The sequence below is a fragment of the Salmo salar genome, chromosome ssa01 (genome assembly GCF_905237065.1).
Source record: "Salmo salar chromosome ssa01, Ssal_v3.1, whole genome shotgun sequence".
NCBI lineage: Eukaryota > Metazoa > Chordata > Actinopteri > Salmoniformes > Salmonidae > Salmo > Salmo salar.
In genome coordinates, this window is record NC_059442.1 from 102,585,280 (window position 1) to 102,657,368 (window position 72,089).

The following is a 72,089-nucleotide window of genomic DNA, read 5'->3' on the forward strand; positions in this document are numbered from 1 at the left end:
AAATCATAGAGAAAGCAGACTGTATTGCAATCGTCTCTGATGGGTGGTCGAATGTTCGGGGGCAAGGAATAATTAACTACATCATCTCCACCCCTCAAGCAGTTTTCTACAAGAGCACAGACACAAGGGACAACAGACACACCGGTCTCTACATTGCAGATGAGCTGAAAGCAGTCATCAATGACCTTGGACCACATAAGGTATTTGCACTGGTGAACATGAAGGCTGCTTGGTCGAAAGTGGAGGAGTCCTACCCTCACATCACATCCATTGGCTGTGCTGCTTATGCATTGAATCTGCTCCTCAAGGACATCATGGCACTGAAAACAATGGATACACTCTACAAGAGAGAAAAGGAAATGGTTAGGTATGTCAAGGGTCATCAAGTTATAGCAGCAATCTACCTCACCAAGCAAAGTGAGGAGAATAAGAGCACCACATTGAAGCTGCGCAGCAACACCCGTTGGAGTGGAGTTGTCATCATGTTTGACTTTCTCCTGGAGGGGAAGGAGTCTCTCCAAGAAATGGCCATATCACAGTCTGCCGATATGGACAGCCCCATCAAGAGGATTCTCCTGGATGATGTATTTTGGGAGAACGGTAAGCAGCCTGAAACTCCTGAAACCTATAGCAGTAGCCATTGCACGGATTGAGGGAGACAATGCCATCCTGTCTGATGTTTAGACTCTGCTTGCAGATGTAAGAGAAGAAATCCCTACTGCCCTGCCCACTTCACTGTTGCTCCAAGCAGAGGAAACTGCAGTTCTGAAATACATCAAAAAGCGTGAAGACTTCTGCCTGAAGCCCCCATACACGCCGCAGCGTATGTGTTGGACCCCAAGTATGCTGGCAAGAGCATCCTGTCTGGTGCAGAGATCAACAAGGCCTATGATGTCATCATTACCGTGTCTCGCCACCTTGTCCTGGATGAGAGCAAGGTTCTTGGCAGTCTGGCGAAGTACACTTCCAAGCAAGGGCTTTGGGATGGAGATGCAATATGGCAGTCGTACCAACATATCTCATCAGCCACCTCATCAGCCACCTGACTTTGTGGATCTGAGGCTCTTTCCCCTGTTGCCTCCATCATCCTCCAAATCCCACAAACATCAGCCGCCTCAGAGTGCAACTGGTCCTTGTTTGGGAACACACACACCAAAGCACGCAACAGGATGACCAATACAAGGGTTGAAAAATGGGTGGCCATCCGGGCAAATTTGAGTCTTTTTGAGCCTGACAACGAGCCATCCTCAACAAGGTTGGAAAGTGACAGTGAAGATGAGGCCTCAGAGTCTGATGTTCAAGAGGTGGACATTGAGGATGTCCAGGGAGAAGACATGGAAGTCTGAGAGGAAGACAATCAAAGCTTTAGTTTCTAGACTATCATTTTACAGAAGTATGTTGAAAATGTTTTTGGGAGATGCGATGGATCATTGGGGATCATTCAATATTCCCTTTCTTTTGCTGTTCAGTGATATCCTCCCATATGAAGAGTCAACTCATTTAATTAAAGTTCAAATCGTAACTAAATCGTTTTTTTATTTCTATTGGAAGGATTTAATCATTTGCAATTATGTCTACTTATGATAAGGTAAAAGGTTTATGTTTCTGTCTCCATATGATATGGTAAATATTTCCAATGCGAAAAACATCTACATTTAAATGGTATTAATATGAATTTGCATATATTTCCGTTAATTCCCATGTATTCCCGTTAATTCCCATATATTCCCGTTTATTCCCACGGAAAGTTTCCAACTTTGAACATTCCCCAAAATGTGCAACCCTAGTCCTAAATCAGATAATGGCCTTTCTCTCGCATTTCAAATATGATGGAACAAAAAAATACACAGAAACGCATGTTTTTATCTTTGTATTATCTTTACCAGATCTAATGTGTTATATTCTCCTACATTAATTTAACATATCTACAAACTTCAAAGTGTTTCCTTCCAAATGGAATTAAGAAAACGTATATCCATCAGGTCCAGTTAGATTTGGGAATGTCATTTTCGGCAATAAAAAAAAAAAAGGTCCGATCCTTAAGAGGTTTTAACGGTTGTGTAGATCTACCAGGAAGCACCCATACCCATACACCCAAACCCACTCTCTCTCTCTCGCCCCCCCCCCTCGCTCCCCCCCCACACACACACACACTGGCACCACAATGAGAACATTCTAAGTTTCTGTACTGCGGCTTTTTCTCCTATTTGACATGTTGCTTAAGTTGGGAGAAACTGGCTTTAAAAGCCTTGTAAATCACTAGACTGACAAGCATTTATTATTACCCTGCAATCTGTTATCCCTACACACGTCATTGTAAATGCAGTCGTGGCCTCCACCGCATTTCCACATGATGAGACAGCAGTCCAAATGCATAAAAAAAACATTACCCATCAATATGTGCTGGGTAACCACAGTTCTAAGATTCTTGGCCTGTATTCAAAAGCATCTTAATGTAGGAATGCTGATCTAAGATCCGGTCCCCCTTAATGTGCATTATGATTTATTATTAATGATTCATTAATCAAAACTGATCCTAGATCAGCACTCATAACTCTGAGATGCTTTAGGAATACAGCCCCTCAACATCACATCAGCATGCTTCACAAAAATCCCTGTTTCTGAGGTGAAGGTGAATATCTAGTGGTATATTTCTGCTTAGTTCAAAAATATATTTTACTCCAAATATGCTGGAAACTCCATCCCCTGTTAAATCCATACCGTAATGTAGCATTATACGCTGGATTTTTTCAAATAAAAGGATGAATAGAGAATAAAACTATAAACTACAAACTACTTCCTTGTTAAAAGGTTTTTGTATGTCCCGTCCTGACCATAGAAAGCTTTTATTTTCTATGGTAGAGTAGGTCAGGGTGTGACAGGGGGTTTTCTAGTTGTTATTTTCTATGTGGGGTTCTAGTTTAGTTTTTCTATGTTTGGTTATTGGTATGATACCCAATTAGAGGCAGCTGGTAATCGTTGTCTCTAATTGGGGATCATACTTAAGTAGCTTGTTTTTCACTTGGGGGTTATGGGATATTGTTTATGTATAGTTGCATTGTAGTCACGGTTCGTCTATTCTTTATTTGTTTTGTAATTGCATTACGTTTCACTTTATAATAAATTATGTGGAACGCTACTCACGCTGCGCCTTGGTCCGATCCTTCATCTAACGAATGTGACATTGCATTATTTTACTTTCTCTTAAAGGGATGACATCATGCAGTCCAGTTTCAAGAAAGGGAAGAAAGAATCAAAGAAATAATGACAAAAATATATATTTTTTACCTTTGACATATATTTGATCTTTACAGTAGCCTGACAATTCAATTATGGTGGCTACAAGACAGCATATGGGAGAGTTTCTGTCAAGTTTAAAATGGGAGTTAAAAAAATGCTATTATTCACCTATCCTCTGATGATACAGAGTTAGTGAAGTGGAATCTAGGCTAGCATTAGCCATTTAGTGGCCAAAAAACTATCTAGGTGTCACGGCCTGACCAGCAGAGGGAGTAATTGTATTAGCATTTGGTCAGGACGTGGCAGAAGGGTTTGTGTTTTGTATGGTTTTCTAGTTTGTCTATTTCTGTGTGGCTCCCGATCAGGAACAGCTGTACATCGTTGTTCCTGATTCGGAGTCATATATTAGTTGCTTGTTTTCACCTGGGGATTTGTGGGTAGTTGTCTTTAGCACTGCTGTTGTGAGTATAGCCTGTTAAACTGTCTTTTGTCATTTTTGGTGTTCACTTTATTTAATAAATAATCAAGATGAGCATCCACATTCCTGTGTTTTGGTCGTCTCTACCCAACGACACCCGTGACACTAGGCCATTAACTATTTAATGGACAGATTATTATCTAGGCTAGCATTAGCCTTTTAGTGACCGGAAGATTATCTAGGCTAGCATTAGCCATTTTTATTGGCCAAATGACTATTTATGATTAGCTTGTTGATTACATTGACAAGTGACTCAGAGGACCAAGGTATATTTAGTAACCTTGTCAGCACAGACTCAAGAGAACCAGACCTTCCTATCACTGTCTGGGTTAGTCATCAGCAGAATGCCGCATTGTCATCACACACATACGCTGGGACGGGAAAGCGTGTTGGACCGAACTCAGTTCCTCCTCATCCTTCTCCTCTATGTGCTGTCCCTGCTCAGTCAAAATAGTATGTCCATAAACTCCTCTTCCCCTCCTCCTCCTCTTCACTGCTCAGTAAAAATACAGTGACCCCAAAAGGCATTAGGTCACCTATCTGTTGTCAGTGCACCAGTCTTACAGTATATTATAATACTGGATCCTTCAGTCTGCTGCAGTGTGCCAGTCTTACAGTATATTATAATACTGGATCCTTCAGTCTGCTGCAGTGTGCCAGTCTTACAGTATATTATAATACTGGATCCTTCAGTCTGCTGCAGTGCACCAGTCTTACAGTATATTATAATACTGGATCCTACAGTCTGCTGCAGTGTGCCAGTCTGACAGTATATTATAATACTGGATCCTTCAGTCTGCTGCAGTGCACCAGTCTGACAGTATATTATAATACTAGATCCTACAGTCTGCTGCAGTGCACCAGTCTTACAGTATATTATAATACTGGATCCTTCAGTCTGCTGCAGTGCACCAGTCTTACAGTATATTATAATACTGGATCCTATAGACTGCTGCAGTGTGCCAGTCTGACAGTATATTATAATACTGGATCCTTCAGTCTGCTGCAGTGTGCCAGTCTTGCAGTATATTATAATACTGGATCCTTCAGTCTGCTGCAGTGTGCAAGTCTGACAGTATATTATAATACTGGATCCTTCAGTCTGCTGCAGTGTACCAGTCTTACAGTATATTATAATACTGGATCCTTCAGTCTGCTGCAGTGTGCAAGTCTGACAGTATATTATAATACTGGATCCTTCAGTCTGCTGCAGTGTACCAGTCTTACAGTATATTATAATACTGGATCCTTCAGTCTGCTGCAGTGTGCCAGTCTGACAGTATATTATAATACTGGATCCTTCAGTCTGCTGCAGTGCACCAGTCTTACAGTATATTATAATACTGGATCCTACAGTCTCCTGCAGTGTGCCAGTCTTACAGTATATTATAATACTGGATCCTACAGTCTGCTGCAGTGTGCCAGTCTGACAGTATATTATAATACTGGATCCTACAGTCTCCTGCAGTGTGCCAGTCTTACAGTATATTATAATACTGGATCCTACAGTCTGCTGCAGTGTGCCAGTCTGACAGTATATTATAATACTGGATCCTTCAGTCTGCTGCAGTGTGCCAGTCTGACAGTATATTATAATACTGGATCCTTCAGTCTGCTGCAGTGTGCCAGTCTGACAGTATATTATAATACTGGATCCTTCAGTCTGCTGCAGTGTGCCAGTCTGACAATATATTATAATACTGGATCCTTCAGTCTGCTGCAGTGTGCCAGTCTGACAGTATATTATAATACTGGATCCTTCAGTCTGCTGCAGTGCTGATTTATATCCTCATATTCAGCTATTATTTCCTCCCACTCGTTTAACTGGAGGTGAGAGGTGGGGGGTTCATGACCTTTGACTTTGTAATGTCTGTCAGTCAGCCTGTCTGTCAGGATGGATGGCTCACTGTCAGTCTGTATGCCTGTCTCTGTCTCTCTGTCTGTATGTCGGTCTGTACATTAACATTCCCATTAACATTCCCATTAACATTGCCATTCACCAATTCATGGTTTACACATTGTATTTATTGCAGTATGTAAAATACAGTGTTCACCCACACCACCAACATTTCTGTGTTTCTGCCCCTATGAGAACACCAGTCATTAAGTTTGACCTAGTTTTTGGTCTGATGAGATTAGCATGTGAAAGTCCAGGACAGACACACACACACCAGGAGCTGTGAAATCCCTGGTCACGCCAACATCGTCCATTAGCAGAGAGCAAGACTCAGCTCCGTTTACTAGCCTGTCCTGCAGTAGAATGGTAAAACCATTGCATGTTGTTACAACTAAATGAAGGAGGGAACATGTTGCCATCCATCTGCTCCTAGTTATTTCCTGTGTTTTGTTTGGGTCGATAACCATTTCCTCTCTTCCCTGTCTCATTGTCCTCCTGTGGTACTGTACCTCACTGTGGCCCACTATGACGTTGACACCTGGGTACCCTGTCCTGTTTTGTGCTGAAAGGAGCTTGCTCTGGGATGTAATGGCACTTTGCTACTAGACTAGGCTAGTCTCTAGTCCCAAGGGTTTAGCAGAACTATTTGCTATTTGATAGGGCTCCTCTCACTCTCTCTCTCTCTCTCTCTCAGCAGCGATCTCACGGTGAGATGTTTGACATTCTTCACACTCGCAAATCAATAAGTTTGTGTGTGTATGTGTGTGTGCGTGTGTGTATGTGTGTGTGCGTGTATGTGTGTGTGTGTATGTGGGTAGTGGTGGAAAATGTATTCAATTGTCATGCTTGAGTAAAAGTAAAGATTCCTTAATAGAAAATAACTGAATTAAGAGTGAAGGTAACCCAGTAAAATTCTACTTGAGTAAAAGCATTTGGTTTTAAATATACTTAAGTATCAAAAGTAATATATTATATATATATATATATTATTACATATATTCTTGACGGATAGCCAGGGGCAAACTCACAGACATATTTACAGACGAAGAATTTGTGTTTAGTGAGTCCGTCAGATCAGAGGCAGTAGGGATGACCAGGGATGTTCTCTTGATAAGTGTGTGAATTGGACCATTTTCCTGTCAAAATGTAGCAAGTACTTTTGGGTGTCAGGGGAAATGTATGGAGTAAAAAGTACATTATTTTCTTTAGGAATGTAGTGAAGTAAAAGTAGAAGTTGGAAAAAATATAAATTGTAAAGTAAAGTACAGACACCCCAAAAAACGATTTAAGTATTTCTTTAAAGTATTTTACACGACTGTATGTGTGTGTGTGCGTCTCTCTCTCTCTCTCTCTGTGTGTGTCTCTCTCTCTGTGTGTGTGTGTGTGTGTGTGTGTGTGTGTGTGTGTGTGTGTGTGTGTGTGTGTGTGTGTGTGTGTGTGTGTGTGTGTGTGTGTGTGTGTGTGTGTGTGTGTGTGTGTGTGTGTGTGTGTGTGTGTCTGCAAAACTAGGCATTTTTGCAGCTAGTGGAAATATTTGGCATCCTGGTTAATCCCACACACACAACCACCCAACATGTGTGGATACCAGTACTAAGGCTGATGTTTGCACAGCAGAGTCAAGCAGAATCATGTAATGTCACTATTGCCCTTTCAAATGGAGCAGCAGTAGTAGTTTTCTCCCCCTCTGTTTTCGCTCCATTGGTGTGTGCGGCGGTACAAGAACCACTTCAACCACTGTTCTCCATGCTCCGCAGCCTTCTCACCCTGTGGACGACTCCTCCTCCTCCTTCCCTACTCAATCAATCAAATGTATTCATAAAGCCCTTTTTACATCAGCAGATGTCACAAAGTGTTATACAGAAACTTAACCAAACAGCAAGCAATGCAGATGTAGAAGCACAATGGCTAGGAAAAACTCCCTAGAAAGGCTGGAACCTAGGAAGAAACCTAGAGAGGAACCAGGCTATGAGGGGTGGACAGTCCTCTTCTGGCTGTGCCTGGTGGAGATTAAAAGACTAAATGGCCATTTAAGGTCAGATTGTTCTTCAAGATGTTCAAATGTTCCTAGATGACCAACAGGGTCAAATAATAATCACAGTGGTTGTATAGGATGCAACAGGTCAGTACCTCTGGAATAAATGTCAGTTGGCTTTTCATAGCCGAGCATTCAGAGGTCAAGATAGCAGGTGTGGTAGAGAGAAAGAGAGTCAAAAACAGCAGGTCCAGGACAAGGTAGCACGTCCAGTGAACAGGTCAGAGTTCCCTAGCGGCAGGCAGAACAGGAGCAGCAGCACAACCAGGTGGATGATCCTAGGGCTCAGGTTCTCCGGGAGAGGAGGGAGAGAGGGAGAGAGAATTAGAGGGAGCATACTTAAATTCACACATGACACCAGATAAGACAGGATATTTACACCAGATATAACAGAATGACCCTGGCCCCCTGGCACAAAGATTATTGCAGCATAGATACTGGAGACCGGAGACTGAGACAGGGGTGGGTCGGGGGACATTGTGGCCCCATCCAACCATACCCCCGGACAGGGCCAACCAGGCAGGATATAACCCCACCCACTTTGCCAAAGCACAGCCCCCACACCATTAGAGGGATATCAACAGACCACTAACTTACTACCCGGAGACAAGGCTGAGGATAGTCCACGAAGATCGCCTCCACCGCACAAGCCGGAGGTGGTGCAAAACCGGACAGTAAGAAACCGTCTGTGACTCAACCCACTCAAGTGACACACCCCTCCTAGGGACGACATGGAAGAGCCCTAGTAAGCCAGCCCCCGAACTAGAGTCAGAGGCAGAGAATCCCAATGGAAAGAGTGGAGCCGGCCAGGCAGAGACAGCAAGGGCAGGTCGTTGCTCCAGTGCCTTGCCATTCACCTTTGCACCCCTGGGCCAGACTACACTCAATCATAGAACCTACTGAAGAGATGAGTCTTCAGTAAAGACTTAAAGGTCGAGACCGAGTCTGCGTCTCTCACATGGATAGGCAGACCATTCGATAAAAATGTAGCCCTATAGGAGAAAGCCCTGCCTCCAGCTGTTTGCTTAGAAATTCCAGGGACAATAAGGTCTTGTGACTGTAGCGTACTTGTAGGTACAGTATGCACGGCAGGACCAAATCGGAGCGATAGGTAGGAGCAAGATCATGTAATCCTCCTCCTCCTCTTCCTCCCACCTCCTCCACTAGAACTGCTGTCCTCCCTGCACGGCAGCGTTCTCACCCTGTGGATGGTTCATGCCTTAAAGCTCCAGCTTTATCCACAAGCCTTGTGTATATAATATTATGGACGTGGGCACACCCAACTACAGGTTGTGAAGTGTAGAGTTCCGGTAAAAATGTTGCTGTACGGTAGTGTATGGCCCCTGCATGTGAAATTAAAACTTGTTGCTGGTAGAATACAGTGGCTTGCAAAAGTATTAACCCCCTTTGACATTTTTCAAAAATTTTTTGCCTTACAACCTGCAATTAAATTGTATTTTCAGGGGTGTTTGTATCATTTGATTTACACAATATGCCTACCCCTTTGAAGATGCAAAATATTTTTTATTGTGAAACAAACATGAGCGTGCATAACTATTCACCCCCCCCAAAGTCAATACTTTGTAGAGCCACCTTTTGCAGTAATTACAGCTGCAAGTCTCTTGGGGTATGTCTCTATAAGCTTGGCACATCTAGCCACGGGGATTTTTGGCCATTCTTCAAGGCAAAACTGCTCCAGCTCCTTCAAGTTGGATGGGTTCCGCTGGTGTACAGCAATCTTTAAGTCATACCACATATTCTCAATTGGATTGAGGTCTGGGCTTTGACTAGGCCATTCCAAGACATTTAAATGTTTCCCCTTAAACCCATCGAGTGTGGCCTTAGCAGTACGCTTAGGGTCATTGTCCTGTTAGAAGGTGACCCTCCGTCCCAGTCTCAAATCTCTGTAAGACGGAAACAGGTTTCCCTCGAGAATTTCCCTGTATTTAGTGCCATCCATCATTCCTTAAATTCTGACCAGTTTCCCAGTTCCTGCCGATAAAAAAACATCCCCACAGCAGGATCCTGCCACCACCATGCTTCCCTGTGGGGAAGTTGTTCTCGGGGTGATGAGAGGTGTTGGTTTTGCGCCAGACATACCGTTTTCCTTGATGGCCAAAAAGCTACATTTTAATCTCATCTGACCAGAGTACCTTCTTCCATATGTTTGGGGAGTCTCCCACATGCCTTTTGGCGAACACCAAACATGTTTGCTAATTTTTTCTTGAATACATTTTTTTTCTTCTGGCCACTCTTCCGTAAAGCCTAGTTCTGTGGAGTGTACGGCTTAAAGTGGTCCTATGGACAGATACTCCAATCTCCGCTGTGGAGCTTTGCAGCTCCTTCAGGGTTATCTTTGGTCTCTTTCTTGCCTCTCTGATTAATGCCCTCCTTGCCTGGTCCGTGAGTTTTGGTGGGCGGCCCTCTCTTGGCAGGTTTGTTGTGGTGCCATATTCTTTCCATTTTTTAATAATGGATTTAACGGTACTCCGTGGGTTGTTCAAAGATTCAGATATTTTTCTATAACCCAACCCTGATCTGTACTTCTCCACAACTTTGTCCCTGACCTGTTTGGAGATTCTTCATAGTGCCGCTTGCTTGGTGGTGCCCCTTGCTTTGTGATGTTGCAGACTCTTTGGCCTTTCTGAACAGGTGTGTATTGCCTTTTTTGAAACAAGTATTTTTTTTTTCATTTCACTTCACCAATTTGGACTATTATGTGTATGTCCATTACATGAAATCCAAATAAAAATCTATTTAAATTACAGGTTGCAATGCAACAAAATAGGAAAAACGTCAAGGGGGTGAATAGTTTTGCAAAACACTGTAGGTGTCTGTAGTTGTATAACACGTGATTAATACCTGGTACTTGGTACACATGACTGACACATTCCCATGTTGAACCTTCTCCAACTTCACTGACATCAGAATAAGTCTTTCCTCTTCTTGCTATACAAAACAATATCTGCGTCCCGATTCTCCAACTTTCTCCCCATAATGGATTTAAAAATGTTTGAGATCTCAAAACCAATGCTTAACCCAATCCAATGTTTACCCCAACCCAATGCTTACCCCAATCCAATTCTTACCCCAATCAAATGCTTATCCCAATCCAATGCTTAACCCAATCCAATATTTACCCCAATCCAAAGCTTACGCCAATACAATGTTTACCCCAATCCAATGTTTACCCCAACCCAATGCTTACCCCAATCCAATTCTTATCCCAATCAAATGCTTATCCCAATCCAATGCTTATCCCAATCCAACGCTTATCCCAATCCAATGCTTACCTCAATCCAATGCTTTCAAATCCATGAGTGGGAGTGTGAGAGACGAAGAGATTAATGGAATTGGAAAACATAACTTCAAAGGCCAAAATACAGATTTGTACCACATGGTGACGCAAAGCGGGTTTATTCCTGAATGATGTGTAGAGGTCACCAATACACTAGTCACAATTTATTTCCTCTCTTCCCTCTCTCTTCCTTCTCTTCCCTCTTTCTTGCCATTTTTTTCCAACCGTGTCTGTCTTTCCTCTAGCCTTGTGAGTAAATCTTATCTCTGGTCTTTTATTGAGCAGCTGCTTTGTGTTTATCATTGATCCTCTCCATGTCTGGTGCCAACCCAGCGCCAGAACTGTCACAACAATTCGTTCTTCCCAACCAAGACAACAGTAGTGGAACTTCTATTCCATGATTGTCCACTAGCACAGTCATGTTGAGAGACGGAGTTGTTGGGGAGTTCTGTTTAGTCGATAGTTGATAGATTAGAACACTGAACCAGTGATGAGTTTAACCTTCAAACATTTCTCTTTCCAGCTAGAGTACTGAATAGAACACTGAACACTTGAGTATAGGCGTTTAACTTTTCAGTCTCTCTTCCAAGCACTCTTGTTCTTCAAAGGATTTGGACCCAGTTCTTGGTGCTTTAGTGGACAGATAAAATACATGAAAGCCTGGTGAGTCCCATTCCTTGAAGAGGACTGTTCAGTTTAGCATTGTAAGGAGCTGGCTCAACATAGCTTCTTGCCACACGTGGACCAGACTCATTAACAGATTTCATTTTTATAGAGATTTTTGTGAAAGACCGGAAAGTAGCCACTTGGCGTCCAACATTTCACTGGTCAGGATAGTGTACTAAAATGTGATGGATTGCTTCCACCAATTGAATTCTGTTTTTGACCTTAAAGGGGTACTTCGGGAGTTTGACAATGAGGCCCTTTATCTACTTCCCCAGAGTCAGATGAACTTGTGGATACCATTTTTATGTCTCTGTGTCAAGTAGGAAGGAAGTCGGAGGTTGTTTTGCGAGCCAATGCTAACTAGCATTAGTGCAATGACTGGAAGTCTATTTGGAATCTGCTAGCATGTTAGCAGATTCCAAATTGATTGGTTGGTTGATTGATTGATTGATTGATTGATTGATTGATTGATTGGTTGATTGATTGATTGATTGGTCAGGTACTGTAGGTGAGAGGGTCAAGCTCTGTAACTCAAATGTTAGTAACAGATACAGTACAAGGCCCTGGGAACGATCACAAACTCACATCCTAAGAGGCTTACCACTCAGTTCAGTCATGAAGCTTATTGCAGATGGCTTTAAAGCAAAGTCAGTGAATAGCACCCTGATGGTTTGGTAATAAGAAACCCAGACCTTAAACTATGTAGTTCGAATGCTTCTTTCTCCAAGTATAAATCTTGCCCTGCTGGTTTCACAGGTCAGAGCGAAGACATTTCCCTCCCTTCACTCAGTGATATACTGTATATATGTAGTATAACTGAGCATGTTCTTCAGCCTGATCTGTGTGCCAGATGACTGTCTCGATTGATGTGTTGACTTGCATTTTCATCCCAATGGTGTTCATTTACTTATGAACTCATGTTTGTTTGTTATTTACCATTGTTATTTACAATGGTATTTACATATATCAACAAATGTAGTGATACTTTATAGAACTAAGAGGCTGGTTACACAGTTTAGATGTTTATAGAAATAAGAGGCTGGTTACACAGTTTAGATGTTTATAGAAATAAGAGGCTGGTTTCACAGTTTAGATGTTTATAGAAATAAGAGGCTGGTTACACAGTTTAGATGTTTATAGAAATAAGAGGCTGGTTACACAGTTTAGATGTTTATAGAAATAAGAGGCTGGTTACACAGTTTAGATGTTTATAGAAATAAGAGGCTGGTTACAGTTTAATCAGGAGTTTTTTGGACTGATGACATGGGGGTCATTTCATATCAATTCAACGAGACCATGAACCCCACTGTCTCAGATTGTGAAACTTGAACTGAGGAGAGTTAGATAAGGATCCATGGCTGCCACACAGTTTTTGAGAATGTTAATTGGCTGCTGAGATATGACTTGTTTACCAGACTGCAAAAAACCTATAGATACAGTATATTAGGGACTATTGGACTTTGGTGCAGTCAGTCCATACCCCTTCAACTATGTTGTCCCCAGCAACTGTCAATGTACATTCAGTATGTATGTATTCTATGTTTCAAAACCTTTTTCCTCTTGGACAAGAACGTTGAAACTTAAACTATGACAGAACGATCTATCTATCTCACCTTTTTCTCATTCAGTCTAAATGGCATTGGCTGCTAAGCCTATTCACCTTCAACTTGGACTACCTGGATTTACTCCTTTTAGTTCCTAGAGGTGCAAAAGGCCTCAACAGTACATCCCCACCTTCAACCCATTTGTTTTTGAGGGGAGGATATACAATCTTCTGTCCCTATAGATCCTCACATGGTCTTGAATTTAGCCTTTTTTCCATTGAAGTTTGATGCAACATTTTTGTTGAGGCACAGTTGTTTTAATTACTTTTCCAGACTAGTGAGCCTCAAACTGCCCCTGTAGTGTTTTTGGGAGATTCCCTTCATCTCCCTGTCCGGCTCTACTCTCCTTTTTCCTGCTATGTGTTTGGTGAAAGCAGTGGAATAATATATGAATGCTGATGGTTGTCGGATTATTAATTGCAGGGACTCGTCTTGTCTCGCCGAAGCAACAGAATTTTGAGAGCATCTCCTTTGAGAGTGGACGCTTCCAGGCATTTCTTGGCAGCCAGTGGAGCTTGGTGAAGCGTGTACGGTAGTGAGCTACACCGTACCTTATTTGTGACTGCCCTGAGAGTACCATGAGCCAGAGGCATTTGTATTTGTCTTCTTATTTCACAAGACAATCATGGAAAAATAACTCCCAAAAAAGAATGTACTGAACTGAACACCCCGCCAAAAAGACTCTCTAGAATGGAAATTGTGTAAAGGCCTACTGTATATCATATGACATAATTTCCACCCACACAAATAAGAACAGAATGTAAACGAGATGAGATATGATTCCAATGTGGTTACATGTGTTAAGGATATTGAATCGCTATGGTACACTGGAACTATGTTATCAGAAGGCATCAAGATTCTTCAGGATTCAGCATGTATGCCTGAACTATAGCTGTATTGTACATTTTAATGTTCAGCTCCCTGTGTTGACGGAAAACCTTCACTCAACCTGGAGACAGGAAGAAAAATAAAATAATCCTGCAGCAAAAGGAAATGTGAATTATTATGTGGATCATAATTAGTGGACATTTTTGTATGGGTTGATTCATTTTTCTTAAGGAAAAATCAAGTCTGAAATTTCAAAGTGGAAATGACAAACTTCAGTTGCCTTTTTAAACCTTAAATCAACTACAACTTTTAAATGTCCTGCATTGCAGGAAACAGGGTGATCAAATTAAGATTCTACATCTGTATGAGACTGTAGGTCATCAACCATCACACATGACCTTCCATCGTAGCCTCATCAAATGAATAACTCCATGTCATGTATACACTAACATAGACACGTAACACTATTGGTTGTGAATATACTGATTCCTAGTGTTCTCACACATTAGGCTCACCATCACCATAGCCATGACCTTCTGTGCATGACCTTCTGTTGAGTTTAAAATGAATCACCCGACAGCATGTTTTTATTTCATCTTTATTTCACCAGTCCCATTGAGTTTAAAATACCTCTTTCCCAAGGGAGGCCTGGTCATTATCACCATAGATGATGAATATTAGATCGTAGGCCCTGATGATCTAGTGTTGTCACGTTAGGCTCCAGATGATCTAGTGTTGTCACGTTAGGCTCCAGATGATCTAGTGTTGTCACGTTAGGCTCCAGATGATCTAGTGTTGTCACGTTAGGCTCCAGATGATCTAGTGTTGTCACACGTTAGGCTCCAGATGATCTAGTGTTGTCACACGTTAGGCTCCAGATGATCTAGTGTTGTCACACGTTAGGCTCCAGATGATCTAGTGTTGTCACGTTAGGCTCCAGATGATCTAGTGTTGTCACATGTTAGGCTCCAGATGATCTAGTGTTGTCACACGTTAGGCTCCAGATGATCTAGTGTTGTCACGTTAGGCTCCAGATGATCTAGTGTTGTCAAATCTAGTGAATGCACCAATTTGTAAGTCGCTCTGGATAAGAGCGTCTGCTAAATTACTTAAATGTTAAATGTAAATGTAATGTGTGCAAGTCCAGAGGACCCCTGGAATAAGGCGTGCAGGGTCAGAGGACCCCTGGAATAAGGCGTGCGGGGCCAGAGGACCCCTGGAATGAGGCGTGCAGGGTCAGAGGACCCCTGGAATAAGGAGTGCGGGGCCAGAGGACCCCTGGAATGAGGCGTGCGGGGTCAGAGGACCCCTGGAATAAGGCATGCATGGCCAGAGGACCACTGGAATAAGGCGTGCAGGGTCAGAGGACCCCTGGAATAAGGCGTGCAGGGTCAGAGGACCCCTGGAATAAGGCGTGCAGGGCCAGAGGACCCCTGGAATAAGGCTTGCAGGGTCAGAGGACGCCTGGAATAAGACGTGCAAGGTCAGAGGACCCCTGGAATAAGGCGTGCAGGGTCAGAGGACCACTGGAATAAGGCGTGCAGGGTCAGAGGACCCCTGGAATAAGGCTTGCAGGTCCAGAGGACCCCTGGAATAAGGAGTGCGGGGCCAGAGGACCCCTGGAATGAGGCGTGCGGGGTCAGAGGACCCCTGGAATAAGGCTTGCATGGCCAGAGGACCACTGGAATAAGGCGTGCAGGGTCAGAGGACCCCTGGAATAAGGCTTGCAGGTCCAGAGGACCCCTGGAATAAGACGTGCAGGGTCAGAGGACCCCTGGAATAAGGTGTGCAGGGTCAAAGGACCCCTGGAATAAGGCGTGCAGGGCCAGAGGACCACTGGAATAAGGCATGCAGGACCAGAGGACCCCTGGAATAAGGCTTTCCGGGTCAGAGGACCCCTGGAATAAGGCTTGCAGGGTCAGAGGACCCCTGGAATAAGGCGTGCAGGGCCAGAGGATCACTGGAAAAGACGTGCAGGGTCAGAGGACCCCTGGAATAAGACGTGCAGGGCCAGAGGACCCCTGTGGCAAGGCAGCAGGACTTGACCCCTCACTGTGGATTCCTTCCTCTTCCAATTGCCTGATGTGATAATCTGGCCTGGCTGTAAGGGGAGGACCCCTGGAATAAGGCGTGCAGGGTCAGAGGACCCCTGGAATAAGGAGTGCGGGGCCAGAGGACCCCTGGAATGAGGCGTGCGGGGTCAGAGGACCCCTGGAATAAGGCTTGCATGGCCAGAGGACCACTGGAATAAGGCGTGCAGGGTCAGAGGACCCCTGGAATAAGGCTTGCAGGTCCAGAGGACCCCTGGAATAAGACGTGCAGGGTCAGAGGACCCCTGGAATAAGGTGTGCAGGGTCAGAGTACCCCTGGAATAAGGCGTGCAGGACCAGAGGACCCCTGGAATAAGGCTTTCCGGGTCAGAGGACCCCTGGAATAAGGCTTGCAGGGTCAGAGGACCCCTGGAATAAGGCTTGCAGGGTCAGAGGACCCCTGGAATAAGGCGTGCAGGGCCAGAGGACCCCTGGAATAAGGCGTGCAGGGCCAGAGGATCACTGGAAAAGACGTGCAGGGTCAGAGGACCCCTGGAATAAGATGTGCAGGGCCAGAGGACCCCTGTGGCAAGGCAGCAGGACTTGACCCCTCACTGTGGATTCCTTCCTGTTCCAATTGCCTGATGTGATAATCTGGCCTGGCTGTAAGGCACCAGTGCACTCCGTAAATGCTGTAGCCATAAAAATATAATTACTAGAATGGACAAAGCCCCTCAGACTGGATGTCCATTCGAGTAATGATTTTTCTATGGTTGTATTTCTGTCTCTGTAGCATTCTGGTTCTGCCCATGGACCATTCCCATCACAGACTGTTGACTTGAATGGGAATGCCCATTTAAGTCATTATATTATATTATACCGTATCTGTAGCTCTGTATCTCTACCATGGTATGAACCCTTCTAAGAAGCACTAGCCTGAGCCTTTTTCAGGGAAACCTAATAAAAAGCAGCTGCAGGAATCTGATGTGTCGTCGTCTGGTAACAAACATCCCCACATCTGGTTTTATCATGGCAGATGGTCCCCCGTCCTCCTCCTCATCCCTCCTCCACCTCGTCTTCCTCCTCTCTAACATTTCAAAATGGGTTCTTTCTTTCCCATCAGTTACTTTTTCCACAATGTGAAAAGTCTCTTTACTTCTTCAGTTTGCTTGTGGAGAAGAAACTCCAATTGTATCCATCCAAACTGTACAAAACAATCTAATACCTTCAAACATTTTTACATTTTAGTCATTTAGCAGACGCTCTTATCCAGAGCAACTTACAGTAGTGAATGCATACATTTCAAACATTTTTTTTCTTCCCCTTACTGGTCCCCCGTGGGAATCGAACCCACAACCCTGGCGTTGCAAACACCATGCTCTACCAACTGAGCCACACAGTTTATAAGTTACAGGTATATAAGTTACAGATTAACTACCTTATACTTTATGGGTAAACTAAAATATTAGATGTTAGACTCAATCCATTTTGTCCTCTCTGCAGGCCTATGTGTATGGCATCTGTAGAAAGTTAACATTTTAGATATACCCATATGACCCTTGACCCTTATTCTCCTCTCTGCAGGTGTAACCCCTCAATTCTTGAGTCTCGCTACTTTGCAGGACTGTTACACACGCGCGCACACACACACACACACACACACACACACACAGAGAGAGAGAGAGACGCACACACATACAGTCGTGTAAAATACTTAAATCGTTTTTTGGGGTGTCTGTACTTTACTTTACAATTCAGGCGAGTACCCTGTTTATTGTAGTCTGGCAATAAAGCATACAACGTGTTTTCAAGTTAGAATCAAAGGATTATGAATTGACATTCCTCCACCTCTGTCTTCGCCATAATCATAAATGAAAGGAGCAAATAATGGCTATAGTAACACAATGTGATCGTATAGTTTTACAGAGAATACTTTCAGTACACACATCACCAGAACCCATTTTCTATTTTTTCAGTAACACAACAAAGGCTCAAAATGAAAAATCAGAGCTAGGTAGCATGATAAAAAAATTAACATTTCTAACACTGTAAATAAAATACATCATACCTGGCAATAAAGCACAAAATGTAGGCGTTCAAGTTAGAATCAGACCATTATGAATTGACATTCCTCCAGCTCATGTACATGAAAATATAATACAGTCAAAACTCTGTCTTGACCGCTTGTGGTAACATTAGCCATTTCACACCTCTTTAGCTAGCAAAGTAAACATTCAGAATGTTTGTTTAGTGCCAAGTAGTTAGCTAGCATCACGATACAAAATAAATCAAGAAACTGATATATTAAATATCTGAGATAGTCTGATCTCCAGTTTGTTCCATATACATTCATAAGGCACTTCATACAGTTAGAGGATTATGGCATGTTATATCACAAAAACGAGCGGAGCTCAACTTTCTACATACCGTCTTCGCCATTATCATAAATGAAAGGAAACTCAAATATGGCAACAACGGTGAACTTCACACCAGACCAATAACAGCTTGAATAGAGACATAACATCTTGGAAGTTATTCCCATTAGCCACAGGAAGTAGGGGTGCTGAGGGTGCTGCAGATGATCTAGTGATAATAATACAAAAAAGTTATAAAAAAAAAAAGAATTGTGCACTGGGCCTTTAATAGTCCAGTATTAGCAGACCAATATAGCTGTCTGTAGCAAGGTAGAAGTCAGAGCATGATGGTAATACATTAACCAGACTAGAATCAGACAGAGCATGATGGTAATACATTAACCAGACTAGAATCAGGCCTGTGGTTTATTTTGTTGTCCTGCTCCCCTTGGACTTTCTCCCCTCTATCAATCGGATATTGGACACAGTCTCAGAGGGAGGTCCAGCTCTGACTGGCCTGACTGAGTAGAAAAACACACTGCCATATCTGCTGCTGTGGTAGATTCCATGGAGAACCCCCAAGATTACAGACCTGGATTCAAATAGTATTTGTTTTCTTTAAAATATATTCAGTATTTGCTTGAGCCTGCCCAGGGTACCAGATGGGTTGGGTTTTCACTTTTGGGACTATTCCATTACTTATGTTGTGCCAGGCAAGCTCAATCAAGCACAGCTAAATGAATTGAAAGGATTTTGAATAGTATTTTAACCCAGGTCTGGTGATGTCTGCTGTGTGGATTCCATGGAAAGGAAAACCCCCAGGATTATAGATGGAGTGGGCAGTTTAGACTTGCTAAGTCTCACTTTTGGCCCCCAGAGAGGGGGTCCATCCTTGCTTCCAGAGCCATCGTCCCTGGAATAGCCCACTGGGGGTGTTCAATACCCCACTAAGCAGTGTGTTCAGAGAAGACTCAGGCCATAGCACAAGCCTTTCTTACCTGTCAATCAACACAATCTCCAACTTATCTGCTTCAGGGAGCAACTTTCATTCCTGTCTCTATTCTGTTAGTCCATAAGAGCTAAGGCTATCTATAATGTCTACATCGGATTCCACGGTTCAGTTTAATCCTAGTGCTGGTATCAGAAAACATAAATAATGCATCTTCCGGGTGTTTGTTAGTTATTTAGTTGTGTGGTGCTTAACGTCATTGCTTTACAGTAAGGAAGCAGTGCCCTAGAGGCAGATTTAATTCAAGGGGATGTTAAGTGTTCCTTGCCATCACCATGTGAGGTGAGTTGTAAACAGATTGAGTACCATCCTGTCTTGATGAGTCCAGGTTCAGGAAGAAAGCTAAAGAACAATAAACCACACTGCTGAATTAATTAATTAATGTATTTTCGTGTCAAATCTCCATGTAAGGCAGTTTTTCCCACCTCCAGTCCTCAAGTAAACCCCAACAGCACACACTTTGACGTAGCCTCAGACAAACACACATGGTTCAACTAACTTGTCAACTCATCATCAAGCCTGTGATGAGTAGAAGCAGGTGTGTTTTTCCGGGTTTACAACAAAAATGTGTACTGTTGGGAGAACTACTGAAGCCCTCTAGGATCATTAACGAACAGTTGATGAGATGTTCATGTACAGATTGACTTGGCTTGTGTTTATTGTGTGTTTATGTCAGGGTTGGTTGTTTTTAAAATAGAATATGCTACTGAATATGCTACGGAATAGGCTACTGTGGTCATCTGTAGCTCAGTTGGTAGAGCATGGTGCTTGCAACACCAGGATAGTGGGTTCAATTCCTGGGACCTCCAGTACAAAATAGTATATGCATGCATGATTATAAGATGCTTTGGATAAAAGCATCTGCTAAAAATCAAACTGGCTTTCAGTCAGTACCTTTTACTCAACTACTAGAGAAGGAGAACAATAGGGAAACTCAGTCTGAATTATCTGTGTCTAAGGTAAAATCCATTTTTGTCGTCAGATTTTCATAGTCCTCTTTGGGGAGAGAAAGATTTAATCTGATTCTGGAAACAAGTCTCCTCTTTCCATGCTCACCCTGTGTTACTTCTTGGCGTTATATTCTTAATATTCACCTTTATTTCCGTCACGACTTGGGTCTTCCTCAACACCTTTCTGAGTGGAAAGCTATATCTGTGTTCCAAATGCCACCCTACAGTGCACTACTTTTGAATAGGGGCCCTATGTGCACAAGTGACTTCATATGGCATCATCAAATCAAATCAAATCAAATTGTATTGTTCACATACACATGGTTAGCAGATGTTAATGTGAGTGTAGCGAAATGCTTGTGCTTCTAGTTCCGACAGTGCAGTAATATCTAACAAGTAATCTAACAATTCCCCAACAACTACCAAATACACACAAATCTAAAGGGGTGAATGAGAATATGCTCATATAAGTATATGGATGAGCGATGGCCGAGTGGAATAGACAAGGTGCAATAGATGGTATACAATATAAACATATGATATGAGTACTGTAAGATATGTAAAAAAAAATTGTATTTAACTAGGCAGTCAGTTAAGAACAAATTCTTATTTTCAATGACGGCCTTGGAACAGTGGGTTAACTGCCTTGTTCAGGGGCAGAACAACAGATTTTTACTTTGTCAGCTCAGGGATTCAATCTAGCAACCTTTCAGTTACTAGTCCAACGCTCTAACCACTAGGCTACCTGCCGCCCCAGCTACCTGCCGCCCCAACATTATTAAAGTGGCATTATGTAAAGTGGCATTGTTTAAAGTGACCAGTGATCCATTTATGAAAGTGACCAGTGATTGGGTCTCAGTGTAGGCAGCAGCCTCTCTGTTAGTGATTGCTGTTTAGCAGTCTGATGGCCTTGAGATAGAAGCTGTTTTTCAGTCTCTCGGTTCCAGCTTTGATGCACCTGTACTGACCTCGCCTTCTGGATAGTAGCGGGGTGAACAGGCAGTGGCTCGGGTGGTTGTTGTCCTTGATGATCTTTTTGGCCTTCCTGTGACATCGGGTGCTGTAGGTGTCATGAAGGGCAGGTAGTTTTCCCCCGGTGATGCGTTCACCCTCTGGTGAGCCTTGCGGTTGCGGGTGATGCAGTTGCCGTACCAGGCTGTGATACAGCCCGACAGGATGCTCTTGATTGTGCATCTGTAAAAGTTTGTCAGGGTTTTGGTGACAAGACACATTTCTTCAGCCTCCTGAGGTTGAAGAGGCGCTGTTGCGCCTTCTTCACCACACTGTCTGTGTGGGTGGAACTTAACACTTTCCACCTTCTCCACTGCTCTCCCTTCAATGTGGATAGGAGGGTGCTCCCTCTGCTGTTTCCTGAAGTCCACAATCATCTTCTTTGTTTTGTTGACATTGAGTGAGAGGTTGTTTTCCTGACACCACACTCCGAATGCCCTCACCTCCTCCCTGTAGGCTGTCTCATCGTTGTTGGTAATCAAGCCCACTACTGTTGTGTCGTCTGCAAACTTGATCATTGAGTTGGAGGCGTGCGTGGCCACGCAGTCGTGGGTGAACAGGGAGTACAGGAGGGGGCTGAGCACGCACCCTTGTGGGGCCCCAGTGTTGAGGGTCAGCTAAGTGAAGATGTTGTTTCCTACCTTCACCACCTGGGGGCGGCACGTCAGAAAGTCCAGGACCCAATTGCACAGGGCAGGGTTGAGACCCAGGTCCTCCAGCTTGATGATGAGCTTGGAGGGTATTATGGTGTTGAATGCTGAGCTGTAGTCAATGAAGAGCATTCTTACATAGGTATTCCTCTTGTCCAGATGGGATAGGGCAGTGTGCAGTGTGATGGCGATTGCATCGTCTGTGGACCTGTTGAGGCGGTATGCAAACTGAAGTAGGTCTAGGGTGGACGGTAAGGTGGAGGTGATATGATCCTCGACTCGTCTGTCAAAGCACTTCATGATGACAGAAGTGAGTGCTACAGGGTGGTACTCATTTAGTTCAGTTACCTTTGCCTTCTTGGGTACAGGAACAATGGTGGCCATCTTTAAGCGTGTGGGGACAGCAGACTGGGATAGGGAGAGATTGAATTTGTCCGTAAACACACCAGCCAGCTGGTCTGCGCATGCTCTGAGGACGTGGCTAGGGATGCCGTCTGGGCCAGCAGCCTTGCGAGGGTTAACACATTTAAAAGTTTTACTCCCGTTGGCCACGGAGAAGGAGAGGGGGGAGGGGGGGCGCAGTCCTTGTTAGCGGGCCGAGACGGTGGCACTGTATTATCCTCAAAGCGGGCAAGGAAGGTGTTGAGTTTGTCTGGAAGCGTGATGTCAGTTTCCGTGACATGGCTGGTTTTCTTTTTTGTAGTCCATGATTTCCTGTAGAGCCTGCCACATACGGTTTGTGTCTGAGCCATTGATTGCGACTCCACTTTGTCCCTGTACCGGCATTTCGCTTGTTTGATTGCCTTGCGGAGGGAATAACTACACATAACTTTATATTCAGCCATATTCCCAGACCTCTTTCCACGATTAAATGCAGTGGTTCACACTTTCAGTTTTGCACGAATGCCGCCATCCATCCACAGTTTCTGGTTGGGGTAGGTTTTAATAGTCACAGTGTGTACAACATCTCCAATGCACTTCCTAATAAACTCACTCTCCGAGTCGGCGTATAGATCAATGTTATTCTCTGAGGCTGACCGGAACATTTCCCAGTCTGCGTGATCAAAACAATCTTGAAGCGTGGATTCCGATTGGTCATACCAGCATTGAATGACTCTGGTACATCCTGTTTGAGTTTCTGCCTATAAGACGGTAGGACCAAGATTGCGTCGTGGTCGGATTTGCCGAAAGGAGTGCGGGGGAGGGCTTTGTATGCATTGCGGAAGTTAGAGTAGCAGTGATCAAGTGTATTATCCCGACGAGTACTACAATCAATATGCTGATCGAATTTAGGTCACCTTGTTCCCATGCTTTGTTCAAATCCCCAGCTACAATAAATGCAGCCTCAGGATATATGGTTTCCAGTTTACATAGAGTCCAGTGAAGTTCCTTGAGGACTGTCGTGGTGTCTGCTGGAGGGGGAATGTACACAGCTGTAACGATAATTGACGAGAGTTCTCTTGCGAGGTAATATGGTCAGCATTTGATTGTAAGGAATTCTTGGTTGGGTGAGCAGAAGGACTTGAGTTCCTGTATGCTGTTATGATTACACCATGAGTCGTTATCCATGAAGCATACACCCCTGCCCTTCCTCTTCCCAGAGAGGAGTTTATATCTGTTGGCGCGATGCATGGAGAAGCCCGGTGGCTGAACCGATTCCGACAACATATCCCGAGAGAGCCATGTTTCCGTGAAACAGAGGATGTTACAATCTCTGATGTCTCTCTGGAAGACTTGCTTGAATTTTGTCTACCTTGTTGTCAAGAGACTGGACATTGGTGAGTAGTATACTCGGGAGCGGTGGGCGATGTGCATGTCTACGGAGCCTGTCTGCCCTTCTGTGGCACCATTGTTTTGGGTTGGCTTCTGGGATTAGATCCATTGTCCTGGGTGGTGGTCCAAACAGAGCATCCACTTCGGGAAAGTCGTATTCCTGGTCGTAATGTTGTAAGTTGACGTCTCTCTTATATCCAATAGTTCTTCCCGGCTGTATATAATAAGACTTAAGATTTCCTGGGGTAACAACATAAGAAATAATACATAAAAAAAATAAAATACTGCATAGTTTCCTAAGGACTCAAAGCAAGGCAACCAGCTCTGTCGTCGCCATCTTGCGCCAACAGTCAGCAGTCAGCACTATTCCTCTCTCTGGCCCGCGGAGCAGCTGCAGAAGCCATGCATCACTTCTTAAAGCAGGGTTCCCCAAAATTTGGCCTAACATAAAAGACTGTAGAAACACCAGGAAATCAGTTCCAAGTTATTTTAATTTTGGAAATCTGTTCCCAATTGTTCCCATGCATAATAGAGAAACACGTGATTGAATACAAATGTAAGCAAGTTTTGAAATTATTATGTTTTTAATCAAATATTATATCTGTTTGGCCTTCTTGTGGTCAATTTGCAGTCTACAAATTATTTGTAATTATGTTCTGCCGCCCCCCCCCACCCCGACCTTCCACTTATGAAAAAAACAGCCTGCGGCTGAATATAGTTTATAATCCCTGCCTTAAATGTTGAAGCCGGGAATCTGTTTAAGAGCCATTTCAATTCTTGATATTGACCCACTGATTATTTAAGAATAGAACTTACAAATGCCTTATGAGCTCTGCACAACTGTCTTACTTTATCACAACTCCATCCCTCAGCCATATACCAAAACATGTGGCGGGGCTGTCATTTAACTGAAAAACTAATCCCAGACTGTAGCTTTGAGATGAGATGCTCAGCCTCATACATACTACTGTTGGATCCCAGGACTGGTTGAAGTGCCAAGACGTTTTCACCGCAACTCATCTATCTGCACTACGCATTCTTTATAAGGACAAAAAATAGACCCAGCTAAGCCCCTTGCTTCCTTCGTCTGCCCCTCCTCCCTCCCCCCGTATATTTTCCGTCAACGGTGCTTTAAAAATAACAAGCAAGCCCATAAAACTGTGAATGATATGAATGTTTTTGCTTTTCAGTAGTTAGATGAGGTTACAGCACTGACTAGCTGTTTGTTTGACCCACTTAATGTGCCTTGAATGGCAACTGCTGTTTACATTGTGATTACCGTAATCATTATACTGCCCCAGCCCCTCATATCTAATGGCACCCGTCAGTATCCATGCACTCTTGTTAATAAGTAGGTAGTCCAGTCCTCTTCTTAGCTTCCAATCATTCCAAACAGGGCTGATAAGATAAGTGACAGGTTGCTTCATCCAAGCAGTGTTGGGAAGGCTAGTACAATTGAATTTGTTCTTGTCCTAAATACTATATTTATGCAACATTCAAAGTCTAACTTTATAGGTATTAATAGATATATGTTGGTTTTCAGGTTAGATGATTGGAGATAATTACGTCTGTACTGCCTGCAAAAGATATTAGTCCTGTGGTATGTTACCAACAACCATGAAATACAGAAATATTTGTTTCTGGTTCAAATCTCGGTGTTTCCAATGTGTTGTATCAGACAATTTATCATTAGTGATTTAAACGTTTTTTTTTTATGGGAGTTGCATAACGTTTTGTCCTTGTGAGTGTAGTCAGTCGCTGTTAAATCAGTTAGTTAACAGGTACCTGGAAGAAGTTGGGCTCAAAGTGAAGAGTAGTGACTTACAGGAGATGGGGAGGAAGAGTAGTGACTCACAGGAGATGGGGAGGAAGAGTAGTGACTCACAGGAGATGGGGAGGAAGAGTAGTGACTCACAGGAGATAGCGGAGGAAGAGTAGTGACTCACAGGAGATTGCGGAGGAAGAGTAGTGACTCACAGGAGATGGGGAGGAAGAGTAGTGACTCATAGGAGATAGCGGAGGAAGAGTAGTGACTCACAGGAGATGGGGGAGGAAGAGTAGTGACTCACAGGAGATAGCGGAGGAAGAGTAGTGACTCACAGGAGATAGCGGAGGAAGAGAATAAGAAAGATAAACATTCATATTTTGGAAAGTGGAAACGCATCAAGAAACTATTTCTCCCTCAAAATAATGCTGGGAAAATATCCTCTGGTAGAGTTCTTGGTAATCAAGTCATTGATGACTAATCATTCAAACTGGAATGTGAAAACAGGTCCTAATATGACTCCTCACCATGCTCCTAAGTGGGGTATGTTTGAGTGTGAGATGAATGTGAAAACATGGCTTTTCTGTTGGAGAGAATATACACTGTTGATTGTTGATGATCGTGGAGATAAACCACAGTTGGCCATTTGTGGATGTGATCTCTGCGGAAATTACCTTTAAAAATGTATTTCTGTGTGCAGGCTGTTAATCGTGTTCTAATGAATCCTGGCCTTATTTTGCGTACAAAACAAATCGAGTCTCAAACCATTCTATATCGCAACAAAGCATCCTTCACTCATGCTGCCAAACTAACCCTCGTAAAACTGACCATCCTACCGATCCTCGACTTCGGTGATGTCATCTATAAAATAGCCTCCAACACTCTACTCAACAAACTGGATGCAGTCTATCACAGTGCCATCCGTTTTGTCACCAAAGCCCCATACACTACCCACCATTGCAACCTGTACGCTCTCGTTGGTTGGCCATCGCTTCATACTCGTCGCCAAACCCACTGGCTACAGGTTATCTACAAGTCTCTGCTAGGTATAGCCCCGCCTTATCTCAGCTCACTGGTCACCATAGCAGCACCCACTCGTAGCATGCGCTCCAGCAGGTATATCTTACTGGTCACCCCCAAAGACAATTCCTCCTTTGGTCGCCTTTCCTTCCAGTTCTCTGCTGCCAATGACTGGAACGAACTGCAAAAATCTCTGAAACTGGAGACTCATATCTCCCTCACTAGCTTTAAGCACCAGCTGTCAGAGCAGCTCACCAATCACTGCACCTGTACATAGCCCATCTGTAAACAGCCCATTTATCTACCTACCTCATCCCCATACTGTATTTATTTATTTATCTTGCTCCTTTGCACCCCAGTATCTCTACTTGCACATTCATCTTCTGCACATCCTACCATTCCAGTGTTTAATTTCTATATTGTAATAACTTTGCCACCATGGCCTTTTTCTTGCCTTAACTTACCTCATTTGCACTCACTGTATATAGACTTTTTGTTTTCTTTTGTTCTACTTGTTACGTTCTCCCCTCGGGTGTAGCTCGTCTGAGGAGGAGACATAAATGCCTATGCTTACGCACACCAGGTAAACCAGATGGATGGGGAAGAAATGTGGGGTGTAATGAGCGGAAATAACCAGACAACAACCAGAACTCAATGTTAGCCCTCGGGGGATGTTTAGTAAAGTAATTAAGCAAACAATATAAAACACCCATAAAGAACCAGTAATAAAACAAAGAAAAAAACAACAACAAACCAGCGAAGGTAAGAGAAGGGAAAGTTTGGGATCGGGGTCCAAGTAATGAAAATAAACAAAAGGTCCCTCCTCTTCTACACACCTAATCCTTCCTAACACACTCTAAACCCTAACCCACTTTCCTACCTGGTTCCAAGAAAAAATACAAGGGTGACACCCGCCCGGCTAACCTAGTGTGTAAAACAATGGGTTATCTACGTGGGAATGTACACCCATGGGCAGATCTACCTTTTCCCTTCTCCCGGACCTAGGTACGGTGGAGTACCTCAGGAGGACAGGCTGAAACACAAACAAAGATAAATTAAAACAACATTCTCTCTCTCTCGCTCTCTCTCTCTGCATGCTGGGAGTGTTTGGTGCATGCTGGGAATTGTTTGAGCAAGGGAGTGCGTGTGTTGTGTAGAGTTAGATATTCAGAACTTTCTTTAGGTTTTCTCTTTCTTGGTGGCATTCTTTGTTATCTTCTGTGCATGATCAAGGTTATTATTTTTATTTGTTTGTTGTGGTAGAATTAAGTATTTTGTTTTCGTATCGAAATTACCCTGTTTTTGGCGGGGATGGCAGCCCGAATGGGGATGCCGTCCCTGTCACTTCGGCACGGCTTTAGGTGTGTTACTGAAGCTACTGTCACGGTGGAGGAGTTTCTGGTCGCCGTAGGAGAGAAGGTAGGATATGAGAATGTTGCTTATGCGTCACGGATGAATAAAGCGGTGGTGGTTTTTCTTAAAGAAGAGTGTCTTGTTAATCGTATGGTTGAGCAAGGCGTACTTCTTAAAGGAATGTTTATTCAAGTTACGCCGCTTTTTTCTCCGTCAACAAGGGTAACGATTTCAAATGTACCGCCGTTTATTCCAAATGAGCTATTGGAGCGCGAGTTATTGCGCTTTAGGAAGTTTGCAAGTTCAATTAAGGTTGTCCCATTGGGTTGCAAACACCCGGCGTTGAAACAGGTTATGTCTTTTCGGCGACAGGTGTTTATGTTTTTGGACTCACCGGAGCAGACTTTGGAGTTAGCGTTTAAAGTCAAGTATGACAATAGATTGTATATGGCTTATGCTAGTACGGGTAGTCAACAGTGTTTTGAGTGTGGGGATGTTGGTCATAAGCGACATGCTTGCCCAAAAAGGGAGAAGGCAGAGGGAGGGGCGCAGGTGGTCCTCGTAACGCCTGGGCCCACTGATGTAGGGAGAGGGGGGCCGACAGCGGTTGAGCAGCCACAAGCACCTGCTGCTGAGGAACAAGTTATCCATGTTGAGGACACGGAGTTGCAACTTGTGTTAGAGGGAAATGTTATGCAGCAGAAACATTTTGTTGTAGAAAGCAAGGATAGATCTGAAGAGCAAGTTCCTCAGACTGGTGAGGAGGTGCACAGTACGAGTGCTGGGGTACAGGAGGGGGTTCATATGGAGCTAGACTCCCAGGTAGTGGAGGAGATGCCCACTACTAGTAATAGGGTTCAGGTGGGGCTAGTCTCCCAGGTAGTGGAGGAGATGCCCACTACTAGTAATAGGGTTCAGGTGGGGCTAGTCTCCCAGGTAGTGGAGGAGATGCCCACTACGACTAATAGGGTTCAGGTGGGGCTAGTCTCCCAGGTAGTGGAGGAGATGCCCACTACTAGTAATAGGGTTCAGGTGGGGCTAGTCTCCCAGGTAGTGGAGGAGATGCCCACTACTAGTAATAGGGTTTAGGTGGGGCCAGTCTCCCAGGTAGTGGAGGAGATGCCCACTACTAGTAATGGGGTTCAGGTAGAGCTAGTCTCCCAGGTAGTGGAGGAGATGCCCACTACTAGTAATAGGGTTCAGGTAGAGCTAGTCTGCCTGGTACGAGTGATGGGCTGCAAGTGGGGAGTGATGAAAGGGATGTGTTAGAAGCGAGTCAGGGGTCTGTGGCCTCAGTTGAGGAGGAGCAGGATATGGATATCTCTATTGGTATGATAGCAGCTGGTGACGACTCAATTTATGATCTAGAGGAGGTAAATAGGTTTTTGGATCAGACTTTTGGGAAATCTGTCAAATTGGCTGAATATTTTGATGTTGATAAGTTTGTGAGGTCAGCTGTGATGTTACAGAAGACGGTGGGGTTAGACCAGTTAAGTGAGAAGAAGCGGTTTCGCTTGAGGAAATGTGTTACTGCTGTTACAGCAGCAAAAGGTGCTGGGAAACGTGGTCAGGGTAAGAGAAAATTTAAACAATGATGTTGATCATGCTTCATAGGGTGTCTTCTTTTTTTCTCTTTGGTTTCTCTGTGGTTTCTTCTGCTTTTCCTTTCTCTTTTCTATATGGAGGTACTAAGGGCAGGTTCTCTTAATATTAATGGTGGAAGGGACAGGAATAAGAGGGCTTGGGTATTAGAAGTAATAAAACAGAAAAGGCTTAATGTAGTTTTTCTACAGGAGACACATAGTGATGAGGAAAATAAGGTTGACTGGGGTATGTGGTGGGAGGGGCAGCATATACTCAGTCATGGTACTAATTTCAGTGCTGGGGTGGCAATCTTGTTTTCTTCAGGCTTAGGGGTGACTGTGGTATCTACAACAGAGATTGTCAAGGGTCGGGTTTTATTGGTCAAGGTGGAGGTTATGGGGTTTTTGTTTGTTTTTTTGAATGTTTATGCTCCTAATGAGGGTATAGAGCGTATTGCTGTATTTGATAAAATAAAGGAAACTTTAAGACAGTGTGACCAAGAGGGTTGTATGGTTTTAGGGGGGGGACTGGAACTGTACAGTGGATTTTACTGTTGATCGCACCTCTGAAGAACCTCACCTGCGGTCAGCCACTTGCCTGTCTGGTCTACTAACTGAGTTTGAGCTTTCTGATGTGTGGAGAGTCAGGAATGCAAAAGTTAGGCAGTACACATGGCTAAAAGTCAATGAAGGTCGTGTCAGTGCAGCAAGGTTAGACAGGTTGTATATATCTGATCACTACTGTAGTAGGGTTGGAAGATGTGACATTACTCCTGTGGGTTTCTCTGATCACCATTTTGTTACTGTTGATATTCATTTGTCCCGTCCACGAAGGTCATCATCGTACTGGTATTTTAATGTTAAATTGTTACATGATGTCATGTTTTGTGAAAGGTTTTTGTTGTTTTGGGAAAAATGGAGGGTTACAAAAGGAAATGTTGAGTCCTTGAGACAATGGTGGGAGGTTGGGAAGGCCCAAATACGATTATTTTGTCAACAGTATACTGCTCTGTCTCGAATTGAAGTCAAAGAGACTATCAAGGCCCTTGAACAGGACATCAAATTTATTGAATTGAAGCTGCTCACTCAGAACGACCCTGGATTAGTCATGAATTTACAGGACAAGAGACATGAACTGAGATTGTTTCTGCATGAAAGAGTGAAGGGTGCCTTGATTAGGTCTCGTTTCGCTTCCCTCAAGGATATGGATGCTCCTAGCGCTTTCTTTTTTAACCTAGGACAGTCGACACTGCAACGTAAACAGATGGTCTGCCTTCGTCTCCCTGATGGGAAGGTGACCACGGATGACAGTGAAATGCGTCAACATGCAGTGGATTTCTTTCTCTGCCCTCTATAAGGCGGAGGATTGTGACTCTCTGTGTACTGAACAGTTGCTACACGGTCTTCCTCAATTGGGACCTGAGCAGAGAGTCGCATTGGACTCTGACATTACACTGCACAAGCTGTCCACAGCAGTTAAGCAGCTCTCAACAGGCCGAGCCCCTGGCATTGATGGTTTACCATCTGAGTTTTATAAACACTTTTGGGGGTCTATTGGAGAGGATTTTTATGAGGTGATGTGTGAATCTTTTAATGAGGGTTCTCTTCCTGTATCCTGTCAACGTGCGGTGCTTTCATTATTGCCAAAAAAGGGGGATTTGGCTCTCATAAAAAATTGGAGACCTGTTGCGTTGCTGTGCGCAGAAGATAAAATTGTTTCTAAATGTCTCTCAAACAGGTTGAAAGAGTATTTGGGATTGTTGGTCCACAAGGACCAGTCTTACTGTGTACCTGATCGCTCTATTGTTGACAATTTGTTTCTGATAAGAGATGTTTTAGACATTTGTAAACTGTCTGATGTAAATGTGGGTTTACTTTTGTTGGATCAGGAGAAGGCTTTTGACCGTGTGGACCACCAGTACTTGTTTAAAACAATGAAAGCCTTTGGGTTTGGCGATGTTTTTTTGTCGTGGATGAATTTACTGTATGCTGGGGCCTCGTGTATGGTGAAGGTGGGGGGTGGTTTGAGCTGCCCAATCCCTGTCCAAAGGGGCATCAGGCAGGGATGCCCAATTTCAGGGCAGTTATACAGTCTGGCGATTGAACCAATGCTTTGTTTTTTAAGAGCGAGGCTTACTGGTGTCTCTGTGCCAGGTGTAATGAAGGGTCCCACGATAGCACTGTCTGCGTATGCAGATGACGTGACAGTTTTTATTACAGGGGCTGAGGATGTTAAGGTTCTCTCAAACGCTCTAAAGGTGTATGAGGGGGCCTCCTCAGCTAGAGGCAATTGGGGAAAGAGTGAAGCGCTGTGGGCAGGTCAGCTTCAGATAGGGTCCACTCCACGGTTACCAGGGGGGCTTCAGTGGGGCAGAGATGGGATAAAGACTTTGGGGGGTTTTCTAGGCTCTGATGTCTTTCAGAAAAAGAACTGGGAGGGTGTAGTGGAGAAAGTGTGTGCCAGACTGTCAAGATGGAAATGGGTGCTGCCCCAGCTGTCTTATAGGGGAAGGGTACTGGTAGCTAATAATCTTGCTGCCTCTACCCTGTGGCACAGACTAATGATTTTACAGCCACCAAAGGGTCTGATTCAAGAGCTTCAGAGGACCCTTGTCAATTTCTTCTGGTCTGGACAACACTGGATTAAAGCTGCAGCCCTGTACCTGCCACTACACGAGGGTGGGCAAGGTTTGGTGGATATTTCCTCTAGGATCATGGCTTTCCGGCTTCATGCAGCCCAGAGGCTGTTGTACAGAGACGGTTCTAGCTGGGTCGACACAGCCTATATATTGATGAGGAGAGCGGGCTGTTTGGGCTTAGATAAGCACCTTTTCCTCTTAAAGCTGGAGGGGGGTGATTTGCCTGCCCTGACTCCATTTTATGAGTCTGTTATGCAGGCTTGGAGAGTTTTTGTGAAGTCTCGTAAGGCCAGCACGCCACCAGGGATGTGGCTTTTTGAAGAGCCTCTTTTTCACAACACTGCCATCCAGTCCCGTGTTCTGGGTTCAGCTAGCCTACGTTCATGCCTGTTAGGCGTGTGGTGTACTAAACTGGGTCATCTGATGCGGAACAGGAATAGATCGTTGGAGGAGCTGGGAGAAAGAGCGGGGATCCGATCATCTCGCCTACTGAGGAAGGTCGTCGCTGAGGTCTGTGACTCCCTGCCAGTGCTTCATCTGCAGTATGTGACTGACATTTCCAATTGTGATCGGTGGAAGGAGGGTCTGGATTATGTGTTCCCTGCACTGATTGTTAGTGCTGCAGCGGGGGCATTCGTGGAGGACGTGGGGATGCTGCCTTCTTTCGATACCCCGGAGCTGGGGGAGTTCAAGGAGGTGGGAAAGAAGGCCATGTACAGAGTATGTGTAAAGGTGTCCCATGCATCTTCCCTGGAAGGGGTAAAATCGACGAGGTGGGCGGATGTGCTTGGTCCAGGTGCCTCCCCAAAAGGCTGTTGGCGATCACTGTACAAACTGCCTATTGATAAGAGGACAGCTGACCTCCAATGGAGGATAATACATGGAGCTATAGCCACTAACATGCATCTGGTACACCTGGACCCTACTGTTGGGGAGGGGTGTCCATTTTGTGCTGAGTCTGAAAATCTGGCACATCTGTTTTTACAGTGTCCCAGGTTGGTCGGGATGATTGACCTGATCACAAATTGGTTCTCAACGTTGGGAGAGGTTTTTTCTTCCCAACTGTATATATTTGGGCCAAAGTACAGGTTCAGTCGAAAGGGTGTAGTTGTGTTGCTTAATTTTGTGTTAGGGGCAGCAAAATTAGTGATATGGAAGACCCGAAAGAACAGTATTCGGGGACAGGGGTCTGTTGATGTGGTGGGAATGCTGGAGGGAATGTTGGCAGCGAGACTGAGGGTTGAGTTTGCCTATTATAAACTGGTCAACAATATTGATCTGTTTATGAGTATATGGGGTATTCAGAGGCTGTTGTGTATAGTTACTGTGGAGGAGGAATTGGAGTTGTGTTTTTAATTGATGTGTAACTGTGTTTTTTTTGTATGAGTATTTATTGTATGGTGGGCTCCCAGATGCAATAAAGATTATTTAAAACTCTCTCTCTCTCTCTCTCTCTCTCTCTCTCTCTCTCTCTCTCTCTCTCTCTCTCTCTCTCTCTCTCTCTCTCTCTCTCTCTCTCTCTCTCTCTCTCTCTCTCTCTCTCTCTCTCTCTCTCTAATCAGCTACAGCTGCCAGGACTCCGGACCGAAGCCACACCCACCATCGTCAGCCGCAACTCAGTACACAAACACACTACAAAGGAAAATGGGGAGCAAGGAAAAACGTGCCACATGTAAAAAAAAAAAAAAAAAAGAGTAAACCCCTGGGTTTATGATAAGAACCTTACAGAAATATATTTTTTATAATACCTACAACACCCCTAGTTGTCAATGCCTTGTTGTATTATTATATTTTTTATTTATTTAAATTATTTTTTTGAACTAGGCACAGGACAAAGCAACCGCAACCACGTTTTCTGAACCCTTTATATGCTGAATTTCTAAATTATAACCCTGTATAACCAACGCCCAACGCATAAGACGTTGGTTGTGGTTATACATGCGGCTCAAGATAATTAAAGGGTTGTGCTCTGTGTATACCACAACAGGCAACACACTGGAGCCAACATAAACCTCAAAAAATTGTAGGGCAAACAACAGCGCCAGAGTCTCCTGTTCGATAGTGGAATAACGTAACTGACAGCTGTTGAATTTACGAGAGAAGTAGCAAACTGGGTGATCTAGACCATCGTGTTCCTGTAATAGTACAGCGCCTGCACCCACTGAACTGGCATCCACCTCCAACTTAAATGGTTTCTGGAAATCAGGGGCAGAAAGAACAGGAGAAGTACACAATAGTGCTTTTACAGAGTCAAAAGCAGATTGACACTCAGCGGTCCACTCAAAGGACACTAAAGGACTGAGTAACCTAGTCATTGGGGCTACAACAGTTGAGAAATTCCTACAAAATGTACGATAATAACCCGTCATGCCTAAGAATCTGCGTAATTCTCGTCGAGTGGCAGGGGCAGGAAACCGGGTGATAGCATCCACCTTAGCTGTTACGGTACTCACCTGACCCTGACCCACCTCTTTACCCAAATATGTAACAGTAGCCTTTCCAAACTCACATTTGGCTAAGTTAAGGGTCAAAGAAGCGCTGGCCAAGCGTGCAAACACAGCCCTCAATGTGCTCATGTGATCAAGCCAGGTAGTCGAATGAACAACCAGGTCATCCAGATATGCGGTACAATCAGGAACATCAGCCAACACAATATTTACCAAACGTTGAAACGTGGCCGGAGCATTCCTCATTCCAAAAGCCATCACGGTGTACTGGCAGAAACTGTCAGAAGTTACAAAAGCAGACACCTCAGAGGCACGAGGCGTTAAAGGCACCTGCCAATAACCTTTTAACAAGTCAAGCTTAGTAACATATGCAGCCGATCCAATGGTGTCTATACAGTCATCCATGCGAGGTAAAGGGAATGAGTCAGGTATAGTAACATTATTCACTTTCCTGTAGTCAGTGCAAAACCTTTGAGTCCCGTCAGGCTTTGGAATCAGCAGACAGGGGGAACTCCAAGCACTGCCACTGGGGATTGCCATCTCATTTTCCAGTAAATAAGTTACCTCTTTCTTCATCACTCCTCTCTTGGTTGAATTCACACGATAAGGGTGCTGTTTGATTGAAGCAGCATCACCTACATTTATATCATGTTTCAACACATTGGTACGACTGGGAACATCCTGAAAGAGACTCGGAAAATCAGTGATTAGTAACTCAATATCAGCCCTCTGCTGATCATTTAAGTGCAACAAATGGGTTGGGAGAGACGCTACCATCTCCGAATTAAACAAACGATCACACTGCTCAGGAGTATTCCGCATCACCAAACCGTCCTCATCATTTATGCTGACTCCTGGGTGAGTAACCAGGCTCACAGAATCAACAGAGGATACAACAGGATTTTCACTGGTAATGGGAGACTCGATACCACCTCTAACAAGATAGGCCTTAATCATGTTAATGTGACATACCCGAAATGGGTGTCTACGGTCTGGCGTTTTGATAACATAATCAGTATCACTGAGTTTTCGGTCCACCACATATGGGCCAGAGAAACTGGAAGAGAGACACGAGCCGGGTACCGGCAACAACACCAAGACTTGGTCACCTGGGTGAAAAAACGAGACACAGATTTAACCTGTTTGGGATAGGGGGCAGTATTTTCACGGCCGGATAAAAAACGTACCCGATTTAATCTGGTTACTACTCCTGCCCAGTAACTAGAATATGCATATAATTAGTAGATTTGGATAGAAAACACTCTAAAGATTCTAAAACTGTTTGAATGGTGTCTGTGAGTATAACAGAACTCATATGGCAGGCTAAAACCTGAGAAGATTCTATATGGGAAGTGCCTTGTCTGACCACTTCTTGTCCTTCTTTAGCCTCTCTATCGAAAATACAGCCTCTGAGCTGTAACGTGACATTTTCTAAGGCTTTCATTGGCTCTCTAAAGCCGCCAGAAAGTGGAATGGGGTGTCTGCTGTCTCTGGGCAAGTACAGCAGCAGAGTTGCGCATTCACAGACTTCTCCATTTTTTTCTTTCAGGCTTTGAATGAATACAACGTTGCCCGGTTGGAATATTATCGCTATTTTACGAGAAAAGTAGCATAAAAATTGACATGCTTTTAAGTACGGTAATGGAATATTTTGAAATTTTTTGTCACGAAATGTGCTCGCGCGTTACCCTTCGGATAGTGACCTGAACGCACGAACAAAACGGCGGTATTTGGATATAACTATGGATTATTTGGAATCAAAACAACATTTGTTGTTGAAGTAGAAGTCCTGGGAGTGCATTCTGACGAAGAACAGCGAAGGTAATCCAATTTTTCTAATAGTAATTCTGAGTTTAGGTTGTCCCAAACTTGGTGGGTGTCAAATTAGCTAGCTGTGATGGCGAGCTATGTACTCAGAACATTGCAAAATGTGCTTTCGCCGAAAAGCTATTTTAAAATCGAACATTGCGATTGCATAAAGGAGTTCTGTATCAATAATTCTTAAAATAATTGTTATGTATTTTGTCAACGTTTATCGTGAGTAATTTAGTAAATTCACCGGAAGTTTTCGGTGGGTAAGGAAATGCCCCGCACCTGTGGAGTATTACTGTAGTTATCAGACTACTGTAAAGAAACCCCCCACACCTGTGGAGTATTACTGTAGGTATCCAGACACAGACTACTAGTTTTCATGTTTTACGGCCTACCGGCCATGCCAGATTAAGCCTCTAAGGTAAGATGGGTCCTAGGGGATAGAGTGGAGAGAATGTTCTAGAGAAATATGACACTATGTAGATATACAGGTTGAGGTTGACATGTTCATCCTGCCAGTCAGTCAAGGCTTCAGATGAAGAAATCCGTAGGGCGTTCAAGGTGGTCGAAAACACACAAACCCTTCACACCCAGAACTACATTTCAGGACTTTCCTGCTACTTTTCCAGACATTCCAGCTAGGCTAGTTTTTCACTGCTAGTTTTTCAGACTTTTGCAGACAAGGCTACTCCTGGACGAAAAAAAGTGCTTTCAAACTCAAGAGATTCTCCCTTGATGTAACAGGCGTCGTATAGAGGGGACCAAGGTGCAGCGTGTTGAGTGCTCATAATTGTATTTTAATGAAAATGAACACTTTGACAAAAGAAACAAAACGACCGCCAACAGTTCTGTCAGGTTACATTAACGAAACAGAAAACAACTACCCACGAAAACCAAGTGGGAAAAGGCTGCCTAAGTATGGCTTCCAATCAGAGACAACGATAGACAGCTGCCTCTGATTGGAAACCATACCCGGCCAAAACATAGACACAAAACACATAGAATGCCCACCCCCTATCACACCCTGACCTAACTAAACATAGAAAAAACAGCTCTCTTAGGTCAGGGCGTGACAGTACCCCCCCACAAAGGTGCGGACTCCCAGCCGCAAACCTGAACCTATAGGGGAGGGTCCGGGTGGGCGTCCGTACTTGGCGGCGGCTCTGGTTCAGGGCGTAGCACCCCCACCGCCCGCTGATCCCCCCGCTTCTGTGTGTTCGGAGGAACCAGACCGTGGATCATCGTCGGTGGCATTGGAACGCCAACCACCGCTGAAGACTCTGGGCTGAAGGCCGCCGCTGAAGACTCTGGGCTGCAGACCGCCGCTGAAGACTCTGGGCTGCAGACCGCCGCTGAAGACTCTGGGCTGCAGACCGCCGCTGAAGACTCGGAGTTGCAGACCGCTGCTGAAGACTCGGTGCTGTGGACCGCTGCTGAAGACTCGGGGCTGTCGACCATCGCTGAAGACTCTGGGCTGCGGACCGCCGCAGAAGACTCGGGGCTGCTGACCGTTGCTGAAGACTCTGGGCTGCAGACCGCCGCTGAAGACTCTGGGCTGCAGACCGCCGCTGAAGACTCGGAGTTGCAGACCGCTGCTGAAGACTCGGAGCTGTGGACCGCTGCTGAAGACTCGGGGCTGTCGACCATCGCTGAAGACTCTGGGCTGCGGACCGCCGCAGAAGACTCGGGGCTGCTGACCGTCGCTGAAGATTTGGGGCTGCGGACCGTCGCTGAAGACTCGGGCTGCGGACCGTCGCTGAAGACTCGGGGCTGCGGAGCATCGCAGGAGGCTCCGGACTGGGGACCGTCGCCGGAGGCTCCGGACTGGGGACCGTCGCCGGAGGCTCCGGACTGGGGAGCGTCGCCGGTGGCTCTGGACTGGGGAGCGTCGTTGTCGGTTCCGTACTAGGGACCGTTGCTGCAGGCTCCATGCCATGGATCATCAATACAGGTTCCGCGCCATGGATCATCACTGGAGGCTTCATGCCATGGATCATCTCTACAGGCTCCGGGCCATGGATCATCCCTACAGGCTTCTTGCCATGGATTATCCCTACAGGCCCCGGACCATGGATAATCCCTACAGGCTTCTTGCCATGGATTATCCCTACAGGCTCCGGGCCATGGATTACTTCTGAAGGCTTCGTGCCATGGAACATCCCTACAGGCTCCGGGCCATGGATCATCACTGGAGGCTTCGTGCCATGGATCATCTCTACAGGCTTCGGACCATAGATTATCACTGGAGGCTTTTCTCGTGGAGCTGGAACAGGTCTCACTGGACTGGAGAGACGCACTGAGGACCGGGTGCGCAGAACTGTCACGGGGTATACTGGACCGTGGAGGCGCACTGGAGGGAGAGTGCGAGGAGCAGGCACCAGACGTACTGGGCTATGGAGGCGCACTGGAGGGAGAGTGCGAGGAGCAGGCACCGGACGTACTGGGCTATGGAGGCGCACTGAAGGGAGAGTGCGAGGAACAGACACATGCTCCCCACGATAAGCACGGGGAGTTGGCCCAGGTCTCACCCCTGGCCCAGCCAAACAACCCGTGTGCCCCCCCCAAAACATTTTTGGGGGCTGCCTCTCATTCTTCCCCCTGTCCAAAACCTGGCCCCAAGTCCAGTTTCTCCTTTCGATCCACTCCTCCATCGACCAGGTATCCATCTCTGCCCGGGCACGCCGCTTGATCCAATCGTGGTGGGTAGTTCTGTAACGGGCGTCGTATAGAGGGGACCAAGGCGCAGCATGTTGAGTGCTCATAATTGTATTTTAATGAAAACGAAACACTTTGACAAAATAAACAAAACGACCGCCAACAGTTCTATCAGGTTACATTAACGAAACAGAAAACAACTACCCACGAAAACCAAGTGGGAAAAGGCTGCCTAAGTATGGCTTCCAATCAGAGACAACGAAAGACAGCTGCCTCTGATTGGAAACCATACTCGGCCAAAACATAGAAACAAAACACATGTAATGCCCACCACCTATCACACCCTGACCTAACTAAACATAGAAAAATCAGCTCTCTTAGGTCAGGGCGTGACACTTGAGCGTTGTTTTTAGTCCATTAGTAGGCTCATCACTTCTCAATGGCATGCCCAGTACATATTGTAAACTCCAGAGATAATGTATCGTGATTCCTACCTGCTATCTTGACTAATACCCTCAGCTGCTCTTCTGGCCAGCAGGGATTTGGCCTTGTTCTGTTCTTAGATCTGAGGACAGTGAGTGAATGAGTGGTTTAACCTTTGAAATGAGGCACTAAAGGCCCCATGCAGCCATTAAACAGAGCTACATTTAGGCAGAAAGCCTTTCATTCTCATGATTCGAGTCTTTTTAATTGTCATTCTTGAGGAAGTCAAAGTTAAAAGAAACAGTGCTATCACTAGAGGCCAGAGCCCTGACAGTGGCCCAACCTGGCTGGAGGCCTCTAAATGAGACTTCCAGCCAATGAGACAGAATGTCATCTGATAAAACCCACCCCTGAGACCAGCGAGTGCCATCGGTAGTCTGCGAACAACCCCTTTAAAAACCTCACAACATCGATCCCAACTTCTGTTGCTTGCATCATGGGAACATCTCTACTTCTTTTATTTGCTTTGGATGGGAAGTCGATTTGGACACGTGTTTTGAAGACGCATGCATGGCCTCTTGTATTGTTCTATTCCCTTGTCTCTTCTTCTCTTCTTCGCTTCACACTGATGCATTGAGATTCTCTGAGGTATGTTGAAAGTGGAAACTTTTAACCGTGGCAAGTTTACTGGCCTGATTGCTGTGTAATCTCTCTGTCTTTCTGTCTCTCGCTCTGTCTCTCTCTGTCTCTCTCTCTTTCTCTATGTCTCTCTCTCTCTCTCTCTCTCTCTCTCTCTCTCTCTCACTCAACTGTTTGTACTGGCAGACATTGTTTTGTATCAATACCATGCACACTCACTCATCATTGTGTCTGAACACGTGCAGCACGAGAAATATCAAAACAACATGCTGCAAAATAGATTTGAAGAATGGGGCCATGGTGGTTGTTGTTGAAGTACATGTGGTTTAGAGAGGGAAACATACATAACATACATAATGGTTACGGTTAAGGACAATTTAGTTAGGCTATACAGTATGTTATGATGGAGATTTGACAGAAATGTATTGGTACCATTTAACTACACAAGCCCCACACAACAAACGGAAGCAATAATGTGAAAGGAAAATGTAAGATTAGATTTACAGTAGTTTACAGTTGTTTCGTTGACAGTTATTTGTTACCCAGTCAGAGAGACTAGATCTCCTTATTGGAAGGGGATAGTTCATGTCCAAAATATCAGAAGAGCTAAATAAACGAGAGGGATCTCCTCTTAGTCACCACCACCACTGGCACTGTAGTGATGTTGATTGGACAACCAGGTTTTCAGTGGTTTGCTTTCAGGTCCAGCGCTAGTTCTCCCAAACAAGGAGACAGTTGTCTGGGTGCTATTGCAGAACAGCTGCGCTCTGTCATGTGGATGGCTAAATACCTATCCTCTTTCTGCTTTCTGCCCACCCAAGGACCGGAGACAACTCTAACCTGGTCTTCATCACCATATAGGGGCCAACATCACCGGATAGAGGCCAGCATCACCATACAGAGGCCAACATCACAATATAGAGCCCAGCATCACCATATAGAGGCCAACATCACCATATAGAGAACAGCATCACCATATAGAGAACAGCATCACCATATAGAGGCCAACATCGCCATATAGAGGCCAACATCCCCATAGAGAGTCCAGCATCACCATAGAGAGTCCAGCATCACCATAGAGAGCCCAACATCACCATACAGAGGCCAACATCACCATATAGAGCCCAGCATCACCATATAGAGGCCAACATCACCATATAGAGAACAGCATCACCTTATAGAGAACAGCATCACTATATAGAGGACAACGTCACTATATAGAGGCCAGCATCCCCATTTAGAATCCTACATCACTATATAGAGGCCAACATCACCATAGAAAGGCCAGCATCACTGTATAGAGGCCAACATCACTATATAAAGACCAACATCACCATATAGAGATCAGCATCACCATATAGAGCCCAACATCACCATATAGAGGCCAGCATCACTATAGTGAGGCCAACATCACCATATAGAGGCCAACATCACCATGGGCCAGCATCCCTGTGGAACGCTTTCAACACCTTGTAGAGTCCATGCCCCAACGAATCGAAGCTGTTCTGAGGGCAAAAGAGGATGCAGCTGACTGAGAGAGTAGCAGCTGACTGGGAGAGAGTAGCAGCTGTTTCCGGTCACAACTTGCAGACTTGTTTACGCTGCTGTGCGTTTTGTTGCCGATCTTACTTTGCTACCTGACGGTTTTTTACTTTTTCATTACCGTATATTTTAATTTTTTCCCTCACTCAACTTTTTTCATTGAACTTTTTCACCCCGGAGGTTTTATCTGGACATGGTTCGTCAGGACTTCAAACAGCCGAAGCTAAGTAACATTAACATGATGCCTTCTAATTGCAGTCGTTGTACTTATAATATACAGGAGAACGATCGCCTTACGGCAAGGATAGCTGTGCTGCAAGCCCAGCTTCAGACACAATCGTTAGGCAAGGGTAATTTCAGTGTAGGAAAGGATGAAACAGCGTCTGTGCCACCAGTAAGTATAGATAGTAACGTTAGTATAAACCTCCTCGCATGGTCCCCGCAGCCGGACATCTTTCTCATGGCTTCTGGAGGGAAACGCTGTAGGAATGCTCAACCGGTGTCGCTTATTCAGCCGACAGAAACTTTCAACCGGTTCTCCCCATTAAGCGAGTCGGAGTCGGAGGCCGAGACTTCTCTGGTCTCTACTCCTCCCGTTGTGGGGTCTGAGACGCCGACGGCTCCCACCATTAGCTCTGACAAATTGAAAACCCTAGTCATTGGCGACTCCATTACCCGCAGTATTAGACTTAAAACTAATCATCCAGCGATCATACACTGTTTACCAGGGGGCAGGGCTACCGACGTTAAGGCTAATCTAAAGACGGTGCTGGCTAAAGCTAAAACTGGCGAGTGTAGAGAGTATAGAGATATTGTTATCCACGTCGGCACCAACGATGTTAGGATGAAACAGTCAGAGGTCACCAAGCGCAACATAGCTTCAGCGTGTAAATCAGCTAGAAAGATGTGTCGGCATCGATTAATTGTCTCTGGCCCCCTCCCGGTTAGGGGGAGTGATGAGCTCTACAGCAGAGTCTCACAACTCAATCGCTGGTTGAAAACTGTTTTCTGCCCCTCCCAAAAGATAGAATTTGTAGATAATTGGCCCTCTTTCTGGGACTCACCCACAAACAGGACCAAGCCTGACCTGTTGAGGAGTGACGGACTCCATCCTAGCTGGAGGGGTGCTCTCATCTTATCTATGAACATAGACAGGGCTCTAACTCCTCTAGCTCCACAATGAAATAGGGTGCAGGCCAGGCAGCAGGCTGTTAGCCAGCCTGCCAGCTTAGTGGAGTCTGCCACTAGCACAGTCAGCGTAGTCAGCTCAGCTTTCCCCATTGAGACCGTGTCTGTGCCTCGATCTAGGCTGGGCAAAATTAAAAATGGCGGTGTTCGCTTTAGCAATCTCACTAGTATAAAGACCTCCTCCATTCCTGCCATTATTGAAAGAAATTGTGATACCTCACATCTCAAAATTGGGTTACTTAATGTTAGATCCCTCACTTCCAAGGCAGTTATAGTCAATTAACTAATCACTGATCATAATCTTGATGTGATTGGCCTGACTGAAACATGGCTTAAGCCTGATGAATTTACTGTGTTAAATGAGGCCTCACCCCCTGGTTACACTAGTGACCATACCCCCCGTGCATCCGGCAAGGCGGAGGTGTTGCTAACATTTACGATAGCAAATTTCAATTTACAAAAAAAAAAACAATGACGTTTTCGTCTTTTGAGCTTCTAGTCATGAAATCTATGCAGCCTACTCACTCACTTTTTATAGCTACTGTTTACAGGCCTCCTGGGCCATATGCAGTGTTCCTCACTGAGTTCCCTGAATTCCTATCGGATCTTTTAGTCATAGCAGATAATATTCTAATTTTTGGTGACTTTAACATTCACATGGAAAAGTCCACAGACCCACTCCAAAAGGCTTTCGGAGCCATCGTCGACTCAGTGGGTTTTGTCCAACATGTCTCTGGACCTACTCACTGCCACAGTCATACTCTGGACCTAGTTTTGTCCCATGGAATAAATGTTGTGGATCTTAATGTTTTTCCTCATAATCCTGGACTATCGGACCACCATTTTATTACGTTTGCAATTGCAACAAATAATCTGCTCAGACCACAACCAAGGAGCATTAAAAGTCGTGCTATAAATTCTCAGACAACCCAAAGATTCCTTGATGCCCTTCCAGACTGCCTCTGCCTACCCAAGGACGTCAGAGGACAAAAATCAGTTAACCACCTAACCGAGGAACTCAATTTAACCTTGCGCAATACCCTAGATGCAGTTGCACCCCTAAAAACAAAAAACATCTGTCATAAGAAACTAGCTCCCTGGTATCCAGAAAATACACGAGCTCTGAAGCAAGCTTCCAGAAAATTGGAACGGAAATGGCGCCACACCAAACTGGAAGTCTTCCGACTAGCTTGGAAAGACAGTACCGTGCAGTATCGAAGAGCCCTCACTGCTGCTCGATCATCCTATTTTTCCAACTTAATTGAGGAAAATAAGAACAATCCGAAATTTCTTTTTGATACTGTCGCAAAGCTAACTAAAAAGCAGCCTTCGCAAATGGAGGATGGCTTTCACTTCAGCAGTAATAAATTTATGAACTTCTTTGAGGAAAAGATCATGATCATTAGAAAGCAAATTGCAGACTCCTCTTTAAATCTGGATATTCCTCCAAAGCTCCATTGTCCTGAGTCTACACAACTCTGCCAGGACCTAGGATCAAGGGAGATACTAAAGTGTTTTAGTACTATATCTCTTGACACAATGATGAAAATAATCATGGCCTCCAAACCCTCAAGCTGCATACTGGACCCTATTCCAACTAAACTACTGAAAGAGCTGCTTCCTGTGCTTGGCCCTCCTATGTTGAACATAATAAACGGCTCTCTATCCACCGGATGTGTACCAAGCTCACTAAAAGTGGCAGTAATAAAGCCTCTCTTGAAAAAGCCGAATCTTGATCCAGAAATTATAAAAAAACTATCGGCCTATATCGAATCTTCCATTCCTCTCAAAAATTTTAGAAAAAGCTGTTGCACAGCAACTCACTGCCTTCCTGAAGACAAACAATGTATACGAAACGCTTCAGTCTGGTTTTAGACCCCATCATAGCACTGAGACTGCACTTGTGAAGGTGGTAAATGACCTTTTAATGACGTCAGACCGAGGCTCTGCATCTGTCCTCGTGCTCCTAGATCTTAGTGCCGCTTTTGATACCATCGATCACCACATTCTTTTGGAGAGATTGGAAACCCAAATTGGTCTACATGGACAAGTTCTGGCCTGGTTTAGATCTTATCTGTCGGAAAGATATCAGTTTGTCTCTGTGAATGGTTTGTCCTCTGACAAATCAATTGTAAATTTCGGTGTTCCTCAAGGTTCCGTTTTAGGACCACTATTGTTCTCACTATATATTTTACCTCTTGGGGATGTCATTCGAAAACATAATGTTAAATTTCACTGCTATGCGGACGACACACAGCTGTACATTTCAATGAAACATGGTGAAGCCCCAAAATTGCCCTTGCTAGAAGCCTGTGTTTCAGACATAAAGAAGTGGATGGCTGCAAACTTTCTACTTTTAAACTCGGACAAAACAGAGATGCTTGTTCTAGGTCCCAAGAAACAAAGAGATCTTCTGTTGAATCTGACAATTAATCTGGATGGTTGTACAGTCGTCTCAAATAAAACTGTGAAGGACCTCGGCATTACTCTGGACCCTGATCTCTCTTTTGAAGAACATATCAAGACTGTTTCAAGGACAGCTTTTTTCCATCTACGTAACATTGCAAAAATCAGAAACTTTCTGTCCAAAAATGACGCAGAAAAATTAATCCATGCTTTTGTTACTTCTAGGCTGGACTACTGCAATGCTCTACTTTCCGGCTACCCGGATAAAGCACTAAACAAACTTCAGTTAGTGCTAAATACGGCTGCTAGAATCCTGACTAGAACCAAAACATTTGATCATATTACTCCAGTTCTAGCTTCTCTACACTGGCTTCCTGTTAAGGCAAGGGCTGATTTCAAGGTTTTACTGTTAACCTACAAAGCATTACATGGGCTTGCTCCTACCTATCTTTCCGATTTGGTCCTGCCGTACATACCTACACGTACGCTACGGTCACAAGACGCAGGCCTCCTAATTGTCCCTAGAATTTCTAAGCAAACGGCTGGAGGTAGGGCTTTCTCCTATAGAGCTCCATTTTTATGGAATGGTCTGCCTACCAATGTGAGAGACGCAGACTCAGTCTCAACCTTTAAGTCTTGTCACGTCCTGACCAGCAGATGGAGCTAGTGTTTTAGTTTTGGTCAGGACGTGGCAGGTTTGTGTTTGTTAAATGTTGGGTTGATGATTGGGACTTCCAATTGAAGGCAGGTGTGTATAGTTGCCTTTGATTGGAAGTCCTATATAGGTGTGTGTGTTTGTCTTTGGGGTTGTGGGGGATTGTTCTGTGTTGAGCCTATGCTTTGCCAGACTGTTTGTTGGTTGTTCGGTCATTCTCATGGTTTGTTATTTTGGCATTCATTTTGATAGTGAATAAAAGTCAAGATGAGCCTGCACATACCTGCTGCGTTTTGGTCCTCTTCTCTCCAGTACGACATTTTTAAGGATGAGTACAACTTATTTTATGACAAGTCTTTACTGAAGACCTATCTCTTCAGTAGGTCCTATGATTAAGTATAGTCTGGCCCAGGAGTGTGAAGGTGAACGGAAAGGCTGGAGCAACGAACCGCCCTTGCTGTCTCTGCCTTGACAGTTCCCCTCTTTCCACTGGGATTCTCTGCCTCTAACCCTTTTACAGGGGCTGAGTCACTGGCTTACTGGTGTTCTTCCATGCCGTCCATGGGAGCGGTGCGTCACTTGAGTGGGTTGAGTCACTGACGTGGTCTTCCTGTCTGGGTTGGCGCCCCCCCTTGGGTTGTGCCATGGCGGATATCATTGTGGGCTATACTCGGCCTTGTCTTAGGACGGTAAGTTGGTGGTTGGAGACATCCCTCTAGTGGTGTGGGGGCTGTGCTTTGGCAAAGTGGGTGGGGTTATATCCTGCCTGTTTGGCCCTGTCCGGGGGTATCATCAGATGGGGCCACAGTGTCTTCTGATCCCTCCTGTCTCAGCCTCCAGTATTTATGCTGCAGTAGTTTATGTGTCGGGGGGCTAGGGTCAGTCTGTTACATCTGGAGTATTTCTCTTGTCTTATCCGGTGTCCTGTGTGAATTTAAATATGCTCTCTCTAATTCTCTCTTTCTCTCTTTCTTTCTTTCTTTCTCTCGGAGGACCTGAGCCCTAGGACCATGCCTCAGGACTACCTGGCATGATGACTCCTTGCTGTCCCCAGTCCACCTGGCCGTGCTGCTGCTCCAGTTTCAACTGTTCTGCCTGCGGCTATGGAACCCTGACCTGTTCACCGGACGTGCTTGTTGCACCCTCGACAACTACTATGATTATTATTATTTGACCATGCTGGTCATTTATGAACATTTTAACATCTTGACCATGTTCTGTTATAATATCCACCCTGCACAGCCAGAAGAGGACTGGCCACCCCTCATAGCCTGGTTCCTCTCTAGGTTTCTTCCTAGGTTTTTGGCCTTTCTAGGGAGTTTTTCCTAGGGAGTTTTTCCTAGCCACCGTGCTTCTTTCACATGCTTTGCTTGCTGTTTGGGGTTTTAGGCTGGGTTTCTGTACAGTACTTTGAGATATCAGCTGATGTACGAAGGGCTATATAAATAAATTTGATTTGATATACAGGTCAGCATCATCATATAGAGTCCAGCATCACATTAGTGAGTCCAGCATCACATTAGTGAGTCCAGCATCACATTAGTGAGTCCAGCATCACCATAGAGAGGCCAGCATCACCATAGAGGCCAGCATCACCATAGAGAGGCCAGCATCACCATAGAGAGGCCAGCATCACCATAGAGAGGCCAGCATCACCATAGAGAGGCCAGCATCACCATAGAGAGGCCAGCATCACCATAGAGAGGCCAACATCACCATAGAGAGGCCAACATCACCATATATTGAGTCCATCATCACCTTTTAGAGGAAACATTACCTTATAGAGGCCTACATGTCCATATCGAGACCCACATCACTATATAGAGGGCAACATCACCATATAGAGGCCAGCATCACCTTACAGAGGCCAGCATCACCATATAGGGTCCAGCATCACCATAGAGAGTCCAGCATCACCATAGAGAGGCTAACATCATAGAGATGCCAACATCACCATGTATCGAGTCCAACATCACCATATAGAGACCAACATCACCATAGAATGGTCAACAGCATTGACTCTCAGACTCTCAGTGTATGACAAATCCATTTGTACTGCAAGTTGTAGATCATATGTGATGCGTTATGTGAGAATGAAGCCACCTGTGAGAAGATGATGCATTCACCCTTAACAAACTTATCTTTCTCCGCTTGTTAAAGAGGGGAGTGTTTTCCTAGGCCAGTGTTTCTTAAAGTATGGGTCGCGACCCGACCTGCTAATGGTGGGTCGCGACGTAAATGTATAATTATTTAATAAATTATTGGAATTGATTTGGCCAAGTGCAACTGCGCTCTCGGTTTAGTGCACTCCCTGCTTAGCAGCCGACTCTGTTATCGGATCTTTTTTCTGCAGTTTTCTTGAAAATCACTCCGCGACCCATAAGCTGTTGTTCAGCCACTGACTTGTCATTCTCACTCGCCATCACTTACCGCTGGCATGAAATGGACTCATATAGGTGCCCTCCAGGACACCTACAGCACCCGATGTCACAGGAATGCCAAAAAGATCATCAAGGACAACAACCACCCAAGCCACTGCCTGTTCATCCCGCTATCATCCAGAAGGCGAGGTCAGTACAGGTGCATCAAAGCTGGACCGAGAGACTGAAAAACAGCTTCTATCTCAAGGCCATCAGACTGTTAAATAGCCATCACAAACATTGAGAGGCTGTTGCCAACATACTGACTCAAATCTCTAGCCACTTTAATAAATGGACTTAATAAAGTTATCACGAGTCACTTTAAACAATGCCACTTTAGTAATGTTTACATATCGTACATTACTCATCTCATATGTATATACTGTATTTTATACTGTCTACTGCATCTTGCCTATGCCGCACGGCCATCGTTCATCCATATATTTATATGTAAATATTCTATTCATCCCTTTGTATTTGTGTGTATAAGGTAGTTGTTGTGAATTTGTTAGATTACTTTTTAGATATTACTGCATAGTCGGAACTAAAAGCACAAGCATTTCGCTATACTCGCATTAACATCTGCTCACCATGTGTATGTGACCAATAAAATTTGATTTGATAGGCACAAGTTCTGACTGAGCTCAATCGTCATGAAACACAAAAACAGTGATGACTTTCTGTCTCTTTCAAACAAACTTTGAGAAATAACAAGGAGCGCACACAATGTGTTTTGTGTGGGGAAGTGCTTTGTGTTTTTTGCGGGGAAGTGTTTAGTAATGAGTCTCTCAAAACGAGCTAATTAATAAAACGACACGTCCTGACCAAACATCCACAACATGACGATAAACCCAGGGAGTTCTTTCAGAACAGAGCAGAATGATTCAGGAAACTGCTTTGAAAGAGGAAAGTAAGTCAACTGCAAGGCATTGTTGTCATTTTATAACAGGTGATGATAAGCAGAAATAAGGGAGTACTATCATAATAGTAGATGTGAGTTTCTCTTTCAAACAATCCCATGGCCAGCTAATAGCTAACGTTAGCCAAGCCAAGCTAGCTAGCTACTGATGTAGTGCAACCCTAAGAAACAGAACAGATGAAGATGAAAAATGATCAGGCCTACTGTACATTTTACTGTAGAAATTATTGTCGAAAACAAGTTTAGGTTGGAACTGTTGCTGTTAAAATACAAGTAATATTTTTTATTCTGAACTGGAATAAACTGATTGAAGCAAGATGCTTTTTGGGATGGCAGGTAGCCTAGTGGTTAACGCTTTGGGCCAGTAACAGAAAGGTTGCTGGATTGAATCCCCAAGCTGACAAGGTAAAAATCTGTTGTTCTGCCCCTGAACTAGGCCGTCATTGTAAATAAGAATTTGTTTGTAACGTGACGTGCCTAGTGAAATTGAAAAACAAAAAAAATTGAGGCAAACACAGTTCTGGGTTGCTCATCTACAGCAGGAAGTGGTCTCCAGCCTGACTGAGAAAGCAGTAGATGTTCTGATCCAGTTTGGCCCCACATACACGAGTCAGGGTTCTCAAGAACAGAAACAGTGTCAATGCTGAGCATGACCTCAGTGTTGTACTGTCAAAAACTGAGCCCAGAATAGACATGCTTGTTGAAAACTTCAACCAGCCACAAACCTCTCATTAGGACTGTGTGTGCTTTCTGGTCTACGTCTGTGTGATGTGATCAATCAGTTTATTCCAGTTCAGAATGAAATGATTTATTGTATTTTAACAGCAACAGTTCCAACCTAGACAGATATGTAAGAGTGTTTATAATGGGGAAAAATAAACATGAAAATATATTTATGGGTATTTAATTGTTATTTGTTTTTGTCTTTTTAGGCATAAGGGCAACGAAATGTACCGATATTTACATAATGTTGCATATTTTCCTAAGCTTGGGTCCCAGGAAAACACAGAATTTCTCATTTGGGTCCCAGGCTGAAAAGGTTTAAGAACCCCTGTCCTAGACCATTCTTCCCTCAAAAGGACTGCTAGTGTGATATGGACACCATGTGTTAGCTATGTACACTACACTATAGTAAGGCAAGTAAATGTGTTTTCTTAATGAAGGATACGGTCTAAGATAGGCTATAGATTGGCCTTCTAACCAGCTGTACCTGAATGATGTTTTTCAAAGTCTAAACCTGACCCAGATATCTCTGGTATAAAACAACATATGACAGACTTCTTCTATTAATCCATCTACTGTCTTAGATTCTAGAAATACAAGGATGCCACAGACAGAAGGCTTATATTAGCGTGATTGATGTTTCTTTTCAGCACCATTAAGTGTATCTGTGGCAGTGGTTGGGGTTTGACTGGGATTGGAACTAACTCAAGTAATAGATAATAGAAATAAAATGATGCCACTGACACAGAGAGCATAGTAAATATGATTGATGTGTCTCTTAGTTAGTTTCTTCGTCATCTCATTGTGTATCTGAATCAGTAGTTAAGGCTTGACTGTGTGTGGTAGGGAGTAAAGTCCCAAGCCTTACGTCATAAGAAGGCTACAAAGCAGGAATATGGGATTGGTTTAGATAGCCTGGATGATATGTTCCAGTCAGAAACTCTGAAATGAAATGACACAGGAGAACAAATGAACAGAGAAACCACATGGAGCATCCATTGCAGACTAGCCTATATAGGCCAATGTTGGCATAGTGTTGGCATCCAAATCTGAGCCAATTCTTATGGAACAGAGAAAAGTGGGTCTTGGAAAGGCTTGCAATCTGAGATTTCCTCCCCTCCAGTCAGAGTATGTGGTTGGTACAACGTAGAACTGTTGCAGCTGTAGTGTAGACCTGTTGTAAATTGCATTTAATGGTCTACACCAGTTGTTGTCGGCGCATGTGAATAATACAATTTGATTTGATTTGTGCTAGACATTACTGGGTCACAGCAAACCAGGACTGTTAAAGAACTTCTGGTTAAAAGGTTCCGCTCAATAAAACAACAGGAGTATACAGTATCTTTTTTATGACTATACTTTTTGTGTCCTGCACCTGAAAGTTGCTGGATGTGAACTGGGGCTTTGGACTTCCATTTTGTGAGATGAGTGATTGATGATGGCCCCATGCTGACTATGATACCATGACGACTCGGCCAAGCCAAGCCTCGTTTCCGGCATCCACAACCTGCCAATGGCTTAGAGAGAGAACGTTCTTGATGTTTACCTGTGACGTGTGGCGTGGTGAAAGACAGTTTGAGCCCTAGTTCAGGCAGATGGTAAAGACATCCTGTCCTGAAGGATATCTGAGTCGTTCAGTCAGGACCCTGGAGGGTTGAAATCAGTTCAGTATCCAGAAACAGCTTCCTCTTGTCTTCTCTTCTCCTCTTGGCTTCTCTTCTCCTCTTGTCTTCTCTTATCCTCTCTCCTCCTCTCTTCTCTTCTCCTCTCTTGTCTTCTCCTCTCTTTTTTCTTCTTTGCTTGTTTCTCTTTTCTTGTATTTTAATTATCTTCTCCTCTCCTCTCCTCCCTCTATATCTCTCTCTCTGTCTCTCTGTCTCTCTGTCTCTCTCTTACCCTCTCCTCTCCTCTAATCTTCATGTTGATCCTATACATTTGCCCCCCATCTGGACCAAGCTTCTTCTGATTACAGTTTTTCTCAATTGCTAAAACACAATTTCTAAAACCTTGCTCCATTTCCTGACAACATTCAACACAAAACCTCATCTTCAAGCACTATTTACATAACCTCTGACTCCTCTCGCAAAATGAAACATTCGCCTCAAAACAGTTTTACCTGTGTTCAAAATCAAACACTGCTCTCAAATCATAAACAAAGTGATCAAAATGATATACACTCTCAAGCAGTCAGTAAACAATACACCGAAAAATAGAAAACACATTGTTCAAAACATACAATTCTCACGGAGAAGTACATTTTTTATCTAAAAAAATATTCAGATTTTTCCGTCATTGTCTTTTGATGAACGAAAACATGTTTTATCATAGTAGCTCAAAATGTGTCAGAAATTACTACTCTGCTTTGCCCTTTGCAATTTTGTTTTTTGTTCTTCCTCCTCCTTGTACCCCTATTTTTACAGTACTGTATCCTGCATCTCACAAACTTGTCCTTTGTCTCTGTGATACTGTAATTCTTGTTCTTTGTTGATATGAACCTGCAACCAGTCAAAATCTATTGAGCAGTCAGTACTGTTAATAAATGGAAAGCACAATGTTCAGGGCCATACAATTTGTCCATTGTACAGTATACAGCCTACAATGCACTGTACTACAGTATACAATACTAAAAGGGACAAAAATCAAAGGAGTAAACATATGATCAATGTGCTTCTTCTTGTCTTTGGGCTGGGTCAGGCCAGAGCACTTCGTCGACATCACAAGCAATATTGTCCCTTCTGAGGCAACGGGGGAAGAAGCCTCTTGTGTGCCGTATCCAGCCCTGACATGATTCCTCACCTATATCACCACAGGCTAAATCCATGGCTTGCAGCAGATTTACTCTGGTGTAGGGTTGTCTATCATACACTTTCCATCTCCAAGAGGAGAAAAACTCCTCAATCGGATTCAGGAAAGGCGAGTATGGAGGGAGGCACAAGTTCATAAACTGCCCATTGATGTTAAACCATTCCCTTACCTGAGCAGCTCGGTGGAAACTGACATTGTCCCACACTATCACATAGGTGGGAATGGGATTCTCATTTAGCTCTTAACCCTGCTGCTCTTGAACCTGCTGCTCAAATAAAATATCTCTTAGATTGGCAATAAATCTTAGAAGGTGCTGGGTGTTATATGGCCCGAGTGTAACATGGTGATGTAGAACACCATGGTTGCTGATAGCAGCACAGATTGTGACATTACCACCTCGTTGACCAGGGACTTCAACAATGGCCCGCTGTCCAATCATGTTTCGGCCTCTCCTTCTCCTCTTTGTTAGATTGAAGCCTGCTTCATCGACAAAGATGAACTCATGGGGTCTGTCCAAGGATTCCAAGTCAAATATTGTCTGTGTAGAAATACAATATACTGTCACGACTTCTGCCGAAGTCGATGTCCCTCCTTGCACGGGTGGTGCCCGGCGGTCAACATCACCGGTCTTCTAGCCATCATTGATCAGTTTTTCATTATCCATTGGTTTTGTCTTGTCTTCCATCACACCTGTTTCCAATCCCATTAATTACTTGTGTATTTAACCCTCTGTTTCCCCCCATGTCCTTGTCGGTGATTGTTTGAATGTTATGTTACGTGGGTTTGTGTATAGGTGTGCGACAGGGTATCCTTTACCCATTTTATTTTGCATTTTGGTTTTTGGAGTTTGTGTTTTAATTAAATACTCCATAATTAACCAACTTGGTTTCTCCTGCGCCTGACTTCTCTGCCACCTACATACACGAATATGACATATACTGTATGAAGAATTTTGTAAGTTGTACAGAAACAGTGCTATACTGTAGAGTACAATTAGGCCTACTGTATGCACTTCTGATTCACATACATTGTATGTACTGAAGAGTAATGTCATTCACATAGTATGTGTTAGTACTGTAGACAATCTGGATTAGAGTAAATGTTTCTGAATGTACACTTACTTGCACATACTGAGCTCGCAGTTCTTTCACCCTTGGTGAGTTGCGCTCAAAAGGTACTCTGAATACTTGTTTCATTCGCATCCTGTTACGATGGAGGACACGGTCAATTGTGGAAATGCTCACACTGTCGATTCCCTGGAAGTGTGTGTTGTCTTGTATCACTCGTTCCTGGATTTCTCTGAGTCGTATTGCATTATCTTGAAGGACCATGCCAACTATAACGGCCTCTTGCTCCCAAGTGAATATAGCTGTCCTTCCACCTGCATGTGGCAGCCTTGCAATTCTACAAAAAGTAGTTGTGCAGTTACAAAACATATTGATGCAGTACAATACATACAGTGATTAACTTTACAAATGTCTATTGAAACAGCTGCATATAGTGTAGTACAGTAAATTTGCAATTACAAAAATACAGTAGTATACTGTACCTGTTCTCTTCTCTGAATGTCCTTACTATGGTGGACACAGAAAATCGGCTCAAATTGGGTTGCACTCTAAGTCCTGCTTCCCTCATTGTCAGTCCATGGACAAGAACATGGTCTATAACTGTTGCACGAATTTCATCAGATATTTCAACTCTTTGTCTTCCTCTTCGTCCTCCTCTTCCTCCTCGTCGCCCACCTCGCATACGCACTCGCCCTCGTCCTCTCACATTGTTTCTTCTATCCATTCTCAGACTTTCTCCTTCCCACCTTCAACAACCTGTTTGCTCTCTGAACTGGCTTATATTGGTTGTGTCACATCATTTGAAACAGATTAAATAAATTCTGAGTGGTTGTGTTCAATCAATGACATGTGTTCTCTATTTGTATTTGATTGTTGCCACTTGTGTTTACCAGTATGGATGACATGTGCATTAGAGTGCAGAATGTGTTTTGAGAATGAGAATGTGTTGAGAGTTTTGCTGAAAAGTCTAAGTGAGATCTGCAAATTGTGTTTTACCATGTGAAACAGACTGCATAATTAGCTAAATGAGTCCAGGCAACTGAGAACTTTGTTCAGCCAATGGGTTTTAGTGTTTTAGCAATTGAGAAAAACTGTAACTTAGATGTTCTGTTGATCTAATGTTTGGTCAGAGTGGGTGTAAATAAGAGAGCGATTACAGGATTAATTTAAAATCAGAATCAAATTTTATTGGTCACATACACATGGTTAGCAGATGTTAATGCGAGTGTAGCGAAATGCTTGTGCTTCTAGTTCCGACCATGCAGTAATATCTAACAAGTAATCTAACAATTTCACAACAACTACCTTATACACACAAGTGTAAAGGAATTAATAAGAATATGTACATATAAATATATGGATGAGCGATGGCCGAACGGCATAGGCAAAATGCAGTAGACGGTATAGAGTACAGTATATACATATGAGATGAGTAATGTAGGGTATGTAAACATTATATAAAGTGGCATTGTTTAAAGTGACTTGTGATACATTTATTACATCCAATTTGTAATTATTAAATGGCTAGAGATTTGAGTCAGTATGTTGGCAGCAGCCACTCAATGTTAGTGATGGCTGTTTAACAGTCTGATGGCCTTGAGATATAAGCTGTTTTTCAGTCTCTCGGTCCCAGCTTTGATGCACCTGTACTGACCTCGCCTTCTGGATGATAGCGGGGTGAACAGGCAGTGGCTCGGGTGGTTGTTGTCCTTGATGATCTTTTTGGCCTTCCTGTGACATCGGGTGGTGTAGGTGTCCTGGAGGGCAGGTAGTTTGCCCCCGGTGATGCGTTGTGCAGACCTCACTTCCCTCTGGAGAGCCTTACGGTTATGGGCAGAGCAGTTGCCGTACCAGGCTGTGATACAGCCCGACAGGATGCTCTCGATTGTGCATCTGTAAAAGTTTTTGAGTGTTTTTGGTGACAAGCCAAATTTCTTCAGCCTCCTGAGGTTGAAGAGGAGCTGTTGCGCCTTCTTCACCACACTGTCTGTGTGGGTGGACCATTTCAGTTTGTCCGTGATGTGTACGCCGAGGAACTTAAAACTTTCCACCTTCTCCACTACTGTCCCGTCGATGTGGATAGGGGAGTGCTCCCTCTGTGGTTTCCTGAAGTCCACGATCATCTCCTTTGTTTTGTTGACATTGAGTGTGAGGCTATTTTCCTGACACCACACACCGAGGGCCCTCACCTCCTCCCTGTAGGCTGTCTCGTTGTTGTTGGTAATCAAGCCTACCACTGTAGTGTCGTCTGTTGGACGCAGAAACAAAGATGGTTTCCTCCTGTTGAAAGGGTTTGAGTCCAACTTGGAATAGACTCAGGAGTGAGCAAGATGAAGCTCATGTGGTTGATACACACTTTTTTGGCACTTTTCTTGGCACTTTTTTTAACCTTTATTTAACTAGGCAAGTCAGTTAAGAACAATTCTCATTTTAAATGACGGCCTAGGAACAGTGGGTTAACTGCCTTGTTCAGGGGCAGAACGACAGATTTTTACCTTGTCAGCTCAGGGATTCAATCTTGCAACCTTTCAGTTACTAGTCCAACACTCTAACCACTAGGCTACCTGCCGAACTAGAATAGACTTGAGTCTATTCTAGTTCCATATCAATGTGAATCAATAGTGTACTTACAGTATATTAGCAGAAAAATGCTAATATAGGTACGATGTTGTGAATTGGATTTGTGCCATAAATGCTAAAACGTTAGCATTTGAAAACATTTCCACGGAAACAAAATCAAAGCAAGGATTGCTGTCATACCTTGTCCATAGGCTGCTGACAGGGTAAGGAAACCAATATGTCATTTGGGTGAGCTATCACTTTTAACAATGTTTCTGCTTCCAGGCCGCCATCAGGGTGTGAGAACATCTTCATGAAAACTTTAAATGAATACCATGAGTAAGGAGAAGCTGCAACAATACATGTTAAAGCAGCCCATCTACTTTCCAGGAGTTAGGCTATCCACCCAACCATTCTGTATTTACACAATAATGACAGATCCCAGCCCTCAGCTTTACTGTCTTCCCCTTAGCCTTGTTCCTCGTGTACACTCTTGTATCGTGATAATATTGTATCATGAGGTCACTGGCAATTTTCATAGGGGGTAACTCGGTCTCCTGTGTAGGATCTAAATCTGTTACCATATTAAGTCCCCTTACCTCGCAAGTGCTTGTCTTTTATTGTGGTGGGCTGGTCGAAATTGACACCAAATATTATTATATATATATTTTTTATATGCAGTACCAGTCAAAGGTTTGGACACACCTACTCATTCAAGGGTTTTTCTTTATTTTTAGTATTTTCTACATTGCACAACAAAAGTGAAGACATCAAAACTATGAAATAACACATGAAATCATGTAGTTACCAAAAGTGTTAAACAAATCAAAATATATTTAATATTTGAGATTCTTCAAAGTAGCCACCCTTTGTCTTGATGACAGCTTTGCACACTCTTGGCATTCTCTCATCCAGCTTCACCTAAAATGTTTTTCCAACAACCTTGAAGGAGTTCCCACATATGCTGAACACTTGTTGGCTGCTTTTCCTTCACCTTGCGGTCCAACTCCTCCCAAACCATCTCATTTGAGTTGAGGTCGAGTGATTGTGGAGGACAGGTCATCTGATGCAGCACTCCATCCCTCTCCTTCTTGGTCAAAGAGCCCTTACACAGCCTGGAGGTGTGTTGGGTCATTGTCCTGTTGAAAAACAAATGATAGTCCCATTAAGCGCAAACCAGATGGGATGGCGTATTGCTGCAGAATGCTGTGGTAGCTATGCTGGTTAAGTGTGCCTTGAATTCTAAATACATCACAGTGTCACCAGCAAAGCACCCCAACACCATCACACCTCCTCCTACATGCTTCACATGCAGAGATCATCCGCTCATTTACTCTGCGTCTCAGAGTAAATGAGACACGGCGGTTGGAACCAAAAATCTAAACTTTGGACTCATCGGACCAAAGGACAGATTTCCACCAGTCTAATGTCCATTGTTCAGGTTTCTTGGCCCAAGCAAGTCTCTTCTTATTATTGGTGTCCTTTAATAGAGGTTTCTTTGCAGCAATTCGACCATGAAGGCCTGATTCACGTAGTCTCCTCTAAAAAGTTGATGTTGAGATGTGACTGTTAATTGAACTCTGTGAAGCATTGGCTCAAACACATTAAGAAGGAAAGAAATTCCACAAATCAAATGTTAATTGAAATGCATTCCAGGTGACTACCTCATGAAGCTGGTTGAGAAAATGTCAAGAGTGTGCAAAGCTGTCATCAAGACAAAGGGTGGCTACTTTGAAGAATCTCAAATATAACATATTTTGATTTGTTTAACACTTTTGGTTACTACATGATTCCATATGTGTTATTTAATAGTTGTGATGTCTTCACTATTATTCTACAATGTAGGAAATAGTAAAAATAAAGAAAAACCCTTGAATGAGTAGGTGTGTCCGAACATTAGACTGGTACTGTATGTAATAGTAATTAACCCTTAGGATAGGGGGGGACATGTATGACAGACAGGCACTTATATTTACAATGTAAGTAGTTAGGCTTTCATAGGGTATTGTGAGCCAATGGTCATCTATTAGACATTTATTCAGCAATCTTTCTTCTTTATCTAATAAATGTGTTTATTCATTCACAACTAGGATGTTACTGGGCTCCGCATAGGCACTGTGGTGCCCTGGTCTTCTGCTACCAGTGCCGTGGGAAAGGATGCTAGGCTTAGCAGAAACAGCTTAATGTGAGTGCAGTGGAGGTATCCTTAATATGTTGGCTCTATATGTAATAGCAATTAACACATAGGTGTGACAGACAGACAGACAGACAGACAGACAGACAGACAGACAGACAGACAGACAGACAGACAGACAGACAGACAGACAGACAGACAGACAGACAGACAGACAGACAGACAGACAGACAGACAGACAGACAGACAGACATAGTGGCAGGCAGACAGACAGACAGACATAGTGGCAGGCAGACAGACAGACAGACGCAGTGACAGACAGACAGACAGACAGACAGACAGACAGACAGACAGACAGACAGACAGACAGACAGACAGACAGACAGACAGACAGACAGAGAAGGATGGCCAGACAGAGAAGAACAAGGAAAATCACAGACATACAGAGACAGACGGACAACAGAGACAGAGTGAAGGATGGACAGACAGAGAAGAACAAGGAAAATCACAGACAGACAGAGACAGACGGACAACAGAGTGAAGAATGAACAGAGAGAACAAGGAAAATCACAGACAGACAGAGACAGACGGACAACAGAGACAGAGTGAAGGATGGACAGACAGAGAAGAACAAGGAAAATCACAGACAGACAGAGACAGTCGGACAACAGAGACAGAGTGAAGGATGGACAGACAGAGAAGAACAAGGAAAATCAGAGACAGAGACAGACGGACAGACAGAGTGACAGACAAACAAACAGACGGAGTGACAGGTGGACAGACAGAGAAGAAAAAGGAAAATCACAGACAGACAGACAGAGATAGACGGACAGACAGACAGACAGACAGACAGACAGACAGACAGACAGACAGACAGACAGACAGACAGACGTAGTGGCAGACAGACAGACAGACAGACAGACAGACAGACAGACAGACAGACAGACAGACAGACAGACAGACAGACAGACAGACAGACAGACAGACAGACAGACAGAGACAGAGTGACAGCAAAGATGCAGAGACAGACTGCATAACAGAGCCACAGTTATAGTGGTGAGTTGTACCTCCAGTGGTGCTTTAACATGTTGTATTTGTCTTAAACATGAGTTGGTTGAAAAGAGCTGGTTAAAAAAGGAGGGGGACTATGTTTCACCGGTCACTGGTACATTACTGCCTGTGTGTGTAAGTACAGTTCCTTCAGAAGGTATTATAACCCTTGACTTATTTCACATTTTGTTGTGGGGGTGGAAGCTGTTAAAGAGCCTTTTGGAACTAGACTTGGCACTCCGTTACTGCTTGCCGTGTGGTAGCAGAGAGAACAGTCTATGACTTGGGTGACTAGTCTTTGACAGTTTTTTTATTGATGTTTATTGATGTTACCTGTTGAATCCACTTCAGTCAGTGTAGATGAAGGGGAGGAGATGGGTTAAAGAAGGATTTTGAAGCCTTGAGACAATTGAGATATGGATTGTGTATGTGTGCCATTCAGAGGGTTAATTGGCAAGACAAAAGATTTAAGTGCCATTGAAACTGAAATCCGTGGAACGCTTTCAACACCTTGTCCTGACGAATTGAGGCTGTTCTGAGGGCATAAGGAGGTGCAGGTGTTCATTTGTAAGTTCAACTTATAGAAAGGAGATGTATCCAACTTTAGGCCCAAGATATATGCCATTTCCTCCACTTGGACCTAAAGGGAATAAGTCAAGCAGGTCAGACCCTGCTGTGTATCTGTCCATGTCAATTACAGATGTTTTGTGATGTTAGCATCAAGAGGAATCACAAGGCATCCATGTCTTTGACCAGATGGTATGTTCTCCATGTGATGGGCTTGAACATTTACAAGCTTTCAGCATCCAATGAAACCTAGAATACAGCTGTGAATAAGCAAAAACCCACGTGTCCCTTTTCTTTGATTGAGTGTCAACTGAAAATAAGGATCATAGAAGTTTGAAGATCATAGTAAAATTCATGGAGGGGAAGAAACAAATCAAATGCTCTGTGTGAATGACTCATGGGTCTCTCATGTAGAGTCTGACTCGCATATCCTGAAAGTCTGGAAACTTGATATGTATCCTTTTCAAACAACCCCACCATGACGCACCATCATTGAGATCCTATAAGTCGTTATCAATAAAACATCACAATAAGGTGCAGAGCATTTGATTTCCCTGCTGGGGGGCAAGGAGAGCCTCAGCCCCGCTAAAACCATGTGCCGTTTTCAAGGGATTGTTAAATACATTTGAACTATTCGGTTGAAGAGCATAGTCAAAACTACAAACAATTACACACCTTTAGCTCCATCATCAGAGTTATACAGCAAGGAACTGCATGCTCGACGTCTACTAACCACCGGTCCTGGAAACTCACATTACACACACCTGCTCCCCATCGTTATGCACACCTGGACATCATCAGTACCTTGATTACTTCCCCTTTATTTAGCTCTCAGTAGCCTCAGTCTTCAGGCAGTATTGGTTTTGTTATTCATGCCAAGTACTCTTCTCTTGTTTTGTATATCTGCATGTTTTTCGTTATTAATCTCACCAACTGCACTTGCTTCCTTACTCCCTGCGTCTACGTTACAGAATAGTGCTTCAACAAATAGAAGCAGCAGAAAATTCTGACATCTCCCGGAGGGTCTGCTAACAGGGACACCTAATCCCCCAACACCACGACCAACTGGCGCAACTGGGTACGGCTATGGATGGGGTCCTCCGCGTTCTCCAACATCATCCGAGGGGCATCACCTCTAACTAGCAGAGGACCCTCTACCACGAGTCGTCCCTGCCAGCCAGTCACCCAGCCCATCCAGCAGTTAGCGATGCCCGCTTGTCCCTCCCGTACAAATATGATGGAACTCCATCTAAATGCCATGGCTTCCTACTCCAGTGCTCCCTCTATTTCGCCTATCAGACGAGAGCCCCTACCACTGAGAGGTCCAAGGTTGCCACGGTCATTTCCCTGCTAATCAGACGGGCGTTGGAGTGGGCCACGGCCGTCTGGGAGAGAGGAAAGAAGGAGCTGGGTTCCTATGAGAGGTTCATGGCTCTGTTCAGGGTGGTCTTCGATTATCCACCAAGGGCAGAGAGGGAGGTGAGCGCTGTAGTATCTATGATCTACATCTGTTTATATTAGTTACTATGCTGTTACTAAGCAGTAATGTATTACGGCAGTGTTTCGTTACTACACCTAAAAGGAAATGCACATGCGCACTATGGGGGGCTGTAGAGGACGAGGGGTTTTGACTAAACGAGACTAACTGTACTCCCGTCTCCTGCCTGGTCATTTCTCCACAACACAAATATTACAGTGGCGACGAGGTGATTAAGCTTCTTAAACGGACATTGCTTGAAGGGAAGAATATTGCGTGAGTAATGAAACTCAAAATAATTATGTAAATCGTCAGTTATTTATTTTATTTTTTTTGCCAGTAGAAAAGGCTAAGCACTGCTAGTAGGTACAGTGTTCAGGAGCTGCCAAGGAGCAAGCCTATTGGAGTCCAGAATAGCGACACTGCCCTCTGGTGGTTAAATAAATAAAAAAACTAATTGAACCTATTAAAATTAGGCGATCTCAGTGGAGAAATATTGTAAAAAAAAAAAATGGAAGAAGAAACGCATCACATTGTGTACAAATGAGTGCAGTGAATGAAATAACTGCAGAAACTTCTGAAATGAAGAAAGTGAAGAATTTGATGAAAATCCAGAAAATTAAGGAATACAAGGAATAAGGAAACAATTAACTGTGAAAATGGCAACCATTGGTCGAGTACCAGAGTTTGAGGCTATAAAAGAGGATTTTGATTCCTATTTAGAGCGTTTTGAGCGTTGGCTGGCTGCAAATGAAATCAAAGATGAAAAGAAAGCAGACGTATTTCTCAGTGTTTTGGGTCCAACTGAGTATGAGTTGCTGAAAGGTCTCATTGAACCAATAAAAGCAGTGGAGTTGACTTATGCGGAACTGACTGAAACTCTTTCAAGGGATTTCAAGCTTAAGCCAATTCTCATTGCAGAACATTTCAGATTTTACCAACATCACCAGAGTTAAGGGGAAGCTGTGGCTGACTACATCCTTGCTTTGAAAAGGCTGGCAAGTACATGTGAGTTTGCACGATTTCTTGATGACGCTCTCCGAGACAAGTTTGTATGTGGTCTCACAGGTGAAGCATATCACAGAAGGCTTCTGTCAGAGAAGGACCTGACCTTTAAGAAAGCCTGTGATATCGCACTTGGACTCGAGCTTGCCCACAGGGATACTATTGAGCTATCGGGACATGCAGAATGTCAGAAAGGTGTTCACACATGGTGAAAAAGGCTCACAAAAGTCACACTTTTCTCAGTCCCGTCCTTAAGGTTACACAAGAACAAAGCAGCCCACATCACAAAGGTCTAAGCCAAGTTGCTACAGATGTGGGGGAGATCATCATCAGCACAGTGAATGTCGATACCAAACTGAAAAGCGCCACAATTGTGGAAAGGTTGGACATCTACAGAGTGTGTAAAGCTCCAAAACGCATGGCAAGAGTGCACAAAGTGTCAGACGCAGCACAAGAAGAGGAAGGTACAACTGAAATAGTATTGGAACTGTTCACAGTGTACACAGCTCAACAACAAAAAGATGGAATCTATCTCAGCATGGAGATAGCGGGAAAACCAGTGAAAATGCAGCTGAACACCGGAGCGCCTGTATCGCTTGTTCCAGAAAGACTCTACAAAGAAAAACTGAACGAGTGCCCTCTTCAGCCAGCATCCATCCACCATTCTTCATACACTGGTGACACTATTCCTGTTTTAGGGAAGATCCAGGTATCAGTCCGGTATGAGGGGAAGGAGTGGACGCTACTGCTTGTCATTGTTAAACCTGTTAGGGCTAGGGGGCAGTATTGACACGGCTGGATAAAAAAACATACCCGATTTAATCTGGTTACCACTCCTACCCAGTAACTAGAATATGCATATACTTATTACATATGGATAGAAAACACCCTAAATTTTCTAAAACTGTTTGAATGGTGTCTGTGAGTATAACAGAACTCATTTGGCAGGCAAAACCCTGAGACATTTTCTGACAGGAAGTGGATACCTGATGTGTTGTATTACCTTTAAACCTATCCCATTGAAAAACACAGGGGCTGAGGAATATTTTGGCACTTCCTATTGCTTCCACTAGATGTCACCAGCCTTTACAAAGTGTTTTGAGTCTTCTGGAGGGAGATCTGACCGAACAAGAGCCATGGAACGATGATGGCCCATTAGACACCTGGCGCGCAAGTTCATGTTGGGTACCCTCGTTCCAATACGTTATAAAAGAGTATGCATTCGTCCACCTTGAATATTATTCATGTTCTGGTTAAAAAAGGCCCTAATGATTTATGCTATACAACGTTTGACATGTTTGAACGAACGTAAATATATTTTTCCCCTCGTTCATGACGAGAAGTCCGGCTGGCTTAGATCATGTGCTAACAAGACGGAGATTTTTGGACATAAATGATGAGCTTTTTTGAACAAAACTACATTCGTTATGGACCTGTGATACCTGGAAGTGACATCTGATGAAGAGAATCAAAGGTAATGGATTATTTACATAGTATTTTCGATTTTAGATCTCCCCAACATGACGTCTAGTCTGTATCGCAACGCGTATTTTTCTGGGCGCAGTGCTCAGATTATTGCAAAGTGTGATTTCCCAGTAAGGTTATTTTTAAATCTGGCAAGTTGATTGCGTTCAAGAGATGTAAATCTATAATTCTTTAAATGACAATATAATATTTTACCAATGTTTTCTAATTTTAATTATTTAATTTGTGACGCTGACTTGACTGCCGGTTATTGGAGGGAAACGATTTCCTCAACATCAATGCCATAGTAAAACGCTGTTTTTGGATATAAATATGAACTTGATAGAACTAAAAATGCATGCATTGTCTAACATAATGTCCTAGGAGTGTCATCTGATGGAGATTGTAAAAGGTTAGTGCATCATTTTAGCTGGTTTTATGGTTTTGGTGACCCTGTCTTTGAATTGACAAAACATTACACACAACTCTTGTAAATGTACTGTCCTAACATACTCTAAATTTATGCTTTCGCCGTAAAACCTTTTTGAAATCGTAAAACGTGGTTAGATTAAGGAGATGTTTATCTTTCAAAGGGTGTAAAATAGTTGTATGTTTGAAAAATTTGAATTTTGACATTTATTTGGATTCAAATTTGCCGCTCTTGAAATGCACCTGCTGTTGATGGAGTGCACCACGGGTGGGACGCTTGCGTCCCACCTAGCCCATATTAAAGGAGAAAAATCAACCTTGCTGAGCAGAAACTGGCTACAAAAGATCAAGTTGAACTGGGGAGAAATCTTCAGTCTGAGAAATGACAAACCAGTGAGTTAGGCTACACTCCCTATAATGCTGGGGAAGCACAAATAACTTTTCAACGATGGCTACGGCGAAATACAAGACTTCACAGCAAAAGTCAGAGTGCAAGAAGGAACCAAGCCTATCTTTCACAAACCACATCCTACAGAAGAATAACATCATCACGAAAGTAGCGAGGAGCGACTGGGCCACTCCGATCGTTGTAGTCCCAAAGAAAGACAAGACCGTCAGAATGTGCGGAGACTACAAGGGCACAGTAAATCGCTGCATACTACCAGAGGAATTTCCACTACCAAACGCTGAAGATCTGTTTGCCACTCTAGCTGGTGGGAAGGTTTTCAGTAAGCTGGATCTGTCATTCGCTTATCAGCAACTGAAGCTGGATCCGGAGTCAGAACAGTATCTGACCATCAATACACACAAGGGGCTATTCAGATTCAATCGCTTGGCCTATGAAATCTCGACAGCTCCAGTGATATTCCAACAAAACAATGGAACAGATCTAGGACGTTTTAGACAATGTTGTGTGCTTCATGGACGGCATCCTCATGTCAGCACCAACCATTGGAGAGCACCTTATATCTCAGAGTTGAGGTCATTTTTGGGGCTCCTGAACTATTACGGAAAGTTTGTGGCAAACTTGTCCACATTGTTGCTTCCGCTTCACCAACTGCTGCAGGCCGATACAAAGTGGAATTGGTCCCCACAATGTGAAGAAGCATTCAAGTCTTGCAAACAGCATCTGCTAAAGACCAAGTGGCTTTCTCACCACGACACAGAGATGAAGCTGAGACTCGCATGTGATGCATCTCCATACGGAGTAGGTGCCGTCATCTCACATGTTCTACCGTCAGGTGAAGAACACCCTATTGCATTTGCATCATGGACTCTGTCACCAAGTGAGAAAAATTATGCTCAAATTGAGAAGGAAGCCCTGAGCATAATATTCGGAGTAAAGAAGTTTCAGAAATATCTCTACAGAAGGAAGTTCCAACTGCTGACAGATCACACGCCTCTATTGGCCATCCTTGGACCAAAATCAGCCATACCAACCCATGCTGCACATCGAATGCAACGTTGGGCTCTGATATTGCTAGCCTACAACTACGAGATCGAGTACAGACGATCCAGTGATCACGCAAATGCAGATGTACTATCAAGACTACCATGCAATAGTGACTCCGACAGTGAAGGTGATAGAGCAGTCTTCCAGATCTCTCTCATTGACGAACTGCCCATATCTGCTTTAGACATAGCAGAGGAAACGAGGAAAGACCCAGTTCTTTCCAAAGTCTTGGACTTAACATTAGGCAGTTGGCCAACCTTTGTAAATGACGATAACCTTCATCCATTCATTGACAAGAAAGATCAATTGTCTACTGATCAAGGATGTGTTCTGTGGGGATCAAGGGTGGTGGTACCTCACAAATTCCAGAGGAGACTGCTATCTGACCTGCATGAGGGACATCCATGGATCACTCGAATGAAAGCACTCGCTCGCGGTTATCTGTGGTGGCCTGGACTGGATCAGGACATTCAACAGCATGTAGGCCACTGCTCACCTTGTGAAGCTGTTTGCAACAAGCCTGCTGCTGCACCTCTTCATCCATGGTCCTGGGCTGCTACACCATGGGAACGCATCCATGTGGATTACGCCGAGATTGACAAGCAACATTTCCTTGTTGTCATCGATGTCCATTCCAAGTGGATGGAAGTGTTCCCTACTCAACTGACCACAGCTGAGAAGACCATCAATCTTCTCAGACACCTGTTCGCATCCTTTGGACTAGTCAAGGAGCTCGTATCGAACAATGGCCCTCCTCTCACGTCAAACGATTTTGAAACGTTTCTCAAGAACAACAGAGTAAGGCACATCCTGTCCATCAATAAGGCACCACCTTACCATCCGGCATCAAACGGAGCAGCGGAGAGAGCCATGCAAACCTTTAAGAAGGCCTGGACTAGACTCGAGATTCAGTCTGTGCCCACCCACCAAAGGCTTCCCGGGTTCCTGTTTATTTACCGTAACACACCACACACAGTAACAGAATGTACACCAGCTGAACTGTTTCTGAAACACCAACCACGTACCCGCCTGACATTGTTGAAACCAGACTTGTCAAGCACTGTGGCAAAGCACCAGCTACAGCAGAAGAAAGCTCATGATAGACACTCAAAAGACTGTCAGAGAATTCAAAGAGGGAGAGAGGGTGATGGTATGTGATTTCAGACACCCCAAGCGCCTGTGGAACTCAGGTGTGATCTTGCAATGCAGAGGACCTTTGACTTACCAAGTCCAAATTGGTATTGCCATGTCAACGTTCATGTGGATCATCTGCTACAGTCCAACGCCCCAGCAGAGACATGCCGAGAGAACAAGAACAATAACAACCCGCAGGACTATTCTCCTGACTGTGGACGTGTGGGGGAGACAGAGCCTAACCTTCCACCTGAACCTGGCCCTCCACCGGAATCCCAGGAGGAGTGGAGATATCCTATTCAACAGCGAAGGGCACCTCAAAAGCTTGACCTGTGAGTTGAGCTGTTTCAGGAGGTAACAGACAGTAAAACAAACAAACACTTTAATATGTCCTAGATAAAAGGAAAGAAAAAAGGACATTACCTGGGTTAGTTATTAGGACACAAATTCCATCTTCAGGGCAGAATAATCCCCTGGATTTGTGCTGGGCTCTGAAAAGTCTGCTTCAACCCAGTAGTTGAAAAATGTTTAAGAATGCATTGTTCAGATATTGCATTAGTAGTTCCCTAACGTATTTACCTTCTTCTCTGGAAGTTAAACACTATGGGGCAGGAGTGTAGTATCTGTGGTCTACATCTGTTTATATTAGTTACTATGCTGTTACTAAGCAGTAATGTATTACGGCAGTGTTACGTTACTACACCTAATAGGAAATGCACATGCGCACTATGGGGGGCTGTAGAGGACGAGGGGTTTTGACTAAACGAGACTAACTCTACTCCCGTCTCCTGCCTGGTCATTTCTCCACAACACAAATATTACAAGCGCCTACTCCAACTCCGGCAGGTTGCCCAGACCGCTGTGGAGCATGCCCTCACCTTCTGGACCATGGCAGCCTCCAGTGGATGGAATGAGCCTGCGCTCCGCACCCTATTCAGAAGAGGACTGCTCGAAGAGGTCCAGATGGATCTGGCGTGTTGAGACAACAACCTCTCCTTGGACACACTCATTGCGATGGCCATCCGTCTGGATAACCTTCTTCGGGAGTGTTGGCACTTCCATTGCCTCTCACCCTCCTCCTTTGGCCGTCCTGAGAAAGAGCCTGAACCCATGGAGGTATGGTCAAAACACCTCCCCGCAGAAGAGCAACGCCATCAGAGATAGCTGGGGCTCTATCACTATTGCAGCCAGGAGGGGCACCAGCTTCAACGGTGTCTGGTGCGTCCCAACCAGGGGTCCACGAGGGCAGAGGGACGGCCCCATGATCATCCATCTCCCGGGGTTGGCATGAGAATTTCATCATCATCACTTTCCACCAAACACTTTCTGCTTTCAATTTCACTGGCTGGCTGTCCCTCGTGTTGTCTCTACAGCTCTAGTTGACTGGTGCCGCAGGGAATTTAATTGATAATGCCCTCACCACCTCCCTGAACATCACCTCATACCCGCTCCCCTCTCCTTTTCCAGTTCACAGCACCACTCACCATCACCGTGGGACCCGTGCACCATCACCGTGGGACCCGTGCACCATGAATGGAAAACGGCCTTCAGCGCGATGTCTGGGAACTACGAGTGGGCACTACGAGTACTTGATGATGCCTTATGAATTAGCCAATGCTCTGTCGGTGGTCCAGGCATTAGTGAACGAGGTGTTCCGGGACATGCTTGGGCGTCAGTGTATATCAACGACCTCCTGATCTACTCGGCCACCTTGGAGGATCACATCGCCCACATCCGGGTAGTCCTGGGACGCATCCTGGAAAACCACCTGTACGTCAAAGCGGAGAAGTGCCAGTTCCATCAGGTCTCCTCCTTCCTGATCATGTCAGTTTGGCTCGTTAACAAGCTAACTTTTACCTCTCTAGGGGAGGTGGGACGAAATCGTCAAAGTTCTCAAACATAGGACTATTTTACACCATTTTATAGATACACTTCTCCTGAATCGAACCACGTTGTCCGATTTCCATAAGGATTTACAGCGAAAACAAAACATTAGATTATGTTAGGAGAGTACATAGACACAAATAATCAGACAGCCATTTTCCAAGCAAGCATATATGTCACATAAACCCAAACCACAGCTAAATGCAGCACTAACCTTTGATGATCTTCATCAGATGACACTCCTAGGACATTATGTTATACAATACATGCATGTTTTGTTCAATCAAGTTCATATTTATATCAAAAAACAGCTTTTACATTAGCATGTGATGTTCAGAACTAGCATACCCACCGAAAACTTCCGGTGAATTTACTAAATTACTCACGATAAACGTTGACAGAATACATAACAATTATTTTAAGAATTATAGATACAGAACTCCTTTATGCAATCGCTATTGTCACGGTTGTCGTAGGGTAAAGACCAAGGCGCAGCGGGTTGCGTGCTCATCATTATTTTATTTATAGGTGAACACGAAAAAACAATAAACAAAGAACGACAGTACGACAGTTTCGCAGGCTATCCAAAACAGCAATGCAAAAAATAATCTCCCACAAAGGGACAGGTGGAAAGGCTCCCTAAGTATGACTCTCAATCAGAAACAACGATGTACAGCTGTTCCTGATTGAGAGCCACACCAGGCCAACAAAGAAATACACAACATAGAAACCTTAGAATACAAAACAAGAACATAAACCAAAAACCCCGGAACACATAAATCCAACTCCCCTCTACATACACACACTCCCCGAACCATATAAAACAAATACCCCTCTACCTAAATACATAGCCCAAACCACATGAAACAAACACCCCCTGCCACGTCCTGACCAAACTATAATAACAAATAACCCCTATTACTGGTCAGGACGTGACAGCTATGTCCAATTTTAAAATAGCTTTTCGGCGAAAGCACATTTTGCAATATTCTGAGTACATAGCTCGGCCATCACGGCTAGCTAATTTGACACCCACCAAGTTTGGGACAACCTAAACTCAGAATTACTATTAGAAAAATTGGATTACGTTTGCTATTCTTCATCAGAATGCACTCCCAGGACTTCTACTTCAACAACAAATGTTGTTTTGGTTCCAAATAATCCATAGTTATATCCAAATACCGCCGTTTTGTTCATGCGTTCAGGTAACTATCCAAACGGTGACGTGCGAGCTCATTTTGTGACCAAAAAATTCAAAATATTCCAAGCATGTCAAACGCTGTTTAAAATCCATTTTTATGCTACTTTTCTCGTAAAATAGCGCTAATATTCCAACCGGGCAACGTTGTATTCATTCAAAGGCTGAAAGAAAAAAATGGAGTAGTCTCATGACCGCGCATCTCCAGTCTCACTGTCCCCAGGCTGACCACTTACAAATTCTGCTGCTGTACTTTGCCCAGAGACAGCAGACACCCCATTCCACTTTCTGGCGGCTTTAGAGAGCCAATGGAAGCCTTAGAAAATGTCACGTTACAGCACAGATGCTGTATTTTTGATAGAGATGCAACAGAAGGACAACAAATTGTCAGACAGGCCATATGAGTTCTGTTATACTCACAGAAACCATTCTAACAGTTTTAGAAACTTTAGAGTGTTTTCTATCCAAATCTACTAATTACATGCATATTCTAGTTTCTGGGCAGGAGTAGTAACCAGATTAAATCGGGTATGTTTTTTTATCCGGCCGTGAAAATACTGCCCCCTATCCCAAAGAAGTTAAGGAGGTAAACTAGATGGCTAACGTAATATGCAAATATTGTTTGATTTGCTTCTCATCTGTAGTGGTTGTGATAGTAACATTAGTCCGACTGACAACTTTACCAGGACAAAGACTTGTCGAAGTAAAACTCTTTCCAAAAGCCCAATCTCTGATGAAGCAAGCTAAATTACAGATGTTGTTTGATTAGCTAGCTAGCTACATGCCAAATGGATAGGCTACCCTCACGTATTTGACATTATATGATGAATTTATGTTTACTGATCATGAAAAGCATGCAGTTACTTGCTGTATAGCTCTGATAGAGCTAAATGTGGAATAATTGGAAATGCATTGCTTACTTTTACTTATGCAGGAAAATAAAAGTAAGGCATGTGATGTATCAGAAATGGTGTGATGGAATTATAGCCAAACAAAAATATTGTCACATATATTTATAAATAGAGTTTATATGGGTTTTATACCTATTTTCTGTATAAATAGCCTCGAAAAACATATGTAAACAGACCATAAATGTCTCTGATTTTGTTTTATTGTAAAGCTGTGAGTGCTATTATATGATGCAATATCAGTACTTGTTGTATTTACAGCGTGTCTGTGGCCTATCATCATCTGATTTCAGCAAGTGTATGGCTGTGGATTGACTTCATTGTTTGAATGGAATGTTAGAATATTGGCTAAATGTATTTAGAAAAATTTATGGAATCATTCCTCTAAAACTGTCTGGCTAACTAGCTAAAACACATACAATGCAGATACATTCTTCACATTCATTGTTTTACACAACATCCTATCGCAGCACTGGCAAACCATGGTTGACCATCTCCCTGACCAACATGGCTGACCTTTGGACCATCATAAGAAGGTTAATGTCCATTCTAGTATTCTAATTCCTTATTCTATGCACACCACCACCACAACACAATATTGACTCCCAGATGCACACAGTCAGTTTTGTCCATAGAATTAGAATACTAGCATGGACATTAACCTTCTTATGATGGTCCAATTTATGATGGGATTAAGGTCAGCCATTCTCACGTAGGTGTTCCTCTTGTCCAGGTGGGAGAGGGAGGTGCGGAGTGCAACAGAGATTGCATTATCTGTGGATCTGTTGGGGTGGAATACAAATTGGAGTGGGTCCAGGGTGTCTAGGGTGATGGTGTTGCTGTGAGCCATGACCAGCCTTTCAAAGAATTCCATGGCTACAGGTGTGAGTGCTACAGGGTGATAATAATTTAGACAGGTTACCTAGGTGTTCTTGGGCAAAGGAAC

At 43.9% G+C, this 72,089-nt stretch overlaps 1 long non-coding RNA gene across 1 annotated transcript; it reads left to right on the forward strand.

The window, feature by feature from the left end:
* The first annotated feature begins 11,309 nt into the window (after positions 1 to 11,309).
* LOC123744811 (uncharacterized) lies at positions 11,310 to 33,852 on the forward strand. Its single transcript, XR_006756805.1, has 2 exons — positions 11,310 to 11,608; positions 33,743 to 33,852. It is a non-coding gene; the product is annotated as an uncharacterized lncRNA (long non-coding RNA).
* The last annotated feature ends 38,237 nt before the right edge of the window (positions 33,853 to 72,089 follow it).